Source organism: Schistocerca nitens, chromosome 3, assembly GCF_023898315.1.
Source record: "Schistocerca nitens isolate TAMUIC-IGC-003100 chromosome 3, iqSchNite1.1, whole genome shotgun sequence".
NCBI lineage: Eukaryota > Metazoa > Arthropoda > Insecta > Orthoptera > Acrididae > Schistocerca > Schistocerca nitens.
The window spans coordinates 562,356,987-562,429,075 of NC_064616.1; the positions used below are offsets into that span (position 1 = coordinate 562,356,987).

At 41.1% G+C, this 72,089-nt stretch overlaps 1 protein-coding gene across 1 annotated transcript; it reads right to left on the reverse strand.

Moving 5' to 3' along the window:
* Window positions 1-23,966: 23,966 nt before the first annotated feature.
* LOC126249657 (putative glutathione-specific gamma-glutamylcyclotransferase 2) lies at window positions 23,967-50,147 on the reverse strand. The gene is made up of 3 exons (XM_049951335.1): window positions 49,717-50,147; window positions 49,593-49,634; window positions 23,967-25,959 (listed from the first exon to the last, which is right to left on the reverse strand). Exons 1-3 carry the CDS (start codon window positions 49,891-49,893, stop codon window positions 25,555-25,557), a joined length of 624 nt encoding a protein of 207 aa, XP_049807292.1. The 5' UTR covers window positions 49,894-50,147; the 3' UTR covers window positions 23,967-25,554.
* Window positions 50,148-72,089: the final 21,942 nt, after the last annotated feature.

Sequence of the window (72,089 nt, forward strand, 5' to 3'; positions counted from 1 at the left end):
ATTTTTAAAGTTTTCTAAGCATTTTAGAGTCATATGATCAACATTAGAACCCCGAAAACTGGACTCTTGATAACTCGACACTCTAGGAAACTCGACAAATATTTGGCTTTGAAAAGAGAAACAAAACATAAACACGCACGGTATTTTCGTAAAAAGCTAATTTAATTTACAGTAATAATCATGCAAATAGACTATTACATCTGAAAAGACTGAAATTACATTTAAATAAATCCTAAACAATCATTAAAAGAATAAAACATGAAATATTGCTGTCGCACAGTAATAGCACTTTGATTAATAAGTGAAATAGCTAATTTAAGCTTACTTTGAATAAGGCGCAGAGTTCATTAAATAAAAACAATATCTCAAAGTCAATGCTTTAATACAGTTAATAAAGTTATACAGTATGCCTAATACTTTCAGTAAAAAATATGTAAAAAGCGGGTTTTAATTGGGTCTTATACCCTAAAAATATTTAAGTATTTGAAAATATCTAATACAGTACTATAGTAATACAGTACTAAACTAGTACTAATATTTCAAAACTGAAAATTTAACAATATTTGTGTATTTAATTCCCTATTTTATAAAGATTTTTTAACATTCCTCTAAATGACATTATTAGGGCTAGAGTGTCTTTAGAAAGGTGCAAATGTCGATCGTCTGACTGGATTACTGAATACGAAATCGTTGATGACTGGCTGTATACCCAATTCATCCAAAACACCTCCGTGGGCATGAAGAACAACCAAGTTGTTCAATTGCTTCTGTCCCATTGTTGATCGGAGATATGACTTCAGACGTCTAAGGGCGCTAAATGACCATTCTGCTGTTGCTATCGTGACTGGAAATACTTGGAGAAGCTTACTGCACTTCACTACCTTACATAACATTTCTCCAACTGCAGGCTCTTGTGTAATATACTTTCTTACATCACGAATGTTTTCTAATACCAGTTGTTTTTTATTAGCGATATTAGTTAACATATTGAAGTGTAAGCGCAGTCTCTCAATGTCCACGTCATTTTTGAAAAACTCAGTTGATTTTTCCAAATGTGTTTCACCTCTGTTTACTAAAGCAAGCATTCTTCTCAGTAATGCAAGATTGCACTGTTTTACAAACTTCAATGTAAATAGCTTTTGGGGTTTTAAAAGTGTGTGGTGAGTTGGCTTCATTGTTTTCATACTTCTTTGGTATAATTCAATTTCGAGGAAGGGAAGGATCAACAATTTGTGAAGGTTTTTCTTTTAAACACAATTCCCAAAAGTAAGTGTTCAAAACTATCACGATTTTCATTCAACATACAAATCAAGTCCTCATATATTTTTTTCCGGATCAGCAACACTTAGATGAGGGTATTGAATTTTTTCATTGACATCCTCTACTGGGTTCATTGCATATCAATAAAAACGTAAAAAGAAATGAGTCTTGAATTGTGACATTGACGCAAGGTAGTCTGCACATTTGTAACCTGCCTCTGTTTTGCCCTCCGCAGAAAATGTTTCATAAAAACTCTTAAGTTTTTCAATTGTTTACAATATTCTCAAGATACTAGAAGCTCGCATAGTCCATCGAGTCAGGCAAAGGGGTTGTAGACCAGCTTGGTCGTTGGCACTCTCACAGCGTATGCTTATGAAAAGTCTCATCCTTTTGTTGTATTCCCTTACGATGTTTATTAAGTCCTTGGGTAAAGCCATTATATCCCTCATAGACGTAAGATGGCGGAGACTGTCTACAACTGCCAAGTCTAAACTGTCATATTTGAGGCACCATCATAGCACTGTCCTTTTAAGATATCCATTGACAAATCAGTACTAGCAAAAATGTCTTTTAAAATACTAAACAGAGTTTGTCAATTAAGAGTGGGGGGATGGGGGGTCTCATATAAGCCAATAAAGTCTTCGTTGATGGTTAAGAAATCATCCACAGTACGAGTACAAAATGACACTTGTTCGTGAATTTAGGAATCACTTGTTTTGTCAACCATAATAGAAAAATGTTCAGTCTTCTTGATTGAAGCCAATACCTTTTGCCAACACAGACTTTCCTAGTAGAACAGTGATCTCGTTTTGAATATCGTGGGACGTCCACTTATACCCCGACCGCCCTAACCAATCTTTAAACTCATGTACGTCATTCTTTCGGAATTCCAACAACTGAAAAAAAATTGAGTTTACATCTTCGTGCCCTCTAATTGCTAGTCCTTGTCGGCGTAGAAATTGCACAGTAGTAAAAATTGTCTCAAGAGCTAAAGGGCCTTTCTTCATATCACTAACTGTTTGTTCATTCAATTGGGAGGCCACACTTCGGCTAGTGATAGAATTTAATTGTAAGAGACTTTTAGCATCTGCCTCTTTGCAGATTTTGCAAAAAAACTTTTTCGGTAAATGCTTCATATTCTAGCCATGTTTATTTGATCAAGCAAGACTTCTGAAATGATCTTCCCTTACTGGATGGTCCAGGTTTCGGCTGTGAACGGTTCTTACCTGAAGACGACAAAGCAATTGACGACTCGATAACTGTTGGAGGTTGAATTGCAGTGTCATCAGCTTCCAAGCGTGCCTGTTTGGCAACAAATTTATCCATTGCAAACTTAATTCACAATACACTACGAGACTAAAGTAAATGAATAAAGTATAGTCATATAAAATAGTCGACTAGACACTAGAAGCCGCAGCACTGACCCGCCGGCGCCATACTTTACCCGAAGGTTTGGGCACCGAGACAAATTCTAACAAGGGAACCTCCCAATCGCACCCCCCTCAGATTTAGTTATAAGTTGGCACAGTGGATAGGCCTTGATAAACTGAACACAGATCAATTGAGAAAACAGGAAGAAGTTGTGTGGAACTATGAAAAAATAAGCGAAATATACAAACTGAGTAGTCCATGAGGCACATAGGCAACATCATGGAGAACGTGAGCTCAGGAGCGCCATGGTCCCGTGGTAGCGTGAGCAGCTGCAGAACGAGAGGTCCTTGGTTCAAGTCTTTCCTCGAGTGAAACTTTTACTTTCTTTATTTTTGCATAGTTATTATCTGTCCGTTCGTTCATTGACGTCTCTGTTCACTGTAATAAGTTTAGTGTCTGTGTTTTGCGATCGCATCGCAAAACCGTGCGATTAGTAGACGAAAGGACGTTCCTCTCCAATGGGAACCGAAAACATTTGATCGCAAGGTCATAGGTCAACCGATTCCTCCACAGGAAAACACATCTGATATATTCTATACGACACTGGTGACGGCATGTGCGTCACATGACAGGAATATGTTGTCGACCCACCTAACTTGTACACTTGGCGAATGGGTAAAAAGATTCTTCTACCTTGCCCGATTTAGGATTTCTTGTGGATGTGATAATCACTCTCAAAAAAGTGATGAAAACATAAGAGTTTGTCACATAAACTGAAAATAAAAAATTAAACTTTTCATTCGATGGAAGATTTGAACCCAATGACCTTTCGTTCCGCAGTTGCTCACGTTACCACGAGACCACGGCGCTCCTGCGTTCCCAGTGTCCTTGATGTTGCATATCTTCCCATGAACTACTCAGTTTGTATATTTTGCTTGTTTTTTCACAGTTCCACACAACTTCTTCCTGTTTTCTCAATTGATCTGTGTTCAGTTTTTCAAGGCCTATCCAGTGTGCCAACTTATAACTAAATCTGAGGGGGGTGCGATGGGGAGGTTCCCTTGTAAGTGTGCCTGCAGCACCGTAACACTATCATGATTCACACCACTCGTTTGCAGTTAACCTTCTTAATACCGTAATAATTATTTGTTTTAAGTCATTACTGAATGTATTGTGAAAGGTAACTACGTCAAACAAGGAGAATAAAAATTCCAACATAATTTTGTGATTTTACGAGGCATAATATAACTAATAATTTTCTTTTCGAATTTTTAAGGGGGCTTGGGCCCCCTCAGGCCCCATGGAGTCGGCGCCTGTGGAGCCAATTACGTGCTTCTTCCCACCATCCACGTACTGCTTCCTGCAGAGAGCATCCGTCATTGGACCAAACTGCATGAAGTTGGAAGGTGCGAGATCTGGGCTGTAGAGTGGTTGAGGAAGAATAGTCAAATAAAGTTTTGTGAGTTCCTCTTGGATGTGCGGACTTGTGTGAGGCGTTGCATTGTCATGGAGATGGAGAAGTTCATTTGCATTTTTGTGGCGATGAACTCTCTGAATTAATTCCTTTAATTTTCTGAGGGTAGCACAGTACACTTCAGAGTTGATCGTTGCCCAAGAGGTAGGACATCAAGCAGTATAACCCCTTCAGAGTCCCTGAAGACCTTTGTTGACTTTATAAGCTGAGGGTGTGTCTTTGAACTTTTTCTTCAGAAGAGAGGTGGTGTGGTGTCAGTCCATGGACTGCCACTTTGTTTCCATCTTTTATCACCTGTGACGATATTCGACAAAAAATTGTAATGTGCAGCCTCGTACCGCACAGGCAGGCCACACAGATGGTTCTTCGGTTGCTCTTTATGGTCTTCTGCAAGGTGATGCGGAACCCAGTGGGCACATTTGTTTGAGTACCCCAACTGGTGGATGCTTGTGCCAGCACTACTAACAAAGATGTCCAGTTGTGCAGTGAGGTGTCTGATGGTGATCCATTGATCGCCTCAAATGAGTGTGTCCATACGTTCCAACACTGCAAGACTCACAGATGCGGGCAGCCAGTAGGCATGCCGAAGATTGGACAGGTGTGTGTCACCTTGTTGCGATGATAACATACACCGAACCCACGACTCACCACGCTTTTGTTCACTAACAATTCTCCATAGGCATTCTACCAGCACCTATTAATATTTTCAATGCTCTGGTTTTCCATCGAAATGAACTCAGTGATGGCTCTCTGCTTGGATGGCACCTCCGTTAAGGACACCGTTTTGAAGGCTATGTATGTCGTCACCACCAATCGAGACTTGAAGAAACTGGGCTTAAGCGGGAATATGCCCCGTAACAAATTCATCTTTTCAAGCGAAACTGTCTGAGAAAAGAACTGTATTGCATTACTTATTGAACACCCCTTATAAAAGATGGGATGCAATTATTGAAAGTGTTCGGATTGAGAGATCTGAGCTTAATAAAACAAGGCTTACATTAGCAGAGTTACAGAACATTCGCCAAAAAAGACCGTATTTGTTTCAGTGAAGCATGTAGTATCACAGGTGCCAATATTCCAAAATTTCTGTGGGTGCATACCAATGGCAGAAGGTAGTATATGTTTTCAGGGGAGTCTTCATATTTTTTTTTAAATGATTACCTTTTATTTATAATCTTTTATGAACACTGTCTGTCAAAAAGGGCTGTGCTATGTTAAAGTAAAATATACTTGTAAAGATAAGTTGGGGCTGCCCTAGCTCATTCAGTAACAGAGCTGACTTAAACACAAGAGAAGTGGATCAGAACTTGGTTCCAAGTGTACTTGGATGCAGCCACAGGCCACACATTTCTGAGTTCGACTCATTATCTCAGTCTGAAAGGAGCAGGGTCAATCGTGGGACCAGAGTGACGGACTGACTGACCGACCAGGTGTTCGCCCACAAAAATGCCTTTGTGACAATGCCTGGCCAGAAAGGGCTGTCATGCTAGTGTATTTGGGTTATAAGGGTAAATTACTGTTATTAGTATTCTTAACATATGTCATCCTAACATAAATAGAGTCTTCCTGAATTAAATTATTTGTCTGATTTTCAACTTTTGATTCACCAATAAAATGCCAGTTAGATCTGTAATTATCAAGTATTGTATACTTTAATCAACTTACATGCACAATGAATGCGAGCGGAAATGATATTATCAACACAGAGCCACGTCTACGTGGTCCTTGAGTGCTTCCTAGCGCTTCACAGAGAACTAGAAAATAACGTGAACCATCTTTGAACTATACCCAAAAAATATAGCACAATTACAGATGATTGACTGCATCACTAACAACCAAGTTCAAGCCGTGAGCACAGTAAAGGATATAATGAGCTATTAGATTTTTTTCGATGATACAAGCTTGAGTACCACTCTTCTTTCTCTCCATGTTAATTCCATTGTCGTACGATTGTCCTTGACAGTCTGCATGTGGTTATGTAGTATTGAAGCAACAGTTCTGTAGGACCTTTCCCAGTAGCGTAACTCGCTAATATAAAAAAAAATTCTTCAGTTGCATCTAGCTTGGAAAATATATCTACCACTCTAAAAGCCATGTTTAACTGCTCCTTGTAACTTAAATCTGAGGTACAATCCAATATTATTTGATAATATTTATTTTTGAGTATGGCGTTATTCAGGATAGACACAATCTCATCAGTAATTATAGTAATGATTTCATTTTGTATGTTCTTATGTAAGTAACAATCTTTCAGGTTTAACTACACAATTAATATTATCATTTTATATGGGATCGAATTTGGCCATTAACTTATTCTCCTTGCACTAAAAAGTTTCCCGTTTCATGGTTATCTCTTAATGGAAGATTTCCTTTGGCATGGAAACATAGGCCTACTGTGAAAAATAACCAACAGAAACAATCTCCACCTGTTTTAATCCTGATCATTTTGATCTTGCGTTGCCTTATTCATTAATTTTGAATTTTAATTCTCTGCAAGAACTCTTTTCACTTGCTCTTTTCAGTAATATGGTTGTGGGACAATTCGCGATTAGAGAGTAAGTTTGACAAGCTTTGCCAGCCTCTTAAACCATTTCTTGTGAGAGAGTCAGCACTAGAATTTAAATAACTTGCAGGAAAAAGCAATACACTGCACCTTTTGTTCGATAATACACTACCACGTTCGCTTAGCGTTTTCTTCATTTGAAAGATGACGGAAGCAATCGAAAACAGTAAAACACCTTCTTGTCTAGCTATCCACAGGAAACTTTACATTTCTTCACTAATGTCCTGTGAACTTTCCCTACGTGCTCTTCCCCTAAAATTATCATTCGTAATATCTGGTCAGGTTCCCAGATTGCTACGATCATCGACAACTTGAAGGCCGTTTCTTCCTTAGACTTTTTCTTTCTTCTTGATGTTGTTGACCTGCTCAGGTTTCTTACGCGGTAATACTGTCACAAGGTATTTCCGCTGGTGGAACTGTTTCACCAGCCGCTAGTTCTTGCTTGCACAAAACATACGATTCTTTAGCATTGTCAACTCATGAAGCTTCAGTATCTGAGTCATCATTGCATTAAATGACACTGCTGCTCAGTAGAGGGAAGATTCAGAATTGCAGAAAACCATTGAAGCCTTAAAGAATCAAGAACTGGCCATAGGAAGATTCCAATTAATAAATGGAATATTTTATAAGAGGAACTATGCTGTGGTGGAGTCGAAATAGTTGCTCACTATCCTAGGTTATCACAGCTATCCTGTATTTCCATGATGCTACGTCTGGTCACTTGGGATTTGTGAAGACTCTACACCAGGGCTTCACAACATACGTGCTCGCGGAGCAAGCTGTGACCAGCAAGGCGCGAGCACGGAGTAGCGCGAGCACGCTACCCCCACTACCAGACCAGAGCGGAGAGTGGGGAGAGTCACGTGGGGTACACAACAGCTGCCGCCAGTCGATGTAAATCCGCGGCCACCTGCAGGGATATCACGAATTATTACTGCGACAAATGAAACAAATAAAGGAGAATGTACGCGTGCCTCATAATTTTATTAGCTTAGTGTATGCCTCTACCATCTGTAGACACTGAAACTAAAGAGTTCCACGACAATCCTATATTTTCAACACTTTCTTCAACACTACTTAAAATATCACCTCCGGTTGTAGTGTTCTTCATGGCTACTACATCGAGGAGCTCCTCCCTCACCTGAAGATCTCTAATAACACCTCTAATAAATATGGCAAGCTGCGCTGTTCCAGTGATATCAACACTTTCGTCCAGAGCTAGAGAATACGCCATAAAATCTTTACAGATATTTGCAAACTGGCTCTGGATGCCGTCTGCCATGTCCTGTATGCGACGCATAATGGTCATGTTAGATAATGGCACAATCAGAAACTGTTCAACTTGAGATGGACACAAATGTTCCGCTGCAGCTACCAAACATTCTTTTATTAAATCGCCATTAGTTAAGGGGCGCAGGGATTTTGCTAAAAGCAAAGCAATTTTGTAACCCACTCTGAGAGCTGCCTTAGTTGATTTTTCTTCGTCGTCCAGATCTTCTTCGGATAGCTTCCTTTTAAGTTTAATAACTTCCTGTGCACGATCTGGTCAATCACATTTTCCACGTCCGTAGTCTTTCGCGTGGTACGACATATAATGTCGCTGCAAATTAAATTTCGTAAAAGAATTCAGCGTTTTGTGACATACTAATCATTTTGCAACACCATATTTTTCAGTAAACAGATACAATTCCTCCCAATGGGGGTTGAACTGCGAAAGCATGGTTGGGGTTACACAACGGCGACTTCACATACTTCTTAACCAGCGAAGTGACTGTTACGAGCTGATCGTAGTACTTTATACGTTACACAGTCGGCGCGAATTCAATAGGCACGTTGCGGCCCTATTCAAACGTGCGCGCGCATTTCCCCTCCCTCCCCTCCCACCCCACTCCACGACTTTGCAGCTGCTCGCGAGCACAAGCCTGAGCAGACGCGAGTACTCGTGCTCAAAACCGGCCAGTTGTTAAGCCCTGCTCTACACCAAATCAGAAGCAGGTGTCATGGGCCACATCTTTACTGATCTGTTAGACACTGTGTAAGCCACTGTAATGAATAGTAGTTACCTCCGAGGCATCTGGTACCAGTTCTGCCTGTAGGAACACCATTCCACCACATTGGAGTCAACCTCTTGGATAGGTTCCTGAAGTCGGCAAACAGAAACTGATGGATCATATTCTTCACTGGCTATCTCACCCGATTTGCTGTCACCAAAGTTGTGCTGACTGCCGAATCTCTAGAGATTGCAACATTTCTTATAGCAGATATCATTTTGAAGAACAGAGTAGCCCATATGATGATTTCAGATTGTGGAAAAGTTTTTCCATCAAGAATAGTATCAGGGGTAATTTCTGGTTGCAGCATCACTCACAGGATGAGCTTTCAGAACACTTTAACCCTCTGACTATCGATTTTATTTCAAAAACATTAATGTATGGTTATTTTAATTATATCTTAGTCAGAAGAAACACTAAAAAAAAAAAAGAATCTTTCCCGCCATTTGGTTTCCAAGGGGGTACGAGGGGGGGGGGGGCGTAGGACATACAGAATTATTTGTAAGTACCTTCATGGTTTCAGAAGATGACTGTACAACAACTATGACATACTGAAAACAGATGACATACCTGAAAACAGACACATATCAGTAGATAGAGCACCTCTCCAAGTTTGTAACTTACACTGTAGGTGCTCAATATGGGCTTCATTTGTGATGTGCCAAGGGTCAGTTCATAGGTGCAAGTCACTGTCATTATATGTCTGGAAAAGGCAGCCCGCTTTGCGAATCTGGTCATTGGGTTGCCTAGATGCAGATATGAACTAATTTGATGTGATAATATGGAGACGAGGGTTAACAATGAAACTTGTAGACAGCACGGCCTACAGGTACTATCTGTAATTATAAGAATTCTGCTAACCACTAGTAGGCTCCCCTTTACCAGTGGAACATTGATACATAGCACTAACATGCGACAAATTCCAATTGGATATTCCAATTGGATCGCTGATAACCTATCGTGAGACACACACATCCCAATGGTGGTCCATGGGTTAATTACGTTGGCAGATATGCTCTTGATGAAAGTTGATGTCAAAGAGAAAGTCTGGCGTACCAAACCATCCATTCGCATAAAGCAAGACACTACAAGCTTCACACCATTCTTCCTGCTCCATGGTCTCGAGGTAAAAATGACAGTGTATACACTGTTCCCATTTCAAGTGTCTGACACTCAAGATAACTCTCATCACTAGATTCAAAGAAACAAAACTGGCTCACATGGAGATGCTGGATGCCATGGAGAAAGGTCAAGAGTGCCATAATGCCAAGCATCGGCCAGTGAGGTATAGCCCGGAATACTGGGTGTGGATTTTCACACCTGTGTAGGATGAGGGACTACTGGTAAAGTTAATAAAGTGATACTTGGATCATATCATTACCTATTATTCATCTCTTGTCAGATGTTTAAATGATCCATTACACATCTATGTGGAAAACACAGCACATAGCTGCAACTGATTAACAACTTCAACAGGATAACAACTTACCAGGATACAGGTTGACTGGCAGCTTTTCGAGGAGCTCTTGGCGGTGTGTGGGAGTAGCCATGGATGTGAAAAACGGCATCCCATTTGAGTCAATTGATGTTTCAAAGTACTGCACTGAAAAGGTGTTTGAATGTTGTGCAGGTGTGGTTAAATTTAACGGAGCTAAACTTCTAACTGTTGTTATTTATAGATCCCCAGACTCCGAATTCACAACATTTTTGCTAAAGCTAGAGGAGGTTCTTGGTTCACTTTATAGGAAATACAAAAAGTTAGTTATATGTAGTGACTTCAATATTAATTGTATAAGTGATTGTGCAAGGAAGATGATGCTGGCAGACCTCCTTAATTCATATAATCTTATGCAAACCGTATTCTTTCCAACGCGAGTGCAAGGGAACAGTAGAACAACCATAGACAACATTTTTGTTCATTCCTCATTACTAGAAGGGCATTCTGTTAGCAAAAAGGTGAATGGCCTTTCAGATCATGATGCACAAATTTTAACTCTAAAAGATTTTTGTGCTGCAACACGTGTTAAATATAGTCATCAGCTGTTTAGGAAAGCTGATCCAGTTGCTGTAGAGACCTTAGTAAACCTTATCAAGGAACAAGAGTGGCAAGATGTTTATAGCGCTGATACAGTAGACGATAAATATAATGCTTTTCTCAAGACTTTTCTCGTGCTCTTTGAAAGTTGCTTTCCGTTAGAACGTTCAAAACAGTGTACGGTACTAGCACAAACAGGCAGCCTGGGTGGCTGACTAGAGGGATAAGAATATCTTGTAGAACAAAGTGGCAATTATATCAAAACGTTAGAAACAGGCAAAATCTAAATGCAGCAGCCCATTACAAACAGTATTGTAAGGTGCTTAAAAATGTTATTAGGAAGGCAAAAAGTATGTGGTGTGCAGATAGAATAGCTAAGTCTTAGGATAAAATTAAAACCATATGGTCAGTCGTAAAGGAAGTGGCTGGTCTGCAGAGACAGGTCGAGGATATAGAATCAGTGCGTAGTGGGAATGTCCATGTTACTGATAAGTCGCATGTATGTACAGTATTTAATAATCACTTTCTGAATATAGCAGGTGAACTAAATAGAAACCTAGTCCCAACAGGGAATCATATAGCGCTCTTAGAAAAAAGTGTTCCGAGACTGTTACCTGAAATGCTCCTCCATGATACTGACAAGAGGGAGATTGAGTTAATAATTAAATCACTAAAGACCAAGAACTCTCATGGATATGACGGGGTATCTATCAGAATACTGAAGTATTGTTCTATGTATGTTAGCCCAGTACTTAGCCATATCTGTAACTTTTCCTTTAGGAGTGGTCGGTTTCTTGACCGATTAAAGTACTCGGTAGTGAAGTCACTTTATAAAAAGGGAGACATTGATAATGTTGACAATTTTAGACCTATTTCTATGCCATCGGTGTTTGCTAAAGTTATTGAGAAGGTTGTATATACAAGGTTACTGGAGCATTTAAATTCACATAATATGCTGTCAAATGTTCAGTTTTGTTTTTGAAATGGTTTAACAACTGAAAATGCTATATTCTCTTTTCTCTGTGAGGTTTTGGACGGATTAAATAAAAGGTTGCGAACGCTAGGCGTTTTCTTTGATTTAACGAAGGCTTTTGACTGTGTTGACCACAAAATATTACTGCAGAAGTTGGACCATTATGGAGTAAGGGGAGTAGCTTACAATTGGTTCGCCTCTTACTTTAAGACAGAAAGCAGAAGGTAATTCTCCGCAATATAGAGAGTGGTAGTGATGTTCAGTCCCAATGGGGCACTGTTAAGTGGGGCGTTCCCCAAGGGTCGGTGCTCGGGCCACTGCTGTTTCTTATTTATATAAATGATATGACTTCTAGTATTACAGGTGATTGAAAAATATTTCTGTTTGCTGATGACACCAGCTTGATAGTGAAGGATCTTGTGTGTAATATTGAAACAGTATCAAATAATGTAGTTCATGAAATAAGTTCATGGCTTGTGGAAAATAATTTGACGCTAAATCACAGTAAGACTCAGTTTTTACAGTTTCTAACTCACAATTCAACAAGAACCGATATTTTGATCAGACAGAAAGGGCATATTATAAGCGAGACGGAACAGTTCAAGTTCCTAGGCGTTCGGATAGATAGTAAGCTGTTGTGGAAAGCCCATGTCCAGGATCTTGTTCAGAAACTAAATGCTGCTTTATCTACCATTAGAACAGTATCTGAAATAAGTGACACTTCTAAACATGAAAAGTAGTCTACTTCGCATATTTTCATACACTTATGTCGTATGGTATTATTTTTTGGGGTAATTCTTCTGATTCAAAAAGGGTATTTTTGGCTCAAAAACGGGCTGTTCGAGCTATGTATGGTGTAAGTTCGAAAACCTCTTGTCGACCCCTATTCAATAGTCTGGGAATTTTGACATTGCCCTCACAGTATGTATTTTCTTTAATGTCATTTGTTGTTAGCAATATTAGCTTATTCCCAAGAGTTAGCAGCTTTCACTCAGTTAATACTAGGCAGAAATCAAATCTGCATGTGGAATGCACTTCCTTGACTCTTGTGCAGAAAGGAGTGCAGTATTCTGCTGCATCCATTTTCAATAAGCTACCACAAGAACTCAAAAATCTTAGTAGTAGCCCAAACTCTTTTAAGTCTAAACTAAGGGGTTCCTCATGGCTCACTCCTTCTACTCTGTCGAGGAGCTCCTGGTAGAGCTAAAAAATTAAGCAAATTCCAGTGTTACATTGTTGATTTTCTTTATTTAAACTTACAACTTGTCACCTGAATATGTTTTTTTATATTTCATTTTATCTGTTTCTAATATCGTGTTATAATTTCATGTATTGACTCGTTCCATGACCATGGAGACTTCTCCTTAATTTGGTCCCACGGAACAATAAATAAATAAACAAGTTGGAGACTTTTTGCCCCCTCACTTTAATTCATCACTGTTACTCCTTGGTAATATTATGTTTAGTAAATACTTCATGATAGTGGCTCCAGGCCAACTGATGCCAGAACAGTGCGCGTGCACTAGAGTCAATTAGGATTAAGTCTCCCTAGTGTGTAGCTTGGATGAAATTAATGCAAGCTTCATCTCACAACATTGTATCTTATTATGTCCACAGTATTGACATTCGAATAACCTCACTGGGCTGTCAATCTACCCTAAGGTGGATTAATTCAATATTTATGATCTGGTAAAATAGGTCCACTGAAAATCAGTGTAGATGTTACTGTCCTCCTCCTCCTCCTCCTCCCCCCCCCCTCCCCCCAAATCAACATTTAAATTCTTATGTATATTTTCACATACATCTTTTTACCAATATTTCTTTAATTCCTGATTATTTGTGTTAATCAAATTGGAGCATTAAACTGACTCATCCTCCAATCTTGCTAAAAGTCAATGTATTCTCAAGCTTCATCATGACGAGAGAGAGAGAGAGAGAGAGAGAGAGAGAGAGAGAGAGAGAAGGGTGGGATTCTGAAATTGTATTGTTTGATGGAATGTAGACGCTCCTGTTGAAACCATCTCATTTCTTGATCATTTAACTGACTAGTGATGCAGTACCAGTACTCTAAAGCCCTTTAGTTTGTCTTCCATGTCCTCTTTAGACAGTTCGGTGGGTGCAGGGAGGGAGGGAATCGTACACAAAAAATTATTGTCCTATTAATGGTCACTGCTTCTTCTTTACTTGTAGCTGTATTTAGACTATTCCTCAAAGCCATTTTTGTCATATAAATTGTATTATTCCCTGATACAGACATTCAAATGTGAGTTTCTTGTTAGAAAAATGGAAAACACTATAATTGCTAGCAAAAATTAACACATTTAGAACTTGATGGGTTACAACATGAGAACATTAAACTACTTTTTCAATGGTGACTAAATCTAGAACTGTGGCAAAGAGAAACAAGAGGCGACAGAGTAGGAATGGAAGAAGAGCAGTGAGGATTTTGTAAACAAAGCAGCCACAGAAGTTTTAGGGGAAAACAAGAAAATTTAGGAGAAAGAAAGGCACGATGATCTGGACTGAAGAAATACAAGAGGTTGTAGAGGAAAAGCATAGAACATACAAAATACTTTTATGCAGCCCTACAGCAAATAAACAGGCATTCTATAGGATAAGGACAAATATAGCACAGAATCTAGAAAAGAAGAGCATCCATGATTCATGTGATATATTCATTTAAAACATTGAAAATGATGTACATAGTTGACAGTCTCTCTCTCTTCCAAGGCACTGAAAATTTTATACAAACAACAGAAAGATACTGTGAAACCAAACGTGATTGAACAAGGAATCCTGGCACTTGTAGAATGGAAATCTTTGGTAAGAAGATAAGAATTCCAAGCAACAGGCATACACACATGGACATCGTGGATTAGAAATCATCTCTTTCCAGGATGTTAAAAATCACACAGGCAGCAAGAATGAATGGCATTGATGCTGAATGCTGGAAATATGGTGGAAGCTCCTTAAAGAAATGCTCCATAAAGAAATGCAAATTAACTGACAAAGGCTTTACAAACAGGGCTACAGAAAGACAAAATTCATGGTTCACTAAACAATTATCAAATATGAAAAACGAAGTTATGGTGTTGCACAATATATGTAGCAATCAGAAAACAGAACATGCCAGATTAGCCTACATAAAATGCAGGAATAAGTATAAAAAAGCCACTGTGGAAGCCAAAAAAGCACATAATTTCAATACCATTGATAATCCCACAAATAAGTGCACAGCTGCATGGAAATTAAGAAATGGTGTTGCTAGAGACGTAAGAAGCAAAAAAATTAATATAAGTCCCAAAAATTCAATGAGTTCTTTATTAAAAATGTTGAAGATGTAGGAAATACTATAATCAAACCTGATATCAGTTCATCAGAGTTACTTTCTAAAAATGTTTGCAGAACACCAACAGACACAGGTATGTTTATGTTCTCCGAGGTCTCATCTAGTCATGTCCTAAGCATTGTAAAACGGATGAAATCTTCAGACAGTGTAGATATATATGACATATCCTGTAATTTACTAAAAAAAGTAATAGACTATATTGTGTACCCATTAACATTCTGTATAAATAAATGCATATCTGATGGATATTTTCCCGAAGAACTCAAAGTGGCTAGGGTAGTTCCAATATATAAAAAGGGAGATATAGACTCACCTTCCAGTTACAGACCAATCTCCATAGTCCCAGATTTTTCTAAAATACAGGAATGTGTAATTTACCAACACCTATCTGTCTATTTTGAAAAATTAGGAACAATTAGTGAATCTCAGTATGGTTTTAGGAAAAAGTTGTCTACTGTGGATGCTATAGACTTTGTAATCAAATAGTGACATCAAGTGTTTGAGGATAAGGGCTATGCTCAACTCACATTTTGTGATCTAAGCAAAGCTTTTGACTGTGTAAACCATAAGCCACTCCTAGAAAAACTGGAATTCTATGGCATTAGACATAACAACTTTAAATTAATAAAATCATATCTTCACAATCGTAAGCAAGTTGTTTGTGTAGGGAAAGAAATGTTGAGTATAGAACAAGTCAAGGTAGGTGTTCCGCAGGGATCTGTGCTGGGCCCCTTTTTGTTCTTGATAATGATAAATGATCTGCCGTCATTTATCAAGTCCACCACTGTGTTGTATGCAGATGATACAACATTTCTTCATGCTAGTGATGATTTCAATAGCCTTAAAACTTGTGCAGCAAAGACAATTGACCAAGCATCCTATTGTTTCAAGGCAAATGGATTCCTGCTGAATGAAAACAAAACACAGCAGATGGTCTGTAGTCTTAGAGACAAGCTTATGTCAGATGATCCAAGTTGTGTCAAATTTTTTGGGGTATACATTGATGATAAATTATCTTGGGGTCAACATGTACAATATATTAGTGGTAAATTGTCAAGAGTTATCTACCTGTTAAGCTGACTTATGGATTGTGTTCCTGAAAAATATGTTAGAACATCCTATTTTTCATTCTTTGAAAGTATAACAACATATGGAATTATTTTGTGGGGGAACTCTAGCTGTGTACATGACATATTAATACTGCAAAAAAAGCTATAAGGATAATTACTGGTTCTGCATATAAGGCACACTGTAAACCATTGTTCTATGAACAGAAAATCATGACTGTTATAAACTTGTACATATACTATGTTCTAATTTATACGAAGAAGAAATTACCAGAAACAAAAACCAGAGAAAATGTACATAGCCACAATACAAGAAGGAATAGGTGCCTCTATATTCCTTACCACAGATTGTCAAAGTCACTCAACAGCTACGAAATCATGGGGTACAAATTATTTAATAATCTTCCTCAATCTGTTCAAGAATTACCTGAACAATTATTCAAACAATTCATGACTGGCTAGTCCTCCACCCATTCTATGATATAAGAGAATTTATCAACTGTAATATAATACTATAATGTTAACAACAAACCTGTTGTTTCTTTCAAACTATTAATTGTATTTTAGTATGTATATGACATTGTCTATTGCTGTAATGGCCGAATGACAATAAAATTATTATTATTATTATTATTATTATTATTATTATTATTATTATTATTACATGTTAGATTCGTGTATCTGCTGAATGTGTACTGAGACAAGGAAGAATACTTCAGGATTAGCTAAAAGTGAAGATGATACTTATTTACAAGAAAGGTAATGGGAGTGTATGTGGAAATTATAGGGGCATCAGTTTACTGGACAGTGCTCATAAAGTATACTTCAAAATGATCAGTAGTATAGTTAATGGCATAGCAGACACTATCATTAGCAAAGAACAAGTGGGGTTTAGACAGGGACACTGTACATGGTATACCATTTTCATAGTAATTTAGATCAGATTAAAATTTAACGTCCTATCAACGGCAAGGTCATTAGATATGGAGCAGAAGCTCAGATTACAGAGGGATGGGGAAGGAAATCTGCCATGCCCTTCAAAAGAATCATCCTGGCACTTGCCTAGAGTAATTTAGGAAAACTGTTGAAAACCAATGGCTGGATGGGGATTTGGACTATTGCCCTCCCAAATGCGAGTACAGTGTGATAATCACTGCGCAACCTCACTCAATTTTCATAGTGAAACAAATGACTGAGACAAGAAGGGAATTCCATTTCGAAACTTACATCACCTCTGCTGACTTTCCAAAGGGATTTTAGGTCTGATATAATGCTCTCGCCGCAGAAAAGATTAGGCAGTATTTTATATGCAGACGATGTTATTGTGCAATGGACAGAAGATAATTTACATAGGGGGCTATGTATCTTAAGAAATATAGCAGAAGAAAATTGACTCATACCTCCTGATCAATCAAAAGTAATGGCATTTCTGGGGCAAACCATGACAAAATCCAAAAGCAGGATAAAACTGGGCAAATATTTTTTTTCTCATTTGGTCAGTATCCATCTCATATCTTCAATGTGAAATATCCTCAACGACAGATCATGACATAGAAAGAAAACTTCACAAATTTAAACATATATATGTGGAAAAATTCATACAACTCTTAAATATAAAAACAGAAGGGAAACTTAACTTAAGGTTTAGAAAACAATGGCAGCACAAGAAATATTATATGGAAGTGAGATGGTACTTTCGAAGAAAGACAAAAGTAAAATTATGTCAGCTGACATGAAACTTCTCTGGACAGTCAAAGGCTGCGCACAAAATATGAAACACAGAAATAAGAAAACTGCTACAGAATTTCAATCTGGAAATCAAAATTTAAACTCAAATGGTGTAACCATTTACAAAGAATGCAACAAGATCATCTGCCTAGAATCACAATGAACTACAAGTGAGGTGTACATGTCCAAGGACAAGGTGATTTTCATAACAGGCTGTGCAGCCTACTTCATGCAGTAGTAATAGTGGTAGTAGTAGTAGTAGTAGTAGTAGTAGTAGTAGTAGCAGCAATGATGATGATTATGATTATGATGATGAATTACTGTCACCATGGAGCATTCCCAGCATTTATTTTAAATGGTTTACCACCATCTTTATGATCCGAAGCAGCAATGTTAAAACTCCCATTCACTGCAATGTGTGAAGTTCTGCTGTCACGTCTGCTGGTCAACAATAAACCACACAGAGAATTTAAGGTAACAGAGGATTGCCAGGAGTTGTATTCACCAAACTTTAAACTAGGCAATGTTAGTTTGCTTCTTTCACATACAAGGCAGTAGGAACAATCCACGGGGCATGTGTAGCATAATGAGCTCTACAAGCATGGTGAGGTCATTCTGCGTAAGTAATAGTTGCACTTGCAAATTATTATGTTTCACTTTATTATAACCTAATAATGTAGAAACATTATTGTTTCATTCAGTCAGCAATAACTGTATTAAGAAATAATCATCATGACAAATCGAGATAACATTGAATATGTTCATTAAGTATTACAGACCTAGTTGTCTCAATGTCGACTCCTTCTGAGGGACTGGAACGGGCCAGTTGCTAAGTGACCATATGCCGTCAACCGCACTGACATGCTTGGTAAACAGATGAGCAAGTGGTGGAATGATATAGCTTTATAAACAAAATATTTACTGGGGGTATAAGTTGGCCTTGAGGATGACATAATTCATAGTACCTGAGGTTGTTAGTGATAATCACAATCAAATCTGCAAAACAGTCAATACAATACTCAATGATACTTATCTGAATACGTATTTAATACTAATACTTCAGGCTATGTAAACACATCTACAGAAAATAGCAAGTGGGTTTCCAGATTATTTCCAAAGCATTGTTCCATGTTATAATATGAACTACTGTCAACATTTCAGTTGCAGTAGACATTGCTGAAATTATTACTGGTATTTTGTGCCTGTATGCACTTAGAATCAATAAAGTGAACAAACAAAATGGTAAGAGAAATGTTATCATCATGGGTTGTCTGTCAACTGTACCGCTGTACACTACTTTGCTGTCTTGATTAAACACCTAATCATAAGACAAATAAGACCTTAAAGTCTTTGTAGCACCACAACTAGAGCTGCTTTCCTCATTTGCAAATTTTTCACTGTCACAAACTCAACAGGTACAGGATACAGTCATTCAGCACTTATCTATTCAACAGTCTTAAGTAATTAACCTGGATGGAAGCTTTTGGATAAGTAATTCACCCATTATGCACAACATCTAGTAAACAATAGCTGGAGACGAACAGATAGATTCTGTCTCTCTAGGTTTCCGTAAGGCGTTCGGCATTGCCCCACATCATCAACATCCAAGACACAATCATACACTGCATCTTACCAAATATTTGATGGCTTGAGGAATATTTAACTGATAGAACACAGCACATTACACAGAACAGTAGTCACAAGTGCATTATTTACCTGCATATGTACACTCTTTTACTATGTCAGACTTCATTGATGTTGCTTGTATACATATAGATATAATCACACTGGAAAGTGGAGGAAAGATAACACTAGAACAAAAATAAATAAATTCTGTATATATCAAGATAGAGAAACACGTGCTTCCGAGTTACTGAAGGAAAATGTATTATTTATTTTTATAGCATACAGGCCTCCACTGGGTAACTGAGAAACTTTCATAACAAATTTTGATGGATTATTGTCCTCTGTATCAGACACAAGGATGGGATTATTAATCTGTGGCAACTTTCATGTAAATTTATTAAAGGAATCTGTGGAAAAAGTGATCTAGAGGTGCTTTTAACCAATTATCATTAGGTATCAGTCATAAAATTCCCTACCCGAGTTGCTCACAAGAGTACTATCCTTATACATAATGTACTCATTCAACAAGCACAAGTTATAGTCACACATGCCTGGCTGGTGGTAAACGGATCAGAAACACCCCCAGAAAACAGTGAGGCAAGTAGCTAATGGAACTACCACTCACTTTCAGCAAACAAGCTAACCACATAAAAGAAGAATAGGTGTCATTCACTCACAAAAAAGCAAAAGACTTTCCCATTGACTGAAGCAAGGGCAAACAGCAACCTTTATGCATAAAATGCACATATAAATGTCAGATTTTCACCTATTTGACAATAAAAATCTTTTATGAGTAAACATTTATGAGATTAGTATTCTTCACAATATTTGAAAAGAGCCACAAAGACATGTTAAAGAAATAAACCTTTTTAAACACCAGTTTCAGTCAATCGATCATCTCAAGATACCACAAAATTATTTACGTGTCTGCATGGCAGTTGCTCAAATCTCATAATCCATATATTTTCCGTAATACTACCTATACTCTTTTCATGTTTGTTTCAGCATTAGAGTATGGGACATCTGAAATGGTTAGATCAACAATAACTTTTAATCGAAGACTAAAGCAGCAACTACACCATATCAGACAAATGAATCCAATCAATCACACAGTTTTGTGTGGTACACCGCCTTGAGAGATGAATATAATTCTGGATTGCGAATAACATCATCTCATGCTCAATTCCTTCCAAAGGCCATTTTAAAGAAGCAACATATGCCACAGTGTTCTGTTTTCCATTAGCCTTGCCATATGAAGCAAAAAATTAATGGTTGGGTTACAAAATATTCTGTGATGCAGTGTACAGTTTAAAGATCTATTTCCTTAAAGACTGCCACAGGAAGTATCTACATACATTGTTTAGCTCAAATAAATACTCAAATATCTCACTGCTAACAAATTACAATAACACGTAACTAATGAGGAAGTATTGAATAGGATTGGGGAGAAGAGTTAATGGCACAACTTGACAATAAGAAGGGATCGGTTGGTAGGACATGTTCTGAGGCATCAAGGGATCACCAATTTAGTATTGGAGGGCAGCGTGGAGGGTAAAAATCGTAGAGGGAGACCAAGAAATGAATACACTAAACAGATTCAGAAGGATGTAGACTGCAGTACGAATTGGGAGGTGAAGAAGCTTGCACAGGATAGAGTAGCATGGAGAGCTGCATCAAACCAGTCTCAGGACTGAAGACCACAACAACAACAACAAAAAATTACTGCAGAATTTCCTCACAAACTACTGCCGAATTTAACATGTTGATAGACAAAGAGACTGGCTGGTTAACAGAAGCATGTTCTACAGCCAATGAAATTCAAGTGGCACTGCAGAATACATATGTATTAATTTTTAGAAGGAAACTTAAATTTGGCAAATGCATTGTTTTATCTTCATTCACTCCCAGTGAAAATACTTCAGAAATGTGAGTCCTTGTTCATCACAGTTTTGTGGCAATTGGACTTCTCGTTTCATTAGTGTATACAAGTTTACAGAGATTAAATTATGGAAATGCTGGTTTCATCCACTAGGATGAATGCAGAATACAGCATATCAGTTTCTTAGTACAAAACTATGGCAGTTGCACTGCATAATAAAAAAAATGTCTAATGAAATTATCTGGATGGACAGCTTACTCCAGACACAACTAGGAGGGTCATTTTGAAAGTCCTGCACACTGCGCGTGTGCGACTGTTATGGTTGCATGATTGTGTTGGAATTCATATCACTTGTGAGCAAGACTTTAGGCATGACAGTCTTATATGTGTTTACTAGTTTGCATGATTTTGTCAAGAGTAACTTAGTTTTAAAATGGAAGCTGAAATCAAGTAAGGTTGGATTACACGTAGTGACCAGCATTCCTACATCAAAATCTAATCCCTGCATGGAAAGAACCTAATGAGAATTTACAACACTGAGAGAGGTATGTGGGAATAGTATGGTGGATTGTAGGACAGTATCAGTATCATGGTGGTCTGCTCATTTCTGTGAAGGCTGAGTAAGCAGCGGGGACAACCCAAGAAGTGGAAGGTTACTGGTATTGACATTTTGAGACAGGATCACGGAAACGCATGTGAGGAAATTGCATATGTAGCCCGAATACTTGTCACTTCAGTTTACACAACCATTACTGAAAAGTTAAAGAGGAGAAAAGTTGCTGCCATGTGGGGTCCCTGTACGATCTAAATGAATATCAGATAGCAGGTCCCAAAAGAATCACAGAATAATCCCTTCAATGATATTTAACAGAACAGTTTCTGAAAAGGATTTTTGCACTTGATGAGACCTGAATACGAGATTTTGAGAAAGAACTGAAGTCTCAGTAATGTAAACATGCCAACTCTTCACACTTGAAAAAAATTCTGTCACCAACTATCAAAGGTGAAATTGATTATGATCTTTGCACATGGCATGAATGGCATCATTGCTACAAATAGAGTGCCCCAAGGGACTTCTAACAGGCCCATACTACAAGCTGTTTCTGCAAAATATTTTATGCTCAAAAATTTGTCAAAGAAGGTCTGACGTGCTTGTAGCTGGTGTCCTCATTTGGTATGATAATACAAGACCACATACTGCCCAAACAGTGAGAGAAATGCTCGACAAATATACTTCCCCAATCACCACACAATCCTTACATGGGCCCAACACACTTTGACTTGTTTCCAAAATTGAAGGAACAACTTCATGGAAAACCTTTTTATATATTTCAATAAGCTTCCAGTGAGGTGGTATGAGTAATCAGACAGCTCAACAATGAAGGTACTCTGTCCTGAATACAGATGTTGCCAGAATGCTGGGAAGCTGTCATAAGCAAAAATGAAGATTATATTGAAGGCCTGTAAAGATACTTTGTAAAATAAATTATCTTCTTCAATTTTATCTTACAGTGTGCATAACTTGTGAAATGAGATCAATTCCCAATCCAGCACATTGTTTAAACCTGTCAGAAAGTTTCAAGTGGAGTCTCCAACAGTTTCTTTAACACCAGTTTACAACACTGACATTTCATTTTTTTTTTTTCCATTTCAGCTGTAAGAAATCTTCAAATTTTGAGTTTCAAGCAGTTTTAACAATGGTTTCACCAATATAATTGGCATTTTGGTAGGAATATCACCTGGCAAAACTCAAATCTCACACAGCAATACGAGGTGTGCAAGGGAGATGAGGACTAGAATAAACTAATAAACTGTGTGGAAGTCAGGAATTAATAAGTAAAAATAAAGGTGATACTGGGTGCACACTATGGAAAGTTTTGCTATTACCAAATATTACAGTCTACACATATAAACAATTACTGAGTACAGTACCATTTTATTTGCAAATGGATGAAACTGAATACCTCTAGATTGCTGCGCTGCTATCTGTTATTGCGATTACTGATTTGTGTTTGTTTCACTTTTTACACAGACGTCTATATACATTATTATTTAGTCTTACTACGCTTATTAAACATCAGAATACACATTAGTAACAGTTGCTTATTCCATTACCTCTATCAAAGGAAATATAGCAACATTACTAAGCCAAAAATTAAATCTCACTCCTTAGTTAGTATTACCTTGTAGTCATTGACTTTATTATACAATGAAACTTTTTTTTTCTCAAAGCTATGTTCCTTTGTGTTTTACTGCACATTTCTGTTTGTTGCTTCAGGTATTGAATACCTGAAGTAACAGTGGTAGTACTACTGGCTCCAACAACCAATAAAAAACATTGTCACTTGACCAACTTTGACAGTTTACTAGGCGAGTACTTAGTGTCATATCTGGTGAACTGTGAAGCACAAATGCTTCAGAATTTATTTATGAGACACATATGCTACAAACACCATTTATTTACACTCAGTCATCTCACACTTCGCTGAGACAGGAGAAATAATGCGGTAGCATTATCTGCCACCAAAACTACTATTGTATACAAAAAAGGACAATTTCTAGCCAGACAATAATGGTGTCAGCTGGTAGATAAACATTTTTATTGATGCAGTGGTTGGTACAATACATAAATATAATGAACAAGTCCATTTAATACACACATAATTTTGGATTAAAGGAGACCACTCACTGAAAATCAGAAGTGATGAGTTGTTGATAGGCACACAGAAAAGAAAGGGAACTTGCTAGCTTTTCGAGTTATTCTTTGATTTGCTAGAGTAAAATATTACTCTAGCTCAAAGGATGACTCCAAAAGATAGTTTCCTTTCTTTTCTGTGTGCCTACTGACAATTCAACTTTAATTCTAAAGTACTTACATCCTACACGAACTTTCGTACAACATTAATGCATACACATATACATGCATACAATACATAAAAAAAAATTAGTTCACATCAGTTACAGTACTCTTATATATTACATTTGGTAGTTTAATTACATTCAATATCACAGGAGGAAACCTAATAAAAATAGGGGAGAGAAAGATGGTCAATTAAATGTAAGCTGAGTAAGTTAAGTTATAAAGTATAAACAGATCTAGGTGGAAGGATACTGAAGTACCTCCTGAGTTTTGTGTGTATTATTATTTTCAAGCAGTAACAATAATAATATGCTACTTGGCTGCCACAAATACTTTATTTTATTTGATACCATTTCAGATTCTTACTAAATGGGTTTGACCTCTGATCTTCAGAATTTATGTGAACTTGCAATGCTACAGCCTTCTCAGAAAAGAAGTACGAGAGAATAAAATTGTGCTAGAGTACACTGCAGAGACTTTTGTATAATTCCTCTGAAAACAAAAAGCCACCTAAAGAATCCTTACTAAGACCTACAAGCAAAGAAGAAATTTTGTCTTCAAGATGTTCACGTGATAGGAAAGAATCGCTTATCTATTCTTGCATTCTGCAGGTGTATAAGGACAGTACAATATTTGGCACAAAAATAATGAGCCAGCTGTGTTCTCTCTCCACCTCTTTTATACATAGTTTATAAAGATTCAACTTAGACCGACTAGAAACATTTTAAAAAAATGAACTGTTGAAGATTGAAAACCATGAACAAAACAAAATGTGGAACATGTACACAGTTTTCTGAGGCTACAACACTTAATTTCATGTAAGCCATGTTCAGATCAATTTCTCACCACTGGAAACCAGTACAAATTGTCATGACTGGATACATAATGAGCAGAGAAACATCTGTTTAAATTTTAAAATTACTCTCATTCATTTTGGAATGTTATTTTTGAGTATTTTTTCTACCTCTATCATACACATATTACACAGATACAACAATTATCCTTGAAAGAATGGCACACTCTGGGATGCCACCTCTCCTGAATTAAAACAAAGTTAATGAGGAGATGTACAATTGATAAGAGTATTGAAGCACTGAACCAGAGTTCAGTTCCGAGTAGTCTTATGGTTGCTAACATAGGAATATACTGCAATGAAACATCGTATGCTGTGGGTCAGACTTGAACTCAAACGTTCACCTTTTGCAGGCAATGCAATTACCGACTGAGCTATTCGAGCACAACACATGACATGACTCAAAGCCTCATTCGAGTTCCGATCTGGCTCACAGCTCTGACGATCAAGATGACAGTTTGATGTTCAGAGATCTACAGATGCTTCCCTTTCGGCTATGATTTTTTTCACGGCACTTTCAAGAGGATATAGATGATGGTCCTCATAATTTGGTGCTATCAGCCTCATTTCTGCAGCAAGATTATACAGATATTCAGCATTGCTGCCATTGGGACCATGAGCATTTGCTATGCATGAAGCAGTCACATTAAGTGGCTCATTCCTCTTGAAACATGAATTGTTATCTGTTGCCACATACAGTGTTATATCGAAAGGTTTGACATGAGAAGTGAACTGTGCTCTTTTTGTCAGCACAGGATAGAATGTTGCAGTCCGTTTAGCAAAGCCAGCTCTTCCAAAAAATTCTGGTTCTGAGGCAACACTTGCTTCATTTTGTTTGTCAATTTCATATGTTGCACCCCACACCATATCCTGAAACAATAACACTGCATAAGTGATCAGCATTATTTTTTGCTTAGAATTACAAATCCATATTTTAATTTATCTAACTGGTTCCAAATTATTGTGACATCTCTTTCAAACTGAAGGTCTTCAGACATATTTCTGTATGTAATTATAGCAAGAAATGTTCACCATGGTTGGTCAGTTGGTTTAAAGGCAGGAGAAGGGACCAAACTACAAGGTCATCGGTCCTGTGTTCCTAATAAAACAATGCCACAAGTGTGAGAATAAAATGGACAAAATATATAACACAAAACGGAAAGAAAGCAAAAGCCACAAGAATGAAGGGAAGGCAATGAACACTAAAAGGAACAAAAGAGGACAAGAAAACAACAGAGAGACACTAGAAATCGAAGAGAGTAAAACATAAAAGCAGATTACAGTGGCTGGCCAACCACGAGAATAAAAAGGGAAAGCCAGCCACTCTGCAACACATTAAAACCTTCACCCTAAAGACACTAGGGTGGAGGACACAGAGGGACAAAGGACATGCACCAAACCCTACATGGAAGTATAAATTCCGCTCTCATAGGTAAAACGTTAAACTAAAGCTGCTGTGAAGGCATTGTCACCCAACACCGAAGGCAGGGTGCTAGGAAAGTTAAAAGTCTGCCGCAGAGCGGCTAAAGGTGGGCAGTCCATCAGAGGTGGACGACTGTCATTTGGGAGCCACAGTGACACTGATGTGGGTCCTCGTGATGGAGTAGGTAATCATGCATTAGCCACGTATGGCCAATGCGGAGCCAGCAGAGGACAACTAATTCCCTGCGCGAGGCCTGCATGGAAGACTTCCACACATTCATAGTCTCCTTAATAACACACAGTTTGTTGTGCGTGCTGTTATGCCATTCCGTCTCCCAAAGCTAGAAAACCCTGCGGTGTGAGACAGACCGCAGGTCAGCTTCGGAGATGCCTATCTCCAGAAGCGGTTTCTGTGTCGCCTGTTTGGCCAGCCTGTCGGCAAGTTTGTTGCCGGGGATTCCGACGTGTCCTGGGGTCCACACAAACACCACGGAATGGCAGGACTGTTCCAGAGCATAGATGGACTCCTGAATGGATGCTACCAGAGGGTGGCGAGGGTAGAACTGGTCAATAGCTTGTAGGCTGCTCAATGAGTCAGTACACAGGAGAAATGACTCGCCAGGGCATGAGAGGATGTACTCATGAGCACGAGATATGGCCACCAGCTCTGCAGTGGAAACACTGCAGCCAACTGGCAAGGAGTGCTGCTCAATATGTCCTCCATGAACATATGTGAAGCCTACAGGACCATCAGCCATTGAGCCGTTGGTGTAAACCACTTCAGAGCCCCGGAACACAAGTATCTAGAGGAAGTGACAGCGGAGAGCGGCGTGGTTAACAGAGTCCTTAGGGCCATGCAAAAGGTCCAGATGAAGCTGTGGCCAAGGCGTACACCATGGAGGCGTTCACGAACGGACCGCAAGTACAGGTGGTAAAGGGAAGGACTCCAGTTTGGAGAGAAGGGACCGCACGTGAACCGCAATTGTTAGCCCCTATCTGGGCCGCCGATGCAGTAGATAGACTGCAGCAGGAGAGAAAAGGAGACGGTAATTCAGATGCTCAGGGGAACTATGAATGTGTGCTGCGTAACTGGCGAGCAGTTGTGCACGTCTGATCTGCAGTGAAGGGACACCAGACTCGTCCTAAAACCTCCTGTCACTAATCGGACCCCACAATGGTGCACATGGTCGAGTAAATGCAATGCTGAACGCGCTGCCGAACCATAAACCACACTCCCATAGTCAACTCAGGATTGGACAAGGGCTCTGTAGAGCTGCAGCAGCGTACAGCGATCTGCACCCAAATTGGTGTTGCTCAGGCAATGGAGGGCATTGAGGTACTGCCAGCATTTCTGCTTAAGCTGACAAAGATGAGGGAGCCAAGTCAATCAAGTGTCAAAAACCAGTCCTAGGAATTGATACATCTCCACTACAGTGAGTGGATCGTCATTAAAGTAAAGTGTGGGTTCTGGATGAATGGTACGACACCGACAGAAGTGCATGATACACGACTTTGCGGCTGAAAACTGGAAGCCGTGGGCTACAGCCCATGACTGTGCCTTGTGGATGGCTCCCCGGAGGTGCCGCTCAGCAACAACAGTACTGGAGCAACAGTACGAAATGCAGAAGTTGTCTGCATACAGAGAAGGTGAGACGGAGGGCCCGATAGCTGCTGCTAGATCATTAATGGCCACTAAAAATAGAGAGATACTCAATACAGAGCCCTGTGGGACTCCATTCTCCTGGATATGGATGGAACTATGGAAGTCACCAACTTGGACACTGAAAGTACGGAGCGACAGGAAGTTTTGGATAAAAATCGGGAGTGGTTCCCAGAGACCCCACTCATACAATGTGGCAAGGATATGATGTCGCCAAGTCATGTTGTATGCTTTACATAAGTCAAAAAAGACTGAAATCAGGTGTTGCTCTCTGGAGAAGGCTATTCGGATGGCAGATTCGATGGACACAAGATTATAAGTGGTAGAATGACCCTGGCGGAAGCTGCCCTGACATGGAGCCAGCAAGCCACGCGACTCCAGGACCCAACCCAACCGCTGACATACCATATGTTCCAGCAGCTTACAAAGAACGTTGGTGAGGCTGATGAGCTGATAGTTATCCACATCAAGCGGGTTTTTACCAGGTTTTATCACCGGAATGGTGGTACTCTCCCGCCATTGCGATGGAAAGACGCCATCGTACCAGAGCCGGTTGAAGATGTCACTTGTAGTCAGATGAGAGATGTTTAATCATCTGGCTGTGGATGCGATCAGGCCCAGGAGCTATGTCGGGGCAATGTGCAAGAGCACTGAGGAGCTCCCACTCTGTAAATGGGGAGTCATAGGATTCACTGCATCATGTAGTGAATGAGAGGACATTCCCTTCCAGCTGCTGTTTGAGTGTGTGAAAGGCTGGGGGGTAATTCTCTGACGCAGAGGGTCTAGCAAAGTGCTCAGCAAAGTGCTCGGCAATTGCGTTTGCATCGGTACATAACTTGCCATTTATGGTAACACTGGGGACAGCTGTTGGGGCCTGGTACTCGAAAAGACGTTTGATCTTGGCCCAGACTTGGGAAGGGGACGTGTGGCACCCAATCGTGGAGACGCATCTCTCCCAACACTCCTTCTTCCATTGTTTGATAAGGTAGTGAACATGGGCACACAGCCGTTTAAAGGCTATGAGGTGCTCCAGGGAAGGGTGCGGCTTATGCCGCTGTAGAGCTCGCCAACGCTCCTTAATTGCTTCAGCAACTTCTGGCTACCACCAAGGGACTGCCTTATGCCTCAGGCACCATAAAGACCGAGGGATCGCATTTTCTGCCACAGAAACAATTGTGCTAGTCACCTGCTCAACCATCACCGTGTGGGGGACATTCAGCGGTGACAGCAGAGGTGAAAGTTCCCCAGTCTGCCTTGTTCAAAGCCCATCTGGGCAGGCATCCATGTGGCTGATTCTGGGGCAGTGACAGGAAGATGAGGAAGTGGTCACTACCACATAGGTCGTCAAGTGCTCTCCAGTGGATAGATGGGAGAAGTCCTGGGTTGCAAATTGATAAATCAATGGCCGAGTAACTACCATGAGCCACCATGAAATGTGTGGCAGCCCCAGTATTTAAGAGGCAGAGGTCGAATTGTGACAGTATAGTTTCGACATCTCTGCCTCACCCAGTAAGCATGGTACCACCCCACAAGGGGTTATGAGCATTAAAATCTCCCAGAAGTAGGAAAGGTTTGGGGAGTTGATCAATCAGTGCAGCCAATGCGTTCAGGGGTACTGCACCATCTGGAGGAAGATATACATTGCAGACAGTTATTTCCTGTGTTGTTGTTATTCTGACAACCACAGCTTCAAGAGGGGTTTGAAGACCGAGTTTAGGACATAAACACAAACTCCACCTGACACTCGATTATAGTCGCTACGGTTCCTGTAATATCCCTTATAGCCACAGAGGGCAGGGGTCCGCATTGCTGGGAACCAGGTTTCCTGGAGGGCAATGCAGATAGCAGGTGTAAAGCTTAAAAGTTGCCGTAGCTCAGCCAGGCAGTGGAAAAAACCACCGCAATTCCACTGGAGGATGACATGATCTGAAAACTACCTTGAACAGTTAAACAGAGAACCAACTCGAGGCAATAACATATTAGACCTTCTGGTGACAAACAGACCCGAACTATTTGAAACAGTTAACGCAGAACAGGGAATCTGCGATCATGAAGTGGTTACAGCATTGATGATTTCAGCCGTAAATAGAAATATTAAAAAAGGTAGGAAGATTTTTCTGTTTAGCAAAAGTGACAAAAAGCAGATTTCAGAGTACTTGATGGCTCAACACAAAAGTTTTATCTCAAGTACAGATAGTGTTGAGGATCAGTGGACAAAGCTCAAAACCATCGTAAAATCTGCATTAGATGAGTATGTGCCAAGCAAGATCGTAAGAGATGGAAAAGAGCCACCGTGGTACAACAACTGAGTTAGAAAACTGCTACAGAAGCAAAGGGAACTTCACAGCAAAGATAAACATAGCCAAAGCCTTGCAGACAAACAAAAATTACACGAAGCAATATGTAGTGTGAGGAGGGCTATGCGAGAGGCGTTCAATGAATTCGAAAGTAAAGTTCTATGTACTGACTTGACAGAAAATCCTAAGAAATTTTGGTCTTATGTCAAAGCAGTAGGTGGATCAAAACAAAATGTCCAGACACTCTGTGACTGAAATGGTACTGAAACAGAGGATGACAGACTGAAGGCTGAAATATTAAATGTCTTTTTCCAAAGCTGTTTCACAGAGGAAGACAGCACTGTAGTTCCTTCTCTAGATTTTCGCACAGACGACAAAATGGTAGCTATAGAAACAGATGACAAATGGATAGAAAGACAATTAAAATCACTCAAAAGAGGAAAGGCCGCTGGACCTGATGGGATACCAGTTCGATTTTACACAGAGTACGCAAAGGAACTTGCCCCCCTTCTTGCAGTGGTGTGCCATAGGTCTCTAGAAGAGCGTAGCGTTCCAAAAGATCAGAAAAGGGCACAGGTCATCCCCATTTTCAAGAAGGGACGTCGATCAGATGTGCAGAACTGTAGACCAATATCTCTAATGTTGATCAGTTGTAGAATTTTGGAACACGTGTTGGAGTACAATAACTTCTCTGGAGACTAGAAATCTACTCTGTAGGAATCAGCATGGGTTTCAAAAAAGACGATCGTGTGAAACCCAGCTTGCACTATTCGTCCACAAAACTCAGAGGGCCATAGACATGTGTTCCGTGGATGTGTTTCCTGACTTCCGCAAGGCACTTGATGCAGTTCCCCACAGACGTTTAATGAACAAAGTAATAGCATATGGACTATCAGACCAATAGTGTGATTGGATTGAAGAGTTCCTAGATAACATAACGCAGCATGTCATTCTCAATGGAGAGAAGTCTTCCGAAATAAGAGTGATTTCAGGAGTGCCGCAGGAGAGTGTCGTAGGACCGTTGCTATTCACAATATACATAAATGACCTTGTGGATAACATCGGAAGTTCACTGAGGCGTTTTGCGGATGATGCTGTGGTATATCGAGAGATTGTAACAATGGAAAGTTGTACTGACATGCAGGAGGATCTGCAACGAATTGATAAATGGTGCGGGGAATGGCTACGGAATCTCAATGTAGACAAGTGTAATGTGCTGCGAAAACATAGAAAGAAAGATCCTTTATCATTTAGCTACAGTATAGCAGGTCAGCAACTGGAAGCAGTTAATTCCATAAATTATCTGGGAGCAGGCATTAGGAATGATCTAAAATGGAATGACCATATAAAATTAATCGTCGGTAAAGCAGATGCCTGACAGATTCACTGGAAGAATCCTAAGGAAAAGTAGGTTACAGTACACTTGTTCGCCCACTGCTTTAATACTGCTCACCGGTGTGGGATCCGTACCAGGCAGGGTTGATAGAAGAGATAGAGAAGATCCAACAGAGAGCAGTGCGCTTCGTTACAGGATCATTTAGTAATCGCGAAAGCGTTACAGAGCTGATAGACAAACTTAAGTGGAAGACTCTGCAAGAGAGACGCTCAGTAGCTCGGTACGGGCTTTTGCTGAAGTTTCAAGAACATACCTTCACCGAGGAGGCAAGCAGTATATTGCTCCCTCCTATGTATATCTTATGAAGAGACCATGAGGATAAAATTAGAGCCCGCACAGAGGCATACCGACAATCTTTCTTTCCATGAACAATACGAGACTGGAACAGAAGGGAGAACTGATAGAGGTACTCAAGGTACACTCTGGCACACAACGTCAGGTGGCTTGCGGAGTATAGATGTAGATGTAGAAGAAACCTGGGAAGGGATTGACACAAGGGACCCTTCCTAGCGAAAGAAGCCAAAGAAGACTTATGCTTCTCCGGCTTAGAAGTGGGGATGGACGTCTACGATGGTTGGGGGGGGGGGGTGTTGCTCCTGAAGCAGGTGGTGCAGGAGCAACAGGGAGGGATATGCCCCCCACTATCAAGGGGGCAGATGTAGTTTTCTGGCTCTGAGAGGTGACCTGGGTTGGCGGAGCTGATGGTGCCAGAACTGTTGTAGCGGCGGCATAAGATGATATCATAGGCACAGGATGCAGGCGTTCAAATTTTCTCTTAGCTCCAGTGTAGGTCAGTCAGTCCAGGGTCTTGTGCTCCATGATTTTCCTTTCTTTCTGGAGAATCCTGCAGTCAGGCAAGCAAGGCGAATAGTGCTCTCCGCAGTTGACAGGCTGGGCATATGGAGTATTGAGATGTGATGGGTGTCCGCAATCTCAGCATGTGACACTGGAAGTACAGTGGGAAGACATATGGCTGAACTTCCAGCACTTAAAGCACAGCATCGAGGGAGGGATATAGGGCTTTACATCACACCAGTAGACCATCACCTAGACCTTCTCAGGCAATGTATCACCCTCGAAGGCCAAGATCAAGGCACTGGTGCCAACCTTATTATCCTTCGGATCCCAGTGGACACGCCAGACGAAATGTACACCTCACCACTCTAAATTGGCGCGAAGCTCATCGTCAAACTGCAAAATAAGGTCTCTGTGAAATATGGTACTCTGGACCATATTTAAGCTCTTATGGGGCATGATGGTTACAGAAACATCCCCCAGCTCATCACAAGCGAGTAAGTCCCATGACTGGGCTGTTTCGATCAAGACTGACCCATATCTCATTTAGGACAAGCCCCCCCACCTCCCCAAACTTGTCCTCTAAATGCTCAACAAAAAACTGAGACTTCATCATCACGAAAGATTCCCCATCAGCTCTCGAACATACAAGGTACCAGGGCGAATAAGAGCCGCTGCCATTCTTAGCCTGACGTTCCTCCCATGGTGTGGCCAGGGAGGGGAATGATTTGCGGTCGTACTTCTGTGCGTTGAATTGAGCTCATGATCGCTTAGAGACTGCTGGTGTTTCACCACCAGCAAGAGATGATGAACATAAGAGATGATGCGATGCTTCATCGCGTGTCGTCTGCCCTGTTGCCACTCACTCCGACCAGGGGCCCTCCCCACAGGCGCCACCCAGCCGCAGCAAAGGCCACCTGACAGGATGGCCATTGCCGGGAGTCCCGATGCCTCAGAGGGTTGGGCATCTACCCATTGGCATATGTGGGGAGTTAATGGTGCAAGTATCAGCAGAGTGAGCCCTGTGTGGTCAGGGGGCTGCAACCAACAGGGTACATGGCGGTCCCATGGCTGGATATCAGGTGCAGAGAAGTCCATGGTCATCATCAATGCAGAAATCCACACTGCATAGTGCATGGTGAAAAAAGCACCCAGGAAGGTGTTCTCACCCAAGAGATGGAGAATGAGCAGGACTGCAATGCGACGACGAGAAAGTGGGCTAAAGATCTCAATGCACGATGGACACAATGCACCTTGTACGGCGCCCTTCCCCAATTGGCTCGCTCTTCAGGAAAATTTTGAAGAATGGAGGTCAAACCCTACAGGGGACCATCACACAGAGGCAGAAGCATGTGAAACTCCTTCTAGTCGCCTTGTACGACAGGCAGGAATACCTCGGGCCTATTCTAACCCCCGGACCCGCAGGGGGGAAATGTTCACAATGCACAGTTTAATCTTAACAATGTCTTCCTAATTATCTGGGACTCATAGCAAAGAAAACCAAATTAAACTATATTTTTTTAATGAAAGGCAAAATTTTTTTTTACTAAAAATTCTAAAAACTAGCATAACTCAATGATAGAGCTGTACACAAAATGCTGATGGCTTTTAGTGACTACAACGAGATGTAATCATTATGGATGCAAATGTTATGACTCAGTGCAAATAATTAATTTCTCATGTTTGTCTTAGGGCATCTATGCCAATACCTATCCTTGTAGTCAAGGTTGTACTGTGGCATTTGAGCTAATCAGGCTAAATTCTATGACTGAAAGAAATTTTCATTGCCAGTAATTATTTGGAAGAGGAAGTTGTCTTTTGGAATTAGTGCATATGGTACAATTGATAGTAACTGGAGTTAGCTGTGTACTGCCGTTGCCCTCTCCACCACCACTATCAAAACCACAATCACCATCAGATATATGACAGGCACAGTCCACACATGATGGGCATGTGAGCTGAAGAAAAGGTATCTAGATGAAAGGCTTGCCCTTGGCAAAGTGAGCTTCACATGAAAGTAAAGTAATATTGCTATAAATATTGCTACAAACAAAGTATAAATACTGTTTCACATCTAACAAAAGGGTATGTGATACAATGTCACAACAAAAGACTATTTCTTTAACAATTACTAATGTTCATTTACTCAATCTGATTGAAAGTCCTAACGATACCGTATTTTTAAATTTGTCCCAATTCTGGTCCCATAGCCTTTCACGTGCCAAATAAAGAAATTTACTACTCTTTTGCTATTTATGCATCAGATGGCATTCAGTAATGAACTTTTATACAATATTAACAAGATAAATGTGATTCTCTCTCTCTCTCTCTCTCTCTCTCTCTCTGTCTGTCTGTCTGTCTGTGTGTGTGTGTGTGTGTGTGTGTGTGTGTGTGTGTGTGTGTGTGTGTGTGTGGGCCTGTTTGAAGCTTTGTTTGATAGTATTTTTGTTGTGCCTATCTGCAACTCAGTATCTCGATTATACGGTGAGTAGAAACTATACCTTTTTAGCCCTTGTCACATTCTTCATTATTGCTGCATGACCTAGGTGTGAGGTTAGAAGTCCATTTTATAGTACATAACTGATCCCAAAGATGAGAACCGAGGAAATATAAACATGTAAACTCTTAAATCTATCAGTTCTTGACTTAAACCATAGAAGTTATATCTGTTTACAACCTTGAGAAATTACAAACGGATTTACACAATTAAACAGCACAGCAATCACAAAATTCATTAGTACACCATTTACAATAACTCTGAGTAAACATACATGAATTAGAGCTATGATGAGGAATGAAATTTTTTTGTTATGTGTATGACGGTACCAAGGTTTTTCTTCTGTGCAGGGTTTGCAGTAGTATCTAAAAGGAGTGAATACTTTAACTCAGTTTGCTCACTCAGTAATAAATGTGGAGATACAAATGCTTGTTCCTTAATATCTAAGATTTCTACCTGTGTGAGCTTTGCACCCTTTCCTTTTATGTGTTGGACTTCTATATCTATTATTTGTGGTTTTCATTTACACAATGTTTGACACAGGATTAACCTGGGTTCTTTAATTTGCAATTTCTATGGTGTTCTCTGAGCCTATGGCAGATTAACCTTCCAGTCTGTTGAATATAGCAACTCTTGACACACTCAGCTGATGATCTTATAAACCTCACTTTTCATGGTTTGGTTTTGTTTTGCTTTAGGGCGAAAAAAACAACTGGGGTCATATGCACCCAAGTCAAAACTATAGAACACGAAAACAGAGAGGCGTTAAAAAATGATTATACGTCAGTCCCTATTGACATAATAGAAGACAGCTAAAAACAGGCACGTGGAAAAAAGGCTAAAAAAACGATACCATACTGAAACAGAGGTCCAAAACTAAAAATTAAATGGCCTTCGCTCTACTGCTTTGGCGGATAAAACGTAAAACATGGTCGACAGCCTGTGTGTCATTTGCTAAAATGGCCAAACTCAGATGGCAAACCCAAGTGGGAACATAAATGGTTAAAAAAGGGGCATTCCATCAGGAAGTGGTAGACAGTTTAAACTTGGGCGCAATGTGTACAAAGTGGTGGGGTAGTGGCACTTATCAAATGATGATGGCTAAAAAGGCAGTGCCCAACACGCAGCCTAGTTAAAATGACCTAGTCCCGGCGGGAGGGCGAGAGGAGGTTGTCCAAGCCGCTGGGAGACGCTTAATAATCCTGAGCTTATTCCCGTGAAGGGAGGACCATTGGCGATGCCTAAGGGACACCAACTCCTGACAGATGGCAGTACAGAGATCATCAGAGGGAACATAGGAACTCATGGGCTGGGGTACAAGGACTGCAGCCTTGGCAGCATCGTCAGCAGCCTCGTTTCCTGGCAGACCGACATGACCAGGAACCCATAGAAGCATCACACTGGCTTCACCAAGAGTGAGCAAGTGACAGTTTTCCTGGACCTGCTGCACTAATGGATGGGTGGTGTGAGCGCACATAGACTTTGAAGGGGGCTGAGTGAGGAGTGAGTCTGAGCAGAGGACAGAACTGAGAAGGCTGTGTTGCCGGATGTACTCCGTGGCCTGACACAGGGCCAAGAGCTCGGCTGTAAATACTGAGCAGTTTGCCAGAAGCCAATATCAAAAGATAGGTGCCAATGACGAAGGCACACCCAACCCCACGGTCAGTCCGAGAGCCATCAGTGTATACAAAGGTACTATCACGAAGTTCCATGTGAAGGTTGTGAAACTGAAAGCGATAGACCAGGGCTGGAGTAGTGTCCTTAGGAAGCGAATGAAGGCCAAAGTTAACACAGACTGCTCAATGAAGCCAAGGTGGTGAAGGGTTCACACCCAGCGAGAAAGTTTCAGGTAGTGTAAAGTTAAGCTGCTATAGCAAGTGGCAAAAACGGATTCCAGAAGGTAACAGAGAAGAGGGATGCACCCCATACTGGTGATCAAAGAAATGTTCGAAGGAGGCGGCATAGGATGGGAAGCCATGCATGGCAGACAAATGGCATGCATACCTGCTGAGGAGAAAGTCACGGTGGTAGGACAGTGGTAGTTCAGCAGCTTCAGCATACAGACTCTCAACCAGGCTAGTGTAAAAGGCACCTGGGGCCAAACAGATGCCACAATGGTGGACAGTGTTCAGACGACGTGAGAGGGATGGGCATTCAGACACATAAGCAAAGCACCCGTAGTCGAGTTTTGAATGAACAAGGGACCAGTACAAATGGAGGAGGGTAGTTCGATCAGCACCCCAGGAAGTACCATTGATGACATGTAGGACACTGAGGAACCGAGTACAGTGGGTTGCCAGGTAAGACACATGGAAGGACCAAGAGAGTTTCCCATCAACCAGGAATTTCGTAGTTTCAATGAACGGAAGGGCAACAGGCCCAAGATGTAAAGATGGTGGGAGAAATCATTTGCGTCACCAGAAATTCATACAGACCGTTTTATCAGTGCAAAAACGAAAGCCATTGTCGATGCTTCAGTAGTAGAGATGATCAAGACATTGCTGAAGGTGCTGCTCAGTGAGACAGGTCCGTGGAGAACTGCAGTAGATGGCAAAATTGTCAACAAAAATGGAGGTGGAGAGGCCCGGTGGGAGACGGGCCATTATAGGGTTAATGGCGATAGCAAAGAGGACACCGCTCAGGACACAACCCTGAGGCATACTATTTTCCTGGATAAAGGTGTCCAACAAGGCACAACCCACACGCACCTTGAAAACTTGGTCTTTTAAAAAAGCTTGAAGGGAACAGGGCAGGTGCCCACACAAGCCCCACATATAAAGAGTATGGATGATACCAGTTCTCTAGCAGGTGTTGTAAGTCTTCTCCAAATCAAAAAACATGGCCACATTCTGGGATTTCCGCAGAAAACCATTCATGACATGGGTGGACAAAGTAACGAGATGGTCAACTGCAGAACACTGTGTTTGAAATCCACACTGTGCATTCATCAGTAAATTGCGAGACTTGAGCCACCATACCAGCTGGGCAAGAATCATATGTTCCATCACCTTGCAAACACAGCTGGTAAGAGAGATGGGACAGTAGCTAGAAGGAAGGTTTTTGTCCTTACTGGGCTTAGGTATGGGTATGACAGTGGCTTCACACAAAAGTCTGGGAAATGTGCCATCTGCCCAGATGTGGCTGTATGTGTTAAGCAGAAAGTGCTTGCCCGCAAGAGAAAGGTGCTGCAACATCTGAATGTGGACGGCATGTGGCCCTGGGGTGGGGGATCGGGGTGAACTGAGAGAATGATCTAGCTCCCTCATAGTAAAGGCAGCATTGTAGCACTCGAGATTCAGAGAAGAGAAGGGCATTGCCCGAGCCTCCTCCGCTGATTTCCGATGGAGGAAGGCAGGGTGATAGTCGAAAGAGCTCGAAACTTGAGCAAAATGGCAGCCCAACATGTTGGAGATAGCAATAGGGTCCACGATGTCATCGTCAGCTACTGTCAGGCTGGAAATTGGAGAATGGACCTCGGTCCCGGAACTGTTAAAAGACCTAGTGAATGAGATCCAGCTAGCTCTTTTGCTATCTCGAAGAACGTGATGACACTTTGCACACATCTGCTTATAATGAATGTAGTTTGCCATCATAGGATGGCAGTTAAAAATGCGGAGATCACGTCTCCGTGCGCAAACTGGATCACGGCATGCCTCAGTCCACCAAGGGACTGGGACACTGTGTGGTATAGAGGAAGTGTGGGGAATGGAACATTCTGCAGCAGTAAGGATAACGTTCATGAGATATTCCACATGGTCATCACAAATGGGGAAATCTTGTTCTTCAGAGTTCGCCAAGGAGGAGTAAAGTTGCCAGTTAACCTACGGAAGCTGCCATTTGGGCATGCACGCTGATGCACATTCCTTTGGAGGAGAGTCATGATGAAGAAGAGATGTAGGGGTGTCATCTTGGTGGCTGCCAAGTGACAGCCGGGGAAGAGTTGCTACTACGGGGCACAGAAGCAGGAGGATACTGCCACATGGTGTCCACAGAGGCATCAGCTTGCCCATGCCACTGGTCTGTGGGGTCCAATGCTGAAAAATGGTTGCTGGTGCGCACCGGTGACACAGAGGCTGGCGGGGCTAAGGTGTCATGTGACGACACCACTATAGAGGATCTTCGAGTTGGCAAAGGATAAGACCGTTTGCCTTTGGTGGATTTCCTTGAGCCTTTCCAGTTAGAGGAAGACTTGGGTGTTGTTTGGCTGGAGGGACAGAGGAAATCTTCATGGGAATACCCCTTCTGCCCTTTCCCGCCTACCGGTTTTGTAGCTGGTGGCTTCACCTCTTGAGGCAAGAGAGTGAGAGCTGGTTGCACAGCTGGATGGGGGGATGGTGATGCTACTTTGACACTGGGCAATTTCACAACCTCAGAGCTGAATTGGAGGTTGCATGTCTGCGTGGCCATGTCCTTCATGGAGCAAGGGGTAACAAGGACAGAACTATAGGTACCAGATAGGAGAATGCAGGGGTTGCAACTAGCCAGTAACTTGTGAGTGTGTGGGTGAGGCACTTTTGCCTTTACCCAGATCTCTTGGACAGCCCGCTCATCAAGAGACACGGGATAATGCCAAGAGGCGGCAGCATGGCTGCCATTGCAGTTTATACAGCAAGGAGAAAGAGGTGGACAATTGCCCTCGTGTGCATCCCTACCATAGGAGATACATTCGGCTGGGTGTCGACAAGATGTTCTAGCATGGTTGGAATGATGATACTGGTAGCAGAGCATCAGGTTCAGAATGTACGGCCGGACTGTGATAATTTCATAGCCTGCTTTGATCTTGGAGGGAAGCATCACTCTATCAAAGGTGAGAAAGATAGTGCGGGTGGGCAATAAGGAGGAATCTATCTTTCTCATTACACGATGGATGGCAATGACACCCTGACCAGAGAGGTAAGATTGGATTTCGGCCTCAGTTAGACTGTCAAGCAGTCTGGTGTAAATTACACCATGGGAAGAATTCAAAGATCTATGGGCCTCGACATGAACAGGGTAACCATGGAGAAGCAAGGCAGCAAACAGTTGTGCTTGAGAATCAGAAGTGGTCTCCCAAAGCAAAGTGCCATTCCATAAATGAGAGCAGGATGTCACAGGGCCAACAATTGCATCAACACCTTCCTGAATAATAAATGGTTTTACCGTGGTGAAGGACTGACCGTCTTCAGTATGTAAGACCACGAGGAACTGTGGTGCAGTGGGTAGGATCTTTGAATCATTAGCCTCATTACGTTTTGTAGACGTTGAGTGGGAAGATGATGGACCAATCGCAAGGAAATCCCCATGATTGCCAGCGTCTCCGATGGTGCACTCCTTCCAACTGGGGGCCCCCTTCACAAGAGGGCAGACCCATCTTAGGTGATTGTTCACACCTACCCAACACCTGACAGAGGGACCAATTGACAATTTGCAAAGGTAGCAGCACAGACAATCACCCGTCCCTGGGCCTGGCCTGTACCAGGGGGTACGTGTGAACCCTACCTGTTAACCCAGGGCTGGGAATTGTGTGTTACCTAGTCACCTGTTACACATCACATGTGTGGGCTGGCCTTTCAGGAGCGCACATGGAAGAAGAAGAAGAAAAAGAGGAACCTCAAACACTGAAGCGGAGGAATGAGAGGAGATGGGAAACAAAGAAAGAAAAAGGGAGCAAAAAACAAAGGTGAGACTGTTCTTACATAAGCAACAGAATGAAGAACATTGCCAATAACACCCCAGACATGTTCCCCAAGGGAGAGGCAAAAGAATAGTAAGAGCATAGACATGCAGCACAGAAGGGAAAAAATGCTGCAAAGGCTGGGGCCCTGTGGTAGCCAAGCATGAACCCGCCAAAGAGTGGCGAGCCCCCTGGGGTGGGGAGGGGGGGGGGGGGAGGGGCTTTTCATGATGTCTGATTGTTTACCTTTTAAATTGAAGAGACATCTACTTGCTGTCTGTGGGACATCGAACAGCACAGAGAAACCTTTGGCTTTTAAAATACTGTTATCCTATTTGAAGTTTTACCTATAAAATGTAAACCGCACCACTTGCTTTTCAAACTGCCTATGTTTTCAGTGGCTACTGTTTTTATTGTATTGAGTTCCTTGTACTACTCTTCCTGGGACACAGAATGGAGGCACAAACAGTGAATTTGATTCCAACATTACTGAAAATATTGTCAATAAAAAACTGAATAAACAAGCCAGGTCCCTGCTGTACCCAGTGAACAGCACAGATAGGCCAGATTCATCTTTTGCCAAACATTGCATACATGAAAACCATAAACACGTAATAGGAACCGAAGACCTGCACATAGAAGAAAAGTGTAAAGACATCAGTCATTAACAGATTTTAGATATTAAGACACACATATGTAACCCCACATATATTATTGAATGAACAAACTCAATTCAATCATTCAGCCCTCTTAGACAATATTTTTATTTCTCCATAGAAGAAAAACCTTGGTGTCTTCATTTACATAACAAAAAATTCCATTTCTGTGCATAGCTCTACTCCAATGTATGTTTAGTAATAGCTACTGCAAATGCTGCACTAATGAATTTTGTGAATGCTGTGCTAATGAATGTTTTAAATCCCTAGGTAATTTGTCAAAGTGGTCAACAGAGATAACATTTATGGTTTAAGTCAAGAATCGATAGATTTAAAAATTTACATGTTTATCTTTGCATTTTTGCTTGGTTCTCGCCTTTGGGATCAGTTACGTTCTTCAAAAGGGGCTTACCTAACAGTCATAGTAATGTTTGTGAAACTGGGCTAAAAAATGTTTCATTTAGTTAATACAATATACACTGTTTGACCAAGAACCCACAGTTGAAACAATTACATTTAACTATTTGTTGCGTCAACACCTGCTCTGTTAGATTGTCCCTTCTTTTAGTCAAGCTGCACAATAAAGATCTTTTCTCAATTCAGTAGTCCTCATCGGTCACCCAAACTACCTATCTGATCTTCAGCATTCTTCTGTAGCAGGGCATTTCATGAGCTACTATTCTTCCATTGCCTGTACTGTTTTCCTTCAATGTTTCACTTCCATATGAGGCAACACTCTACACATACACTTCCAGAAGAGACTTTCTGCATTGGCATTGCCTTTTTGTTTAGTTATACTTCTAATACCTTCACTGCCAACTGAAGAGATATTTGAATGGGAATTAGTGGCTCAAAGGTTTGGCAAATTGGCAAAACAGCTTGAAGAGTGATGTGCTGACCACATGCCCCTCCATACTGCATCCGCATGATGCAAAATGTAAGACAATGACATGGCAGCTGGTCAACATCTCTTGGAGCCTTCAGGGCCTAGAACAGCAGCTTCTCTCTCTCTCTCTCTCTCTCTCTCTCTCTCTCTCTCTCCTCCCCCCCCCCCTCCCCCGTCCCAGTCATTGCTTCAGGTGATCACTGAAATTCTCAACAATCTCTACTTGTTTTAACTTATCCAGATCAAATCATCTAATTTCCTATCTTTCTCCTACCTCTTCAGTTTTAATCTACATTTCGTAATAAATAAATTGTGTCCACAATCCAATTTTGCAGTTTAAATCTCTTTTCAAATTCTCTGACCTACCATTACATAAGTGTCTGAAACTGTCTGACATCTTCAGGTCTCTTACCACATATCCCACCTCCTTTAATGATCCTTAGTGTTAGCAATGATTATGTTAAGCTCCACATAAAATTCTGCCAGGTGGCTTCCCTTTACTTCCACTATTTTTTCTTACCTTCTTATACTGTGCTATTGCTGCAGATCTTAGCTTTGTCTGTCTGTCTTGGTTACAATATGCTCCTCATAATGATACTAACATTCCTATTTTCTTGTTCATTATTAGACCTACTCCTGCACTACCCTTTTTTATTTTGCATTGACAACTCCATACTCTCATGTTTTCCGTACCACTGCATCTCAGTAACGCCGATTTTACATCCTCTGCAGATATATAGCAGTAGTTCCCTTTTGCGTTCAGCCATCTGCAGTGCCAACATAGTAAGACAATACTGGTTAATGTTACAAGGTCAGACCAGTCAATCATCCAGATTGTTGCTGCTACAATTACTGAAAAACCTGCTACCATATGTTATTGTGCCCTGTATACAAATGCTCCTCTGAAGTAGTTGCATCCATGGTATGACCGTTTCACTGATGCACGAAACCCACCCCACTGCAGCAAGGTCAACTGTTTGTGAGGGATTTATTGCACAAAAAAGTAGGAAAAATGAACAAATGACTGTTGCTTTATTAAATGTTCTCAATACAATTATGCAACTAATGTCTTAGAAAATTTTATTTCAACCAATCAATTGCAAAATTCTTCATGGTTATAAATGGCTTCTGTGGCAATTCTTTCCAGAACGGGCACTGAAACTAGTTCACTCTAGCAGTCCCACAAGGCCTATATGGCATTCTTGACTAAATTATTAATTATATTTGCCAATCTTGATGAAGTTAATACTTCTATGAATGTTCCATAACTAAGATCTAACAATCCATATATTTGAAAGGAAACAATCTCAGATTGTCAATTATCTCCTAGACAGGTCTCTAAATGAAGCATACAGAAAAAGGTTTCTTTTGATAACTGATATCCCTATGCAGCTTTAAGATGTACACTTGCAGATTCAAAATGAAAGTTAATAATTTTGGAACATTGTGTATTTACATAGCTTTTTTAGTAATCAATTACGAATTATTTTGGAACAAAGGAGACAACTCACCTAAAGGCAGAAGCGCTGCGTTGTCGACATATATATATATATATCACACACACAAAAGGTACAGAGTTCTACTTTGTTAGCTTTCAGTGTGGAATTCCTTTCCCAAGCTGGGTAGACACTTTTTAATATAATATTGTGTAAGTAATGTAGGAATGAATGATCCATTTCTATTGGCAAATGGTGCAAGTAAGGACAGCAGGCAGAGGGGGGAGGGGGAGGGAAGAGGAGGCTAACTCACTACCCTAGGGAACACTTACTTCAACTTTCTTTGCATCAGATACTAATCTGATTTTGTGGTTAGTACAAGCTCACATCAGCTCACCCTATTCACAAAATCAGATTAATATGATGCAAGGAAAGTCAAAAAAATTGTAGTCCACAGTAGTGTGTTAGGTCCCTACAGTTCCTTATTTATATAGATGACACACACACCTCAGAAACTGCAGCCACGATTATGTTTGCAGATGACACTAGTGTCATAGTAAGTGATGTTAAGGAGCATCTGTCCACAACAACCAGTCAAGTCCTGAAGTCTTTGCATTCATGGTTCAGTGCCAGTAGGCTGACCCTTAATGTGAAGAGTACAAATTATATACAGTTTGGAAAGATGAGTGAAAACCAAGTGACTTAGAAAGGGTACACAGAAAAAACTTTTAGGAATGCGTGTTGATCAAGCCAAACTGGAAAGATCCTGTAGCTAAAATCTCCCTAAGACTCAGCTCTGCATCTTTTGCTCTGAGAATTATTTCTAAAGCTTGCCCCTAAGATGGTGCTAGAATGACTCATTTTGCTTATTTCCAATCCCTTGTACTTTATGGAATAGTTTTCTGGGGCAAAATTAATAGTCAATCAAATGAAATTTTTAAATTACAGAACAGGGCAACTGAAATCTTGTCATACAGCTCTGTTAGGGCTTACTGCAAGCCCCTATTTAAAAAGTTGATGTTAATTACTGTACTCTCCTTGTAAATATACACATGTGTGTTGATGCCAAGAACTTGACTTTATGAACTGTAAACCACCACAGTTATAATACTCACAACTATGGGTCCACCCCAAAGAGAACATGTTAGGACAACTCAAAGACATGTAAGCCATTTCGGTCATTGTACTTTTCAGCAGTATTATGTAATATGTTCATGTGTTTTCACTTTTTCAGTAGTGTTTTTTTTTTTTTTTTTTTGAAGATTTCATTTTCTTGTTCTGTCACTGATTTGCTTTTTGTGCATGTTACAGTGTAGTTTATGTAATTGTGATTACCTTCCCAAATACATACTAAGCAAGATGGCCATGCCAATCTTAATGCACCAGACTCGCATTCAAGAGAAGGGTGGTTAATTCCCCATCCGGCCATTCTGAGTTGGGTGTTCCATGGGTTCCCTAATTTACTAAGGTGAATGCTGGTATGGTTTCTTCGTTGATGTCATGGCTGACTTCCTGTCCTATCTTCACCTAATCAGGGTGACTACTTGAGAATTCAGGTATGGGAGCAAGATTATGTCCTGTGTTTTTAAGCATCGATAATTTATAATGGATAATATTCACATAGGCCTACCACACTTCAAAATATTAAGTATTTTAAAAGTGTGATTTATAAAACTCGATAACATTAAATTCCAATGCTAAGTTGAAACACAGAATTCCCTGGGGTTTTATGAAATTTCTAAATTTTCTTGATTTTTCCAGGTAAAATGTAATTCCTTGAGAATTTCAGGTTTTCCAGAAGAATCACCACCCTGATAATGCCATCCTACAAATAAATAATACTACATCTGTACTAGTGTCCTGCACCAGTGAAACGTGTTACAGTTCTGAGTGTCTGTGCACACTGTGTCCACAACCAAAAATTACATCTATTTTTCTGTGTACTGCACTTCTTAGGGAAACAATGTCATTAGAAATGATGTACAAACTGAACTGGGTACATATTGAAAGCAAAACAGTTATGCACTCTGAAGGAACCATTCTGTCATTCACCCTAAGTGTTTCAGGAAAACTGTCAACACACAAATCAGGCAAGAAAATTACTGTTACTCAGAAACAAATGCTCTCTGTGATAAAAATGCACAGTTAGGATAAATAACAGTGTCTTAGAGCATGGCCACTCCTCAGTGGAAATCAGAACATTTAATAACTCCATGACAATTTTTCTTAAGAATGTTTTACAAGGGGTGACCTGCATTGAAATTTATAATGAACCAAATGCTAACGTAAAATTTAATTTATCCCACAATAAATTCATATTATTTGGAAATAGATTTCCTCAAACTATTCTGTGAGGACATTAAACAGCCATGTAACAAACCATGTATCACTACAGGGATTAAGGTATCTTGGTACATGAAAAGAGAAATGTACCCGTTGGCAACAATAAGTAGAGATCCTGCAGTACTTGCACACTACAAAAGTTACTCAAAATTACTACAAAAATTTAGTCAAAAATCAAGGAACATGCACATAATGCCAGAAATCAGTTATTCTGACAACACTTAAGGCTATATGGAAAGCAAAATGAGAGAAAGGTCAACCAGCCACAGAATAGTACAGCATCACTATTGAACTGAATGGAAGGGCTACAAATGATAAGTCACATGTAGCAAATATACTCAATAAGGACTAACAGCTCAAGAGAAAAGTCAAAGCAGTATGATGAAAAAGCATAAAAGTCAATCATATGAATGTATCACGAATTTTCCCTTCTGAAATTAAGAAAATTATATATTCTCTCAAAAATAAAAGCTCATTTGGTTTTGATGCTGTTTCCAATAGAGTAATAAGGATTTGTTCCCATATAACAAGCCTTATCTTATCTGAAATATAAACTGCATCACTAACTCGGGGCATCGTTCCAGAGAGATTTAAATATGCTGTCTAAGAGAGGTGGCAGGAGGGATGTCAATAACTACCGACCCATTTCACTGTTGAAATCATTTACAAAATATCTGACAATGTGATGTATTATAGAACAGTATCTCACCTGAGCAACAATAATACCCTCTGCAAATGACAGTTTTGATTTCAAAAGAGCTGACATATGGAGAATGCCATTTACATGTTCACTCACCAAAGTTTACAAGCATTAAATAACAAAATAGCACCACAGTTGGTATTTTATGCAAAAATTTTATGGGGTTGATGGTATAGCCAACCAATGGATAATGTTATTTCTAACCAAAAGAATGCAGAAAGCTGTACATAGTAATTCAACCAATGCAGTCCAGGGACATTACTCTGATTGGGTTCCCAAGGCTCAATCTATTGTCCCTCATATATGAAAATGATCTTCCCTTGGTAAAAGTTACATATTGGAGCCCCCTTGCAGTTTTCAATATGGCACTGACAAACATTGGGCTTCACTACTGGTCAATTTGTTACCACAACCAGACATTCTGCTTTCACATTCATTTGCTTCAACTCTCAACCAAATTGTCACTGCCCAACCTCCGGCTGTGCCGCAAATCAGTCTGTCACCACAACCAAGATTTCTTGTGTGTGTATGTGTGAGGGGGGCTCGATATGTAACGTAGCCCTTCTGCCTAATATACAACAGTCAGAATTAGTTCTTTTTGCAAATTACACTAGTACTGTAATCAATCCTAGCATATATACAGCAACAGAAGATTAGTGAACAATGTTCTTAAAAGTATCATTGACTGGTTTTCTGTAAATGGTCTCACATTTAGTTTTGAAAAGACATTTATTTCTGGACATCTATGGATACTACACCAGTGGTAAGTGTAAAACATTGTGAGGAAATAATAAATAGGATGGAAGCTTCAATATTCTTAGGTGTCCATACTGATTAGAATTTAAGCTGGAAAAAGCACATTTTGGAACTCTTAAAACAACTTAGTTCAGCCACATCTGCTTTCCAAATCACTGCATATCTTTGGGAGAGATAAACTTGTAGTTGGCATATTTTGCATATTTTCATTTAACAATGTCATATGGAATAATATTCTGGGGAAACTCCTCTTTAAGAAAGAAAGTCTTCATTGCTCAAAAATTTGCTGAAAGAATAATATGTGGTGCTCACCTGCAGTCGTCTTGCAAACATCTGTTTAATGAGTTAGGTGTTCTGACTATTGCTTCACAGTGTATTTATTCCCTCATGAGGTTTTTTAAAAAATAATACACTGCAGTGCAAAAGGAACAACAATGTACATAATTACAATACCAGAAGGAAAAATAACATTCATTACTCCATATCAATGTAGTCTTTAGCACAGAAAGAGATGCACAACAGTGGAACTAAAATTTGTGATAATTTACCAGTGCCCAGTGATATAAAATGTCTGACAGGCAGCAAAGTAAAATTTGAAAACAAACTGAGGAAGTTCCTCCTTGACAACTACTCCTATTCTGCTGCAGAATTTTTTTAAAAAATGTAAATTTTCAGCATGTGGCTACACTTACAAATTAACTTGCAATGTGAATGTAAAACGAACTCTTCCACAGCATTACAATTTATCGTGCAAATGATCCATGTAAAAGTAAACAAACTAACTAACAGCATTGACAGACCAGAATTAGCAACTGGTTCCTCCTAAACAAAGTTTCCCTGTTTTAACTGGGAGAGAACTTTTTCAGTATCTGACTAGTACATAAGTCCTTGTATCATAAAAGTGATTTTTCTTCCAACACAATATTTAATAGTGAACAGGCCAACAAAAATGCTTCATGCATAAGAACATACTTCTTTGTCATTATCGAATACGTAGCTAATTTGTCACTCACAAGGTGAGCACTGAGCATTCAAATAAGAAACATAGCAGCACCACTGTGTGCACAATACTGTTGTCACAGTTTTACTTCATGTAGTGATGAACTACTACTGCTCATGAGACAAAGATGGTGTGATTTAAAGTTTTCCCATGCACATTTCATATACTACACAAGCTCAATGTATGGTCATATTGGATAAGTATGTCCACTCAAACCAGTACTGCTTAATAAAGCATCAAATATATTCTACTATTTTTTAATTGTAACAGTAATACATAAAGGTGAAAGTCAAGCCATAGATAGATTTCAAGCCACCAAAATTAACATACTGACACACACTCAATGTCAGTGTATCTGTAATAAAAGAAATCGAAGCAGTTGTAAATAGGCTGTTTACGCAGAAAAAAATACTTCCTCAAGTATGCTTACTGTTGGTCAATTTTTGAAATGATAATAACGTGAGACAAAAAAGATAACACCAAAGTTTGAGTTGATTTCTAAGGAACTGTAAAATATGGGCAGTACTCATCACAATTTAGAGGAAAATCCAAGTCATACTTGGAAAAATGAATTTTCGTCACAGAATCAGTTTCCCACAACTCCTACACACATACACACGTTCAAAGTATGTTTTTCTCATGATTTGGGTTTTGTATAAATGTCATATATGTAAAGGTAAGCCAACGAGTTCAAGTAAATATAGCCATTCGAAGAAATCTGGGGAACAAAATGTGGCATTTCTGTATTTATGGAACCTTGGCATTATCAGTTTCTACCTTGACACATCTTTGGCATACCACTTCACGCAAAATTCTTCGTGTTGCTAGGCGTGCGTCTGTATTGAAATGAACTATGAACAAGTCCCAGGCAATGCCAGCTGCTCGAGCAAACAAAGTGGTAAATGATGGAATGAACTCGCATTGCTAGAAGTTCTTTCATTTTGTTTCAACACAATGCGCTTTATTTGGTTACTGTTTATTCTTACCAGTATTAGAGTACACTTACCCTGGGGCACCCCGTCCGAACTAACGCAACCACACGACCACGCTGAAACATTTTTGAATAAATTTTTCACTCCCATACATCAAGAAAATTGTGAATTTATTTTGTACAACGATCCGTATCATACCTTGTTGGGGAAGCACTGATAATCGTCACTTGCCACCCAAAAACGCCTTACATACCCGGTTATACAGCCGGTAATTTTTTGCAAGAAAGGTAAATCTTCCTTCCAAAGCATAGCTCCATATGCAAAGACCCACATGGTTTTGGTTTGAGTTTGACTTTCACTTTCAGCCGAACTCATACAGTCAACAATAATTCGACGCCTCAGTATCAACAACACGTCTCGCTTCCCGAGTCCTGACGCCACACACTATTCACACCTAGCAGTGACTTAGTACTGGCAGTGACAACCAGCATGCGCCCTGCCAGGGCTCTGGTTGCTGTGGCAACTACCAATCGCAAAGTGTGCCGAAATGCTGTGTTGCCACTACGTGCAAGAGCAAGCGAATACGTTGATTTATTGATCCACCTTCCGGCATTTTTGATGCAATTGACGTCTATCGTTGCTGTAGCAACTACCATTCGCAAAGTGAGGAGAAATGCTGTGTTGCCACGACGTACACGAAGGAACGAATAGGGTGATTTATGGATCCATCTTTAAGCATTTTAGATGCAATTCATGTCGTCATTTTACATACATTGTATAGATGTAAAGGAATATATATGGTTTATACTAAAGATATGTACGGTACAAATCATTAAATATAAATGTGTCATGCAGAATGAAAAAAGGAGAAACAGTGCATGACACAATACACACGCTAAGAAAAACATTTTAACAAATATAAATGAGATATGCTTGATACGTGTTAATCATTAAGTATAAATGCCTTATGAAAATAACACACAACGGCCTGACACAATAAACATTTTTAAAGAAACTTCAAATAATATAGTGCGTTAGTCAGATCATGCAACAATTTTAGTACGGTAGATTAGATCATTTTTAATGCATATTTTAAATTCTTACATAGTATAGAAGGCTTTTTTTGTTGAAGCCACTTTTTTTGCAATATTTCTGAGGACATGTAGATATATATATACTCTGCGAACCACTGTGAAGACCGTGGCAGAAGGTACAGGCGTGCTCAAAAGTATCCGAACGACCTGAATTGCATTCCGCCTGATTCGCATGCAACCCGCATGACGCAGCTGTCTAGCAGGTCCTCTAATCGCTCCTCGGTACAGTCATTTGACTATTGAAAGTGGTTCCAACAAGTCACCACTAGAAAACACTGATCTGTATCGCAATAACTCAAGATGTAAACTAATACCACGATACTACAAATATCAGGGAACACCTTGTCACAGATAAGACTGTCCTTAAGGCTTGTAAGCTCACATTTATTACAATAAATGACATACATGAATACTCTCATTATTACGTCAGATAGGTAATAAACGTAGTAAGTTCGTCGTATTCATGATTTCCTCTTTAAAGTAACATACCGTACTTATTATTTAACACAAAATGACATTAAAAATTTAAATTATTCGCCAGCAGCTAGTTGAGAATATGTATGAAATTCAAATGACACGACAAACCGTCTAGTGCTGCATATGGATTCAAACCTAGGTCATGCAGACTAAGCAAAGATTTAGTCACTGACAGAAACTAACAGTAATTCCTGACTAGGCATACAGAGAGTGATATACCTCGATTTTAGACAGTATCAGTTAGCAAATATAAACTTTCAATTACATAACGTAAACATTTTTAACGGACGCGAATTCCTGCCCAGCATCTATTGTCCCTGTTAACGAACTACAAGAGATGTTAAATACTGCTTCTTCACAAGTAACTTACTAGAAATGCCGTGAGGTAAAGCATAGTACTGGACAGGGACTCGAACCCAGAAGTTAATCGGATTGTTATCGAAGCACAATCAACTGTGACCTATCGGATTTTCTCGGCAGTAGCTAGATATTTTAACTGAAATGACGAGACGAAACATTAATTTTTTCCTTCCCAGGACTCCAACACGGCACCTATCGCTGATATATTCTAGGAAATCGAACGTGAAATATGGGTTTGATACACCAGCAGGGACATGTGAGCATGTCTGAACTAGGAATAATACGACGAAGAGTTGAGTGCTGACTGGTAATCGAACCCCACACATATCGTTGTTGACTACACACAAAGAGACGTCAGCAACCGAATTTTTCTCCACCAGCAACTCGGAATAGCATCCTTGAACTTACAGTGATCTCGGAAATATTTCTGTGTCTCAGTGGGAGTCAAAAACGTCGGATATCGTTAGTGTTGACAAAGAATGAAAATACATTAAAAATCAAAATTGTTATCCACCAGCAGATAGGTGTTCTCATGGTGGTGGTGGTGGTTAGTGTTTAACGTCCCATCGACAACGAGGTCATTAGAGACGGAGCGCAAGCTCGGTTTAGGGAAGGATTGGGAAGGAAATCGGCCGTGCCCTTTCGAAGGAACCATCCCGGCATTTGCCTGAAACGATTTAGGGAAATCACGGAAAACCTAAATCAGGATGGCTGGAGACGGGATTGAACCGTCGTCCTCCCGAATGCGGTGTTCTCATGCTAGAGCTTGATAATGCATAATGAAAACTTTAGTGCAGGGCCAGGATTCGAACCCATTCCCGCGCAATATATGGAGATGTTGAATAATCTGCAGTTTTGAACAAACAACAAATTGTAGTCGAGCTTTATTTTCACGAAGGGATCAAATTCCGCGTTAAGGGCGGTCTAAGTTCCATTTGCAGTTCAGAACCAATTTTATCGACATACAGAAGCTCAAATAAAAGATGGAATAAGCGTAATGTGACAGTACATAGCGTTTGTTTCGTCACTAGAAATAAATAACTAGTTTAAGAAAGGTTACTGGTGATAGAGTTTCCACATGTCGTCACTCCTGACTTTATTGTGGTTCAACGTGGGCGTCTACTTGGTAGAGAAGGAATATCATGTTTAATGTGAATTTCAGACCACAATGCCATTATACGTTCTTCACTTGGCGTAATAGAAGAGAATAGAATCTATCTCTACCTATCAAAAATCATAGGCAGAAGTTGGAATCGAACCAAGACCATAATTATATGAAAATATCATTAATCCAACAGACCACCAAAGCAGTTTCTCTTTGACTCATTTTTCTATCATAAGACCGATGCGCCACACTGGATGAGACTTCTGAAACACAGGGTCCCTGTAGTGGTTTGCAGCATGTTCAGTACATTCATTTACTTGGTTGACCGAATCGTCATGAAATAGCTGCCTCGGCTACCCAGTGCATACATTTGACTCTATTTTGTAATCACAGAAATAAAATCACATAACTGCCACCTACACAGAACTGCCAACAGTGTAGGATGCAGAAATTTAAATAGGAAATGTTCCTTTCCACTTGAGCTACTCTATTGTGCTATCTGTTTGTTGAAAACGTCGTGCAGTGCAAAAGAAAAGCTGTAACTGTCTGTTTCTCAGAAGTCTAGATCGAGCGATATGCATTATCTCACAGCACTGTGAACTGCGGAACTTCTGCAGCAATTGTAGTTGACTTCTGGAGCTCCTGTAGTTACATGTCATCTAGTAGTGTAATGGTAAGCGACGCGCACTGTAGATAAGACGTCGTGTGTTCCAATACATTCACAGCTACATTTCTTTTAAAACGCAATTCTAGTGTCTGCAGAAGATATCAATCTAATGGAATTTTGAACATAATTCCCTTCACTTCTCAACCCAGAATAGTAGCATGTGCAGAAGGGCTAACTTCTGCGACATTTTGTTCTTTTCAGGTTTAATAGACGGCCAGGCAACAGATGCATCTCGAAACTTTTGTATTGTGTATGGGGAGAGCGCATCGTGCCAAAATACGTCAGAAGAGTATTTTCTCCATTAGCTGTCGTGTGGTAGTGGCATTTTATTCCTCTCCAAACCTTGTTTGACAGCTTTAACTCATAATAAGTTTTCTACCAGCATGTAATCAATAAACTGTATGTGCATTGTCAGACTGTTATAGATAACATCAGAGAATTCACATATATCGTTGATGATTAATTTCTCTCTCATGTTTACTATTTTTTTAATAACACTAAAAGAAACCTTACAAAAATTGTGCAGTGTATTATAAGAAATGAAATAAAACTACCCAAGATAACCTTACGACGAAAATTAATTTTAATAAAACTCAGTATCTGTACACAAGGTTGCCTCTATCGGCACGAATTAGTAAAATACTACTCACTTAGATTTCGACTGGGTCTGTGTTTAATTGGTCTGCTGTGTCATACTCAAGAGATATGCAAATGTGGCATTTCATAAACAAAGTTATGTATTCCTAGAAACCTAAAATTATCTTGTCAGCAGCGGAACGAGGCGTTACCTGTTGTGCAGCATTGGAAGTTTTTCACCATTGCACTATGAGCCAAAAGTATTTTCTTGCGATTTCCTTATCGATGTTTGATCTGACTGCTTGTAGCACTTTCACAGAAGGGATAAAAACGTTACAGTCAGCGAGACTGCAAGCACGAACTATAACAGACATTTTTTCACAGGTGAGCACATTACCACAGAGCAAGCGACAAGATACGTGTTTTGGTTTCCTGTTATGAGGCCAGCAGTGTCTAGAAATCGGTAACCGCTATTTAAAGGGTGAGATTAGTTGTAATTTTCACGTGCAACGACTTTCCTGGGCTGAAAACCATAAATTTACAATCTTTTGTTACACCTCAAGCGATAGTAACTCATATTATTCAATGGAAATGACAGGAAAAATCAAGTGAACTTTGAGGCTTAATTCCGTGCACACTAGGAAGTAACTCGTCGATCACAGAGTTGCCAAAAAAACCTTGCCTTGTTGCCAAATCTCAGTTACAGTACCAGCAGGAAGAAGACGAACCAATGTTTTCCTACAGTGGGCTGGGAAGTGACCATAGCTGCCATCTCAAAGACGCGGCCGCCACAGCCTCGAATACGTAGTACGTCTGATTCGCATTTCTGTAACTATGTTCAGGGACTTGAGCATAGACACTAATAATACTCAGAACTGACTGCAAACTAAGCATCATAAAACAGTAACTCTCACAGTTGTTTTTATATTTCTTTCGTAAGTGTACTCAAAACTAAGAAACTCATTCACGGACGTTTTCGTGCCTGGCCGATAGTCGAGCACAAGAAACAAATAAAAATAAAAAAGGAATCTGTGTGTGTGTGTGTGTGTGTGAGAGAGAGAGAGAGAGTGAGGGAGAGAGAGAGAGAGAGAGAGAGAGAGTTATAAATATAAAAAAGAATGAGAGAGAGAGTAAAAAATTGTTGTTAAGAAATTGAATCATGGTATGTAAAGAAATCTTTCATTAAAATGACACATTCCACATCATTACGAAATGTCGTATTCATGATTTATGGAACAAGTAATAATCTAATCAAATCTAATGATATTACTGACAAGCCATGAAGAGTCATGAATTACCGAAATTTTCGTAAATATCAGTAACCAAATCTGAAGATGAAAATAAAAGACGACTCCTATTATTGTGCCAGAGCGACAATCGTACAACACACCTACCGTCATTTATCATCCACGAATATACACTCCTGGAAATTGAAATAAGAACACCGTGAATTCATTGTCCCAGGAAGGGGAAACTTTATTGACACATTCCTGGGGTCAGATACATCACATGATCACACTGACAGAACCACAGGCACATAGACACAGGCAACAGAGCATGCACAATGTCGGCACTAGTACAGTGTATATCCACCTTTCGCAGCAATGCAGGCTGCTATTCTCCCATGGAGACGATCGTAGAGATGCTGGATGTAGTCCTGTGGAACGGCTTGCCATGCCATTTCCACCTGGCGCCTCAGTTGGACCAGCGTTCGTGCTGGACGTGCAGACCGCGTGAGACGACGCTTCATCCAGTCCCAAACATGCTCAATGGGGGACAGATTCGGATATCTTGCTGGCCAGGGTAGTTGACTTACACCTTCTAGAGCACGTTGGGTGGCACGGGATACATGCGGACGTGCATTGTCCTGTTGGAACAGCAAGTTCCCTTGCCGGTCTAGGAATGGTAGAACGATGGGTTAGATGACGGTCTGGATGTACCGTGCACTATTCAGTGTCCCCTCGACGATCACCAGTGGTGTACGGCCAGTGTAGGAGATCGCTCCCCACACCATGATGCCGGGTGTTGGCCCTGTGTGCCTCGGTCGTATGCAGTCCTGATTGTGGCGCTCACCTGCACGGCGCCAAACACGCATACGACCATCATTGGCACCAAGGCAGAAGCGACTCTCATCGCTGAAAACGACACGTCTCCATTCGTCCCTCCATTCACGCCTGTCGCGACACCACTGGAGGCCGGCTGCACGATGTTGGGGCGTGAGCGGAAGACGGCCTAACGGTGTGCGGGACCGTAGCCCAGCTTCATGGAGACGGTTGCGAATGGTCCTCGCCGATACCCCAGGAGCAACAGTGTCCCTAATTTGCTGGGAAGTGGCGGTGCGGTCCCCTACGGCACTGAGTAGGATCCTACGGTCTTGGCGTGCAAACGTGCTTCGCTGCGGTCCGGTCCCAGGTCGACGGGCACGTGCACCTTCCGCCGACCACTGGCGACAACATCGATGTACTGTGGAGACCTCACGCCCCACGTGTTGAGCAATTCGGCGGTACGTCCACCCGGCCTCCCGCATGCCCACTATACGCCTTCGCTCAAAGTCCGTCAACTGCACATACGGTTCACGTCCACGCTGTCGCGGCATGCTACCAGTGTTAAAGACTGCGATGGAGCTCCGTATGCCACGGCAAACTGGCTGACACTGACGGCGGCGGTGCACAAATGCTGCGCAGCTAGCGCCATTCGACGGCCAACACCGCGGGTCCTGGTGTGTCCGCTGTGCCGTGCGTGTGATCATTGCTTGTACAGCCCTCTCGCAGTGTCCGGAGCAAGTATGGTGGGTCTGACACACCGGTGTCAATGTGTTCTTTTTTCCATTTCCAGGAGTGTAGTTTAAGTATCAATTGCTTACACACCAACAGTAAGATGTGTGCGTGTTTGTCCAGAAATAACGACACCTGTTTTGATTGTTGGCAACACATGAACATGCTTTAATTTTCACTAGCAGGCTGGTGAGTACGTGATAGGGCTTGTAATGAAATTATGAATATTTTTGTATTGGATCAGGATTCGGACCCACATACTTACCTTTGGAGGAGACCTAGAGAAGATTGGAGTCTTGGGAAAAGGAACAAATTGGTTGAACTATACTGTTCCGAGAGATTCAGATCCTCGAAAGAGGAGATACGAATTCGAATCACAGCACAACACCAAATTTTTCAACGTCTCTAGTTCAATCAAGTACAAGTAAAATAAGAGCCCTGTTCCTTTGAGTGGGTATCGGTACATCAAATAAAATAAAATAATCTAAAGGAGGTAACTTTATTGGCGACATTATTTCTGTTTATCATGACTTCCGCCTATGTCTTTCCCAACGTAAACCGGCTCTGACCAGTTGGTAATGAAGGAACGTGATGTTTAATGCGGATTCTGGATTATAAAGTCTTTCTCTAGAGGTTACGAGAGGTAAAGTAAATTAGTTTGTGCCTCTTAAAAGTAAATGTCTGAACCCACGCATTGCACCTGTGATAGTTCTTTCCACCAGACCATTGTGGCCACATATCCAAGCCCCAAGAGTGTGCAGTAACAGATGATGTGCTTAGCTTACAAAATTAGTCAAGGTGTAAAAATGCGAGTCTATTAAATGGTTAAGTAGAAGGAAGTTTCTGACGCGGAGATTATGCTATTCTGATGTTAGCAGGATGTAAAGAGTCGTCTAGACATCGTAGTCTCGATGTGAAGCCATTTTGAAATTTTCACTAATTCAGAAAATTTCTTAGTTCGAGAAAATCCACTGTGAAGTGTGAAGTTACAGGCTAATTCGATTATTACCGTCCTTATTACTATCATTTTCTTCATACCGCTGCTGGAACACATGTGCTTGAAGATCATTTAATGCCTTTTGACCATTAGAGAAGTAGTTGCCCAAGAACAGGTCCTTTCCCTGTCTACGGAATCCTTTTCATGTTATTTTCAAACATCAGCAATTACTCGTAGATTACATTAAAACTAAAGTAACTAATGAAGACATTACTTGAAAACAAAATCTCGCTGCCTTTCTTCATTTACTTGCGCCTAGAAATGGCTGTCGAATACTGCCAAACCAAAAGCCAAGGGATCTTATTGCCTTCCGGTATACGTCGCTGTCAGTTCTTCCATATGATTTGGTTGACGTGACCTGTTTCAAGTTGTGTATGACAGAGAAGGTTTCAGAAAATCAATTGTTTTCCTTTGCAATAAACAGAAAGATTGTCGTTCTAAGCTATCCAAGTTCAAAATTTTCACAATATTAGATCGAATTTAATGTAGGAAAGTATTTCACAGTTGCAAAACCCACATCCGACTCGTTGACCTTACACTTAAGTCGCTGACCATTAATTCTAGCCCAGAGTGACACTAGTTTAAGTAACCTAATGTAGAGAAGACTGTTAGCCAGTGCTCCTTCTCACTGTAAAATACGCAATTCGCCCATTGGGCTCTATAAGTACACTGTAACAGTAATTTTTGTGTGTATGCAATGCATACGGATTGTAGAATTTAGTGGTGTTCTCTCTTCCACTTCTGTATACAATATGTCTGACCTAAATGGGTCCTTTGTTATTACAGGCCCTAGGCAGTGCAACATCATACTGACCACAGTAATGTGCTTATACTGACTACCTCAGCTGTTTTTGTAATCATTTAAGCCGGCCGCTGGTGGCCGAGCGGTTCTGGCGCTGCAGTCTGGAACCGCGCGACCGCTACGGTCGCAGGTTCGAATCCTGCCTCGGGCATGGCTGTTTGTGTTGTCCTTAGGTTAGTTAGGTTTATGTAGTTCTAAGTTCTAGGGGACTTATGACCTCAGCAGTTGAGTCCCATAGTGCTCATAACCATTTTTTTTTTTGTAATCATTTAAATAAAACTTTTCCTTCTGTGAAATATGTCAGTAAGCTTTTTGCCTTCCAACCAGCGAAATGCGGGAGAGTACGGCCGGTAAACGATTCACAAACCACGATTTAGTGGCGTTAAGACGATTTCTTTAAATATTATCGTAGCTGAAGGAATTTAATTTCTTCTTAAATCGTCTTATGCAGCAACATTCACAGATATCTCAAATAGGAGGAGCTCTTTATCCAGGTACAAAGGTTGTAAAACCAACTTCCCACAGTTTGTGTCAGGTTGATCTTTTCATTTGATAGCACTTCGTAAGTATTTTGTCTAAGAGGTATCACAAGTAGTATTCTTGTAGCTGTGGGAATCTTTGGTTGAAAACGAGTTTAACGCCAATGGGTACAGTACTGCTAAATATTCAGAATGATTATCAACCTAAGGCTGAGTTCATCCACAAACTTAGGCGTATGTATAAAATTGATGCTAGACTGTGTATCCTTGTCTGCCTTGAGTGGGAATGGGAAGGCATTTACACACACGTAAATAATACTATGAATACTTCGAACGCTGTAGTTAAAATTTCTCTCATAAACTAATTTTTTTTTCATTCTTCTGGTTCTTCAGCTTGCAATATGTGTTGTAGATACAGTCTTAGACAAAAAAATTGACCGCCGAGTCTTCCACATAAGGTGGACAATTCAGGCGTGCCCCCCCCCCTCCCCCCCCCCCCCCCTCAGAGTTGTATGTCCGGCAATATGCTCGACCTGTCGACACTGTAGACTGCGGCACTTCCCGGAGGAAGTCTTGATTGCAGTCTGAGTACATCACTCTTGACTGCGACCGTAGTCTTCAGTCTGCTTTCCGCAGCGCTGCGGCGAGGACGTCTTGTTTACGTCCCGTCCGCGCGGTCGCGAGTGCCCGTAGTTGTTTACTACTGCGTTGTCGCTAGTTTAGAGTCCATCACTACCGACGCAACATGGCACATTCATACAGACAAACCACCATCAAGATCAGTTTTCAAACCGATCATGCACGACCGCGAGCTTTTGAAGTGGAACGTTTTCTACGTGACGACGTTAAAATTGACCCGCGAGACATAATTGGTATCCATGTCTCTATCACGAGCAGTGTTGTCTACGTCAAGCTAGTAAGTGACGAGGTGTGCAACAGAATCGTGAGCGCACATGCGAACGATCTTAAATTCAAACATTCTGATGGCCACATTGGGGCGGTCTCTATCGATCACGCGGGGCTTGGCCTCCGTACGATACGCGTCTTCGAACTCCCTTTCGAAGTACCACCGGAAGTAGTCACCGCGGCTTTCCAGCCCTACGGCAGAGTGATCAGCCATATGGCCGAAAAATGGACCACCTTTACAACGTACTCCGTTCTTAACGGGGTACGACAGATTAAAATTGAACTGACCAAACATGTTCCGTCATATCTTGTCATCGGCGGATGTAGGGCGATCATTATGTATGACGGTCAGCCACGCACTTGCTCTGGTTGTGGCCAAGTAGGGCACGTCCGGTCGGATTGTCTCCGACGACGGATTACTCAAATCCCGACAGGTGAATCTATGACTCCTTCTACGGTGACGACCCTTCCTCTCAATTACGCCAAAGTTACACGGGCAGCAACCTTTTCTGATGCTGACGACATTAGTCCGATAGCCGCCCCCAATGGCGAGACCAAAATGGCTTCTGCAGTACATGATCCGGCCTCTACAACGGCGCCCCCACCTGAAGATAATCACCGACCGACCTTGCAAGAAGGCGTGGATGCCAGGATGGACATTGACCCACGGGTTGTGCCGACAGCGGCTTTTCTTCCAGACATCGGAGCAGCTGACGAAATCCACCCACATTCAAATACTGAAACACACGTCCGTAAACAGCGTTCCCCGCGAAAACACAAGAGACGGCGGCGTGCTCCATCGGACGAGTGTTTGCAGCTATCGTCTGACATGGACTGTGGAAATTCCGACGACGGTACCGGTGGTACAGAGGCCGCTGTAACTTCAAACTCAACAGATCGCCGTGGTGACGGCTTCAGCCCCTCCGACCCCTCAGAACAGCAGGATCACAAGCAGACAGCCGCTGCCGATTCCCAGCCAGCAAAGCCGATGGAGTCAGCGCCGAGTGCCGCAGCAGCCACTAACAGCCACCAACAGCCGATGGTATTTCATGGCGACTGGGCGGACGACTGTGAGGAACACTCCTTGCCCATCGTGTCGGACGACACGGGGGTAAATTTACCCCACCAGTGTTGATTCTTTCCCGCCGTCATTTACAGTGACGAGACAGCCTCACAAGGGTATTGATGGCCAACACGGATGCTGTGGATAGACCTCAAACTTATCGCGTTGCAACTATAAACATCAATACTATACGGACGCGCGCTAAGTTATCCTTGCTTCAGGATATGTTGAACTCTGCTTCCATCGACATAGCCCTTCTCCAGGAAGTGTACGTCGACGACTTCCCAGGCATGTACGGTTACGATGCTTGCGTCTCTCCAGCTTCCCAACAGGCAGCGGTGTCGCTGTACTTCTTCGGGAAGGGATAGTGGCGGACGATATCCTGTTTCTGCGGGGGCAAGAGGAATGGCACTCACAGTACTGGGTGTCCGCCTTATCAATGTCTACGCACCTTCCGGGACGGACAAACGTCGCGAACGTTCACGATTCTTTGCGGAAGACGTCGCCCCGCTCTTCCAAGGCCGCCACGACCATCTGGTGTTTGGAGGTGACTACAATTGCGTACTGGCGCCCAGAGATCAACTCCCACGACATAATCCGTGCCCGGAACTCGATACGCTAATTTGAGACCTGCAGATGGTGGACACTTGGGAACATCTTCACGGCCACCGACCGGGATTCACGCACTTCACATGTCACTCTTCCAGTCGTATCTATCGGATTTATGTCTCACACTCTCTCGCTGCTGGAACACAGGATGCGGAACTGTGGCCTGCAGCATTCTCGGACCACTCAGCTTACATTTGTGCCGTCACCCTGCGGCGGCAACAAGTGTGGAGAAGCCGCAGCCCGTGGAAATTAAACATCGCTCACCTGTCGTACCCGGATTGCCGCCAAGCCGTTGAGGATACGTGGCATTCGTGTGAAAATCGCCTCCGTCCATATCCCACAACGATCCGCTGGTGGTTGGACTGCGCCAAACCGGCACTGTGGCGAACGTTGATAACCTACGGTCGTGACCACGCTAACTGGCGAATACATACACTCGACTTTTACTTCCAGGTCCTGCGCGACTGAGATGCTATGGCGCCGTCTCCGGAACGACAAACGGCGGTCCACCGTGCTAAGGCTCAGATCCTCGCCCATATGCGACGCCACCTAGAGGTGGTAGTCATCCGCTCGAGGACGCAGGATCGGATACCTAGCGAACGCCCGTCAATGTTCCACGTCCTTCGTGAACGTAAACGACGCCAACGAGCGCTGATACGCTTCATCGGCACGGAGGACGGTCATCGCCTCACCACGCAACAAGACATAAACACAGCGTTCTACAATCATTATTCCCAACTCTATTCCGCTCAGACCCCTGATCCGACAGCACTGGAGGACGTCTCTAAGACGATTTACGGCACCGTCACCCCGGCAATGGAAGCGGCCTTGATGGAAGAAATTACAGAAGTAGAAGTGATCGACGCCATTAGAAAAGGAGCTGTCAACAAGTCTCCGGGTCCTGATGGCCTCCCCTTGGAATTTTACCGGACTTTTCAATATTTATTAGCCTCCCGATGGACGGACATCTGTCGCGAACTCCTATCCCCGGACGTGCCGCTCCCTGCGGCCCTTGTGGAAGGGATGATTATTCCTATTCACAAACCGTCCGGTGGCTCACGACTGCAGGACTACCGCCCGTTGACGCTATTGAACTGCGACTTTAAGATCTTTTCTCGACTGTTGGCGGCGCGGATACGCCAGATGTTATCTCACCCGATCAAACGTCATTAGGAGGCGACAATAATATTCAAACAGCACTCAGTGAATATCGTGACTTGATCTCACTGGCGAGGGCATGTCGTCTGAAGGGTGCACTGGCGGCAATCGATTTTAGTCAAGCTTTCGACCGAGTGGACCACAACTATTTGGAAGCGGTCCTCCAACATATGCGGTACCCACAGCCATTCGTCACTGTCGTCATGCGACTACTCCGTGGCGCGACGTCCAAGGTGAACGTCAACGGCCGACCTTCGCAGCCCCTCATCATTTCTCGATCGATACGCCAAGGCTGCCCTCTGTCCACTTTACTTTACGCTGTGGCCATGGAACCTCTCCTCTGCGGCCTGCGCCAACGACTAACGGGTATGACGTTACGAGGCCACACTTTCCGGTGTAAAGCGTACGCTGACGACCTGGTGATTGTCATCCGCAACGGTGACGACACCGCTAGCGCACTAAATTGGATAACGAAATATGGCATGGCCACTGGTAGTCGTATCAACGTCGCAAAATCGGTGGCGATGAACATCGGGGTCGGATTGTCTGAGAACAGTGTCACCCCCTTACAGCTCAGAGATAGTTTGAAATGTCTCGGCCTACGAGCCCTGGACATCGTCCAACGGACCCAGTATGTTAACACACATTTAGCGTCACGCATTCCGCACATCGCCCAGATATTACCTATACCGGTGATGTTAGCTCGCCGTATACTTGCGGCTTTTAGGTCCTTCGTGAGTTCAGGAATGCTTTTCAAGATCAAATATGAGACTCTCACCCTTCCCCCGGATCGGGGAGGGCTTGGCCTTTATCACGTTTATGACAGAGCGGTCGCCCTATTTGTGAGCACATTAGTCAAACTATGGCACCGCCGTCCGGACAGTCTGACCAGTTTGTTAATAGAAGAACTAGCACCGCCCTCCCTGTTGCCGCCTGTGCCGATACACCACGTCCCCTCCTCGCTCTTCTACATCGGTGTCTTTTACCTCGAACTCAGTTACGTACGACTTGCCTTACCAGCGATTCAACTGGCGACGGCAAAGACGGTTTATAGGGTCCTGCAACGTGGACGACCCGATAACGTCGTGGAGAGGAAGCACCCGAACGTCAACTGGCGAGTAGTGTGGAGGACAATTCACCACGTAACACTGGACACTGACGTCACGGCGATGTGGTATATCACTGTCAACGGTAAGCAGGTGTCCAGATCAAGGCTACATGCGATCCACATGGTAGACTCACCCACGTGCACGAGCTGTGGCGTTCAAGACAACGATGAACACGGTCTTAGCTGTGGCGAGTCTAGGGCAGTGTGGCACTTAGTGAGGCAAATGTCAGCATACTTCCTTCGGGTAACGCCGAATCATATCGACCCTAAGACTATCTTATTCCCGGATGAAACGTATTACCCACGCACTAAAACTAATGCAATGACTTGGCTTCGTGGACATGTAGTGCATTATTTGTTTCAAGACGGCACTAAGGATACTTTAGACTTTTGGAACTATTTGCAGGAACGACATTGCAAGATCCTCCGTAACCCAAAGTATCGACGATATTTTTCCAATTTTTTGTGGAGTGCGTTCCACGACCCTCCACATAGCTGGAACATCACGGGTAAGAGAAGCTAAAATTACAATACGATGATAGAACACTACACGGTACAACGTGGGATCTACTTTCATCATTACGAGAAGTCATACCTGAATGATACAGCAGATGGAGAGTTTCGTTGTGAACCCTCACACTCTGTAACAGTATTTGCCCTATTTCCTCTTTTTGTCCCCGGTGCGAAAAGGTCTTCGCAGTTTTAGTTTTCCCATCCGGTGCAAGATGTAGCACTGGTTAATGGTGGTATGGATTCCACCCTTCAGTTTTGTTTCATGGTTTCCTTCGCCCCGCACTTTGCTCTCTTTCTTTATGCCTTTTTCTACAACTATTAGCATGGTTTTAGTTATGTGCGTCCCCAACTCGACGCAAAGAGTGCACTTACTAGTTTTCAGTTCCTTACCGTTAAAAAAAATAAAAAATAAAAAAAATGAAAAAATATAAAAAACAAAAATTAAAAATAAATAAATGAATAAATAAAATTAAAAAAATCACAATAAAAAAGAAAAAAAGGTAAAACGCGAGACTAGCTAATACGACGTCTGGCAGCTGAAAGCACACGTCGACGAAACTTTTATCGCCCCTTTCCTCTCGGTGCTGAAGCTATGAGTGTAGATCAAGTGAACCTACAATATATTTCGCTTTCTGTCACATTGGTAATAACAGTTTGGTTCAACAATATTTTAGAGAGAGAATTCTTGGCCGGCCATCTGCCTCTGAACACCGCATGCGCCTGAGTTCTCTGGGACCAGTTTTCTGCCTACCGGCGGGGGCTGAGGCACTGCGCTGCCTCGCATTCTGCCAACGTCTGCTCCACTCCTCACGAGTGTAAAAAGCTGTAATGTTGTTGACTGGTGATCCATAAAATGTGTCTACGATTTGTGTTTCACACTCGATAGCAACAGAGGCACAAAACCGTTTTTATTTGATGAGTATTTTATTACACTACTATGCAATACATCAATGTGGCACAGAATTAATTCCATTGTTTCTGATTTAGTGCTCTATACTTAAAGTGTCACATCCTGTTCTTTTTCCTTTCACAGGAGATTCTTCAAATAATTTTTTTTGTCATGGATACATATGTGTTAGTTAAGGCACAGGGAGTAAATGCAATGTAATGTGCTTGGTTTCTTTCTTTGATTCGCTATGGTAAATGGATGCGAAACACTGTGTCAATACCTTTCAGAACCTGCTCTATAGCTACTCAGACAAATTGCTAACTGTGTTAAATTCGTTTTCAACGAATGATTCCCACAGCTATGGGAACACTACTTGTGATACCTCTTAGACAAAATACTATGCTATAGACGAAAAGATCAACCTAACACAAACTGTGGGAAGTTGGTTTTACAACTTTTGTACCTGGAGAAAGAACTTTTCCTACTTGAGATATCTGTGAGCGTTGCTGCATAAGACGATTTAAGAAGAAACTAATTCCGTCAGCTACGACAATGTTTATGGAAATCGACTTAACGCCACTAAATCATGGTTTGTGAATCGTTTACCAGCCATACTTTGTCGCATTTTGCTGGTTGGAAGGCAAAAAGCTTACTGACAAATTTCACAGAAGGAAAAGGAGGACGAAATGTCTCCCACTGGAAGGTCATGTTGTTTTATTTAAAAGATTACAGAATCAGGTGAGGTTGTCAGTATAAGCACATTACTGTTGTCAGTATGATGTTGCACAGCCCAGGGCCAGTAATGATAAAGGGCCCGTTTAGGTCAGACATATTGTATACAGAAGTGGAAGAGAGAGCACCACTAAAATCTAGAATCCGTATGCATCGCAAAAAAAAAAAAAAAAAAAAAAAAAAATGTTCAAATGTGTGTGAAATCTTATGGGACTTAACTGCTAAGGTCATCAGTCTCTAAGCTTACACACTACTTAACCTAAATTATCCTAAGGACAAACACACACACCCGTGCCCGCAGGAGGACTCGAACCTTCGCCGGGACTAGCCGCACAGTCCATGAGTGCAGCGCCTAAGACCGCTCGGCTAATCCCGCGGGGCTATGAATCGCATACACACAGAAATTACTGTTACAGTGTACGTATCGAGCCCAATAAGTGAACTGCATATTTTCCGGTGAGAAAGAGCACTGGCAAACAGTCTTCGCTACATTAGGTTACTTAAACTGCTGTCACTCTGAGCTAGAATTTACGATCAGCGACTAAGTGTCAGGTCAATGAGTCGGATGTGGGTTTTGCAACTGTGAAATACTTTCCTACGTTATAGAAGCGAATATTAAATTCGAACTAATATTGTGAAAATTTTGAACTTGGATAGCTTAGAATGACAATGTTTCTGTTTATTGCAAAGGAAAACAATTGATTTTCTAAAACCTTCTCTGTCATACACAACTTGAAACAGGTCACGTCAACCAAATCATATGGAAGAACTGACAGCGACGTATATCGGAAGGCAATAAGATCCCTTGGCTTTTGGTTTGGCAGTATTCGACAGCCATTTCTAGGCGCAAGTAAATGAAGAAAGGCAGCGAGATTTTATTTTCAAGTAATGTCTTCATCAGTTACTTTAATTTTAATGTAATCTACGAGTAATTGCTGATGTTTGAAATTAACATGAAAAGGATTCCGTAGACAGGGAAATGACCTGTTCTTGGGCAACTATTTCTCTAATTGTCAAAAGGCATTAAATGATCTTCAGGCACATGTGTTCCAGCAGCGGTATGAAGAAAATGATAGTAATAAGGACGGTAATAATCGAATTAGCCTGTAACTTCACACTTCACAGTGGATTTTCTCGAACTAAGAAATTTTCTGAATTAGTGAAAATTTCAAAATGGCTTCACATCGAGACTACGATGTCTAGACGACTCTTTACATCCTGCTAACATCAGAATAGCATAATCTCCGCGTCAGAAACTTCCTTCTACTTAACCATTTAATAGACTCGCATTTTTACACCTTGACTAATTTTGTAAGCTAAGCACATCATCTGTTACTGCACACTCTTGGGGCTTGGATATGTGGCCACAATGGTCTGGTGGAAAGAACTATCACAGGTGCAATGCGTGGGTTCAGACATTTACTTTTAAGAGGCACAAACTAATTTACTTTACCTCTCGTAACCTCTAGAGAAAGACTTTATAATCCAGAATCCGCATTAAACATCACGTTCCTTCATTACCAACTGGTCAGAGCCGGTTTACGTTGGGAAAGACATAGGCGGAAGTCATGATAAACAGAAATAATGTCGCCAATAAAGTTACCTCCTTTAGATTATTTTATTTTATTTGATGTACCGATACCCACTCAAAGGAACAGGGCTCTTATTTTACTTGTACTTGATTGAACTAGAGACGTTGAAAAATTTGGTGTTGTGCTGTGATTCGAATTCGTATCTCCTCTTTCGAGGATCTGAATCTCTCGGAACAGTATAGTTCAACCAATTTGTTCCTTTTCCCAAGACTCCAATCTTCTCTAGGTCTCCTCCAAAGGTAAGTATGTGGGTCCGAATCCTGATCCAATACAAAAATATTCATAATTTCATTACAAGCCCTATCACGTACTCACCAGCCTGCTAGTGAAAATTAAAGCATGTTCATGTGTTGCCAACAATCAAAACAGGTGTCGTTATTTCTGGACAAACACGCACACATCTTACTGTTGGTGTGTAAGCAATTGATACTTAAACTATATTCGTGGATGATAAATGACGGTAGGTGTGTTGTACGATTTTATCCTTATTTCAGATTCAAACATCTAGCAGCTAGTAAGAAAAACCGATACGTAACATTTTATTTTACTTAGTTAACAATCCGATTACGTGTTGGGTTCGTATCTCCGTCGCAGAACTTCACATCATACACATCAACATTAAATGCATTCGCTCTTTATCACGTCTGAATGGAGGTACATCAGACATCTTTCGTGGTTTCTTTAACAGGGATGAAAGGGTCTTGATAATAGTCGTCATTTATTTTCAAGTTTAGATTTAGTGATATTTACGAAAATTTAGGTAATTCATGACTCTTCATGGCTTGTCAGTAATATCATTAGATTTGATTAGATTATTACTTGTTCCATAAATCATGAATACGACATTTCGTAATGATGTGGAATGTGTCATTTTAATGAAAGATTTCCTTACATACCATGATTCAATCTCTTAATAACAATTTTTTATTCTCTCTCTCATTCTTTTTTATATTTATAACTCTCTCTCTCTCGCTCTCTCTTCTCTCTCTCTCTCTCTCTCTCTCTCTCTCTCCCTCTCCCTCTCTCTCTCTCTCTCTCTCTCTCTCACACACACACACACACACATTCCTTTTTTATTTTTATTTGTTTCTTGTGCTCGACTATCGGCCAGGCACGAAAACGTCCGTGAATGAGTTTCTTAGTTTTGAGTACACTTACGAAAGAAATATAAAAACAACTGTGAGAGTTACTGTTTTATGATGCTTAGTTTGCAGTCAGTTCTGAGTATTATTAGTGTCTATGCTCAAGTCCCTGAACATAGTTACAGAAATGCGAATCAGACGTACTACGTATTCGAGGCTGTGGCGGCCGCGTCTTTGAGATGGCAGCTATGGTCACTTCCCAGCCCACTGTAGGAAAACATTGGTTCGTCTTCTTCCTGCTGGTACTGTAACTGAGATTTGGCAACAAGGCAAGGTTTTTTTGGCAACTCTGTGATCGACGAGTTACTTCCTAGTGTGCACGGAATTAAGCCTCAAAGTTCACTTGATTTTTCCTGTCATTTCCATTGAATAATATGAGTTACTATCGCTTGAGGTGTAACAAAAGATTGTAAATTTATGGTTTTCAGCCCAGGAAAGTCGTTGCACGTGAAAATTACAACTAATCTCACCCTTTAAATAGCGGTTACCGATTTCTAGACACTGCTGGCCTCATAACAGGAAACCAAAACACGTATCTTGTCGCTTGCTCTGTGGTAATGTGCTCACCTGTGAAAAAATGTCTGTTATAGTTCGTGCTTGCAGTCTCGCTGACTGTAACGTTTTTATCCCTTCTGTGAAAGTGCTACAAGCAGCCAGATCAAACATCGATAAGGAAATCGCAAGAAAATACTTTTGGCTCATAGTGCAATGGTGAAAAACTTCCAATGCTGCACAACAGGTAACGCCTCGTTCCGCTGCTGACAAGATAATTTTAGGTTTCTAGGAATACATAACTTTGTTTATGAAATGCCACATTTGCATATCTCTTGAGTATGACACAGCAGACCAATTAAACACAGACCCAGTCGAAATCTAAGTGAGTAGTATTTTACTAATTCGTGCCGATAGAGGCAACCTTGTGTACAGATACTGAGTTTTATTAAAATTAATTTTCGTCGTAAGGTTATCTTGGGTAGTTTTATTTCATTTCTTATAATACACTGCACAATTTTTGTAAGGTTTCTTTTAGTGTTATTAAAAAAATAGTAAACATGAGAGAGAAATTAATCATCAACGATATATGTGAATTCTCTGATGTTATCTATAACAGTCTGACAATGCACATACAGTTTATTGATTACATGCTGGTAGAAAACTTATTATGAGTTAAAGCTGTCAAACAAGGTTTGGAGAGGAATAAAATGCCACTACCACACGACAGCTAATGGAGAAAATACTCTTCTGACGTATTTTGGCACGATGCGCTCTCCCCATACACAATACAAAAGTTTCGAGATGCATCTGTTGCCTGGCCGTCTATTAAACCTGAAAAGAACAAAATGTCGCAGAAGTTAGCCCTTCTGCACATGCTACTATTCTGGGTTGAGAAGTGAAGGGAATTATGTTCAAAATTCCATTAGATTGATATCTTCTGCAGACACTAGAATTGCGTTTAAAAGAAATGTAGCTGTGAATGTATTGGAACACACGACGTCTTATCTACAGTGCGCGTCGCTTACCATTACACTACTAGATGACATGTAACTACAGAAGCTCCAGAAGTCAACTACAATTGCTGCAGAAGTTCCGCAGTTCACAGTGCTGTGAGATAATGCATATCGCCCGATCTAGACTTCTGAGAGACAGACAGTTACAGCTTTTCTTTTGCACTGCACGACGTTTTCAACAAACAGATAGCACAATAGAGTAGCTCAAGTGGAAAGGAACATTTCCTATTTAAATTTCTGCATCCTACACTGTTGGCAGTTCTGTGTAGGTGGCAGTTACGTGATTTTATTTCTGTGATTACAAAATAGAGTCAAATGTATGCACTGGGTAGCCGAGGCAGCTATTTCATGACGATTCGGTCAACCAAGTAAATGAATGTACTGAACATGCTGCAAACCACTACAGGGACCCTGTGTTTCAGAAGTCTCATCCAGTGTGGCGCATCGGTCTTATGATAGAAAAATGAGTCAAAGAGAAACTGCTTTGGTGGTCTGTTGGATTAATGATATTTTCATATAATTATGGTCTTGGTTCGATTCCAACTTCTGCCTATGATTTTTGATAGGTAGAGATAGATTCTATTCTCTTCTATTACGCCAAGTGAAGAACGTATAATGGCATTGTGGTCTGAAATTCACATTAAACATGATATTCCTTCTCTACCAAGTAGACGCCTACGTTGAACCACAATAAAGTCAGGAGTGACGACATGTGGAAACTCTATCACCAGTAACCTTTCTTAAACTAGTTATTTATTTCTAGTGACGAAACAAACGCTATGTACTGTCACATTACGCTTATTCCATCTTTTATTTGAGCTTCTGTATGTCGATAAAATTGGTTCTGAACTGCAAATGGAACTTAGACCGCCCTTAACACGGAATTTGATCCCTTCGTGAAAATAAAGCTCGACTACAATTTGTTGTTTGTTCAAAACTGCAGATTATTCAACATCTCCATATATTGCGCGGGAATGGGTTCGAATCCTGGCCCTGCACTAAAGTTTTCATTATGCAATATCAAGCTCTAGCATGAGAACACCTATCTGCTGGTGGATAACAATTTTGATTTTTAATGTATTTTCATTCTTTGTCAACACTAACGATATCCGACGTTTTTGACTCCCACTGAGACACAGAAATATTTCCGAGATCACTGTAAGTTCAAGGATGTTATTCCGAGTTGCTGGTGGAGAAAAATTCGGTTGCTGACGTCTCTTTGTGTGTAGTCAACGACGATATGTGTGGGGTTCGATTACCAGTCAGCACTCAACTTTTCGTCGTATTATTCCTAGTTCAGACACGCTCACATGTCGCTGCTGGTGTATCAGACCCATATTTCACGTTCGATTTCCTAGAATATATCAGCGATAGGTGCCGTGTTGGAGTCCTGGGAAGGAAAAAATTAATGTTTCGTCTTGTCATTTCAGTTAAAATATCTAGCTACTGCCGAGAAAATCCGATATGTCACAGTTGATTGTGCTTCGATAACAATCCGATTAACTTCTGGGTTCGAGTCCCTGTCCAGCACTATGCTTTACCTCACGGCATTTCTAGTAAGTTACTTGTGAAGAAGCAGTATTTAACATCTCTTGTAGTTCGTTAACAGGGACAATAGATGCTGGGCAGAATTCGCGTCCGTTAAAAATGTTTACGTTATGTAATTGAAAGTTTATATTTGCTAACTGATACTGTCTAAAATCGAGGTATATCACTCTCTGTATGCCTAGTCAGGAATTACTGTTAGTTTCTGTCAGTGACTAAATCTTTGCTTAGTCTGCATGACCTAGGTTTGAATCCATATGCAGCACTAGACGGTTTGTCGTGTCATTTGAAGTTCATACATATTCTCAACTAGCTGCTGGCGAATAATTTAAATTTTTAATGTCATTTTGTGTTAAATAATAAGTACGGTATGTTACTTTGAAGAGGAAATCATGAATACGACGAACTTACTACGTTTATTACCTATCTGACGTAATAATGAGAGTATTCATGTATGTCATTTATTGTAATAAAT

Excerpts from the sequence above, each read along its gene's own strand:
- LOC126249657 (XM_049951335.1), bottom strand. The coding sequence starts at position 49,893 with ATGAGTTCGGCTGAAAGTGAAAGTCAAACTCAAACCAAAACCATGTGG. Across the intron at positions 49,635-49,716 it reads ATCAGTGCTTCCCCAACAAG|CGTGGTCGTGTGGTTGCGTT; the intron begins GTATGATACGGA and ends AAAATGTTTCAG. Across the intron at positions 25,960-49,592 it reads TTCGGACGGGGTGCCCCAGG|GATATGGTGTGGGGTGCAAC; the intron begins GTAAGTGTACTC and ends TTATTGTTTCAG.